Source organism: Lathyrus oleraceus, chromosome 3 (assembly GCF_024323335.1).
Source record: "Lathyrus oleraceus cultivar Zhongwan6 chromosome 3, CAAS_Psat_ZW6_1.0, whole genome shotgun sequence".
Lineage (NCBI taxonomy): Eukaryota > Viridiplantae > Streptophyta > Magnoliopsida > Fabales > Fabaceae > Lathyrus > Lathyrus oleraceus.
This window is the reverse complement of record NC_066581.1, coordinates 26,172,135-26,244,223: the sequence shown is the minus strand read 5'-3', so window position 1 is coordinate 26,244,223 and position 72,089 is coordinate 26,172,135. Positions and strand designations below refer to the sequence as shown.

General features: G+C 35.7%; 2 protein-coding genes and 1 non-coding gene across 6 annotated transcripts; 1 reads left to right on the top strand and 2 right to left on the bottom strand.

The window, feature by feature from the left end:
- The first annotated feature begins 16,907 nt into the window (after positions 1 to 16,907).
- On the top strand, positions 16,908 to 27,112 carry LOC127132239 (uncharacterized). Of its 4 annotated transcripts, XR_007806641.1 has the most exons (6): positions 16,909 to 17,210; positions 19,366 to 19,443; positions 22,809 to 22,880; positions 24,213 to 24,247; positions 25,902 to 25,977; positions 26,300 to 26,876. XR_007806641.1 is itself a non-coding variant. In XM_051061157.1 (5 exons), exons 2-5 carry the CDS (start codon positions 24,102 to 24,104, stop codon positions 26,954 to 26,956), a joined length of 336 nt encoding a protein of 111 aa, XP_050917114.1. In that variant the 5' UTR covers positions 16,908 to 17,210; positions 23,581 to 24,101; the 3' UTR covers positions 26,957 to 27,112. The 4 variants fall into 4 exon arrangements, 1 of the variants encoding a protein (XP_050917114.1); XM_051061157.1 differs by lacking the exons at positions 19,366 to 19,443; positions 22,809 to 22,880; positions 26,300 to 26,876 and adding exons at positions 26,174 to 26,236; positions 26,906 to 27,112 and having other exon boundaries at positions 16,908 to 17,210; positions 23,581 to 24,247; XR_007806640.1 differs by lacking the exons at positions 19,366 to 19,443; positions 22,809 to 22,880; positions 24,213 to 24,247; positions 26,300 to 26,876 and adding exons at positions 26,174 to 26,236; positions 26,906 to 27,112 and having other exon boundaries at positions 16,910 to 17,210.
- LOC127132238 (sugar transporter ERD6-like 6) lies at positions 19,558 to 20,835 on the bottom strand. Its single transcript, XM_051061156.1, has 6 exons — positions 20,766 to 20,835; positions 20,617 to 20,676; positions 20,335 to 20,400; positions 20,187 to 20,246; positions 19,968 to 20,082; positions 19,558 to 19,890 (listed from the first exon to the last, which is right to left on the bottom strand). The coding sequence occupies exons 2-6, from the start codon at positions 20,659 to 20,661 to the stop codon at positions 19,778 to 19,780; spliced, it is 399 nt and encodes a 132-aa protein (XP_050917113.1). The 5' UTR covers positions 20,662 to 20,676; positions 20,766 to 20,835; the 3' UTR covers positions 19,558 to 19,777.
- Positions 27,113 to 30,789: 3,677 nt separating the features above from the next.
- On the bottom strand, positions 30,790 to 30,896 carry LOC127132903 (small nucleolar RNA R71). Its single transcript, XR_007806907.1, has one exon. It is a non-coding gene; the product is annotated as a small nucleolar RNA R71 (small nucleolar RNA).
- Between the last annotated feature and the right edge of the window lie 41,193 nt (positions 30,897 to 72,089).

Sequence of the window (72,089 nt, the reverse complement as noted above, 5' to 3'; positions counted from 1 at the left end):
TTCTGGATCAGGTGAAGTTCAAACCTACTATGGACACCTCTTGGGAAGCTCTCAAAGATCAGAGGAAGATCCCTCATGGACTTTATCTATTCTCAAAGATCGACCCTCCAGAGGTAATCCTTTATTACTTAGATGATCTAAGGAAACAAGGAGTGGATATCTCAGACTTCAACATAAGCCAACTGCCAATTGAGCCTCCGAACTTCATGAAGCGTCCACGAGGACCATCTGAGAAGGCGAGGCAAGCTAAGAAGTCAAGACTGGGAGAATCCTCCGGATCAAGACCTCCAGCACCTCTGCCTGGACCTTCTGGTAAGTCCGTTTCACTCGCTCCATCTGTTCAGACACATAATATTGCTTCTTCTTTACCTCAACCCACTCCTATCTATACAAACTCAGAAACTCCGCCCTCAACCACCAGAACATCTCACCAACCAACCCAGAAATTTAACCTTGCCACCACAACCTTACCTATTTCTGACGCAGAAATGCTGAATGAAACCACCTCACCATATTCATCTTCTTCCCCAGAATCACCCCTCTACTACAACATCTCATCAGACACAGAACACTCTGACCCCTCATCTCCCACTCTGGCCAAACTTCAAGCTCAGACTCTGGCCTCACAACAGCCAACACAACCCACACCTGAACCAAAAATTACCTCATCACCCACAGAACAACCAAACCCAACAACATCTGACCCTCAACCTTCTGAAACAACTCCAACTGAAACTCAACCAAACAACTTTAACACACACCCACCAAATACATCCGCTGAACCACAAACTCCCATTCTCAACCTAAGCCCTCCCACTTCTTCACCTCCAACCTCTGAACCAGAAAACACCCTGTCAACCCTAGAGGAGGCAATAGTGCTGTTTGCAGGAGCTTCAGTTGACAAGGTCAAGTCTCTGACCATTAACTCTGGCATCAGTGATGATCCTTCAGCTGTTAGGACACACTGGAACAGAGTTATTGGTTGGATGACCGCTGAAGCCTTCAAACTGAAGAGCCTCTCTGAGAAAGTCCGAAATGACTTCATCAGAGACGCTGAGCTAAGACTCCAGGAGCGTCTAGCCAGAGAAGGTGAGGAACGAGCCCGCAAGGAAGCAGAAGAGAAAGCCAGACAAGAGGAAATGCAAAGACTTAAAGAAGCTGAAGCTGCTGAAGCTGAAGCAAAAGCTGCTGCTGAAGCTGAAGCTAAAGCCGCTGCTGAAGCTGAAGCTCATCGTGCTGAAGAATCTGCCAACAGGGTAGAACTGGATGCTCTGACTCAAGGGGAGTCTTCCACCTTTGTCCCTCTGGTTCTCAAGGCACTTGAAGATCTTCAGAAGGAGCAGAAAGAAGTCCGAGCCAGATTGGATCAATAGGATTCAATCAATGTCAACATTCAAAATCTGTTGACCCAGCTGCTTCAGAGGATGCCTCCACCTCCCAACCCTTAGGCACCTAGGATTTTTTTTGCTTGTTGCTTTCTGTTGTGTTTGTTCTCGCTTTCTGCTGTTTGTGGTTTCTAACATCTCTGAATATATATATATATATATATATATATATATATATATATATATATATATATATATATATTTGTCATTCCTTCATTTATCTAAGTCTTTTTTATTCTGCAAAAAGGGGGAGAACTAAAAACAACTCTGATGAAAACATATCTAAATCCTTTCAGTACTCTGCAAACATTGTTAAATAAATTGGTTCTAATCCTTTTTGACTTAGAAATTTGCAGAAGAGTATCTAGAAACATCATCTCATGGAAGCTCCGGTAAGAACTTCTGAACTCCCAGACTCATCACAGAGGGAGCTCACTTCTATCTGATCCAAAAATTCTTATCTATAAAATGTTTCATATCTTAATTAAGACTGTTTTGTCATCATCAAAAAGGGGGAGATTGTAAGAACAAAATTAGTTCTACAATAGAATTCCAGGATTTTGATGATAACAAAGGATGAAACCAAAAATGGCACCCTAACGAAAATTCTCTAAGTGTGCAGGACTCTGAACAGCAATAAAGGAATCTGATCGCTTTATCAGATACAAACATTGATCAGATACAAAGTACTAGAAGATCAGAAACATCTGAAGAAAAAGTGCGCTCTAGAAGTTCTGATTCTGAGCAAAACAAGACAGTAGAAAGACCAAAAGCTCTAAACTTCCACTGGACTTAGTTTTGATGATCTAGAAGACCAGTACTCTTAGAAGCTCTGATGTAACCTCAACGCAATCTCCTTCTGACACAGAAACTCCGAGATAACAAAGACTCTGATGAAGATTCTCCAAATCCAGAAAGAGTAACGGAAATAATTTCTTCAAATGGAAAGGAAGTATTTTTAGAAAGAAGTTATTCAGGGAGACAAATTGGTTATGGCAAGAAACACAGAAGTAATGACATTGAATGCTCATCAAAGGCCAATATTATGTCATCACTCCAACGGTCCTTTCACCACTATATAAAGGACAGCCTACCTCTTTGAGAGACACATAACAACACACAGAAAATTCTTTACATTCTCTCTCAAAGCTTTTCACGAGCTGCTGCTCATACGTGAAAACACTTGCTTAATTATTCTGCTGTAATATTCGCTTACTCTTAGAAGCACTCTCTATTACATACTTATTTTGCTACATTGCTTTTGTTCCTCAAGTGACTCTGTGCAGTCTGTATACTTGGGAGGATTAAGAGACCACTCTCTTAGACGTTCAGTTGTATTAATCTTTCAAGATTAGTGGATTAAGTCCTTTTTTAAGGCGAAATCACCTTGACCGGGTGGACTGGAGTAGCCTTGTGTTATAAGCGAACCAGTATAAAATTCTGTGTGTTCTTCCTTTTGAAAAAACTTTTATTTTCTAAAACTATTCAAACCCCCCTTTCTTGTTTTTCTCACCTTCAATAGACCCCTTGATCTGCGTACTTTGACCATTCAACTGGATAAAAGGCAGGGGCTTCGCGTCATGCTCCCCCTCAGATCATGATTAGATAGTGCAGAGAGAGTCACCAGTTGACTCTCCCTCACCGTAGGCTCTGTCTCATAAATGGGCCTCAGAGTCTTGGTGGACTCTTTCCCTTGATGTTCCCACCCCCCAGTGTTGGCCCATTTGCTTATTCATTTTCAAACACACACCCGTTTCATTTTTTAAAATTAATTAATCACTTAATTAAGTAAGTTTTGATTTATCCATTTAATCTTTTAATTAATTAATTACTTATTAATTATAATTTTTCCATTTAATCTTTTAATTTATTAATCACTTAACTAATTATAAAATTTTCAAATTAATTTCTTAATCACTTAATTAATTATTAATTTTCCAGTGAATCTTTTAATTAATTAATCACTTAACTAATTATAAAATTTTCAAATTAATTTCTTAATCACTTAATTAATTATTAATTTTCATTCATTTTTTTATTAATTAAATCGCTTAGTTAATTATAAATTAATATGTATCTAAATGTTAATTCAAATAAACCCAAAAAATATAAATCTTTGTTATGTTAATTTTTGGCATGTTAATTAACTGTGATGATAAAATTTTAAGGTTTTAGGGTTTTACCATTTATATTAGGGTTAATTAAATCATGAATTATGAGATAAAATCGGGGATGATACTTAGGGTTTTAAGGGATTGTAACATGGGATAAAATCGAGAAAAGGGATATATCTTATGACATCCAATTTAATTTATTCTCTTTCATTTAATTTATTTTGTAGTATATTATTATATCATATTTAATATGTTTATTAAATTAAATGATATTTTCAAATTAAAATGGGATAAAGACATGGGATACGATTTGGGATAAACTAAGGGGTTTTCAAAGGTTAAATCAGGATTAAAATCGGGATAAGGGGTTAGCATATAACTATGACTCTTATTTTATTTTCTTAAACCATTTAAAATGAGATTTTTGCAAGGGCTAAAAGGTTAAAATCAATTCATTTTCACTTGAAACCGTAAGACCTCTACCCTAGCGTATTAAGGCATTTTCTAAAAAATACTTCTCCGCCCCAGATACTGAGAGTTTTCAAGGGATAAAAACAACCAACCGACCAACATTTTCAAGACGAACTACGATACTATGTTCCCTCGTCTAATACGGAGGTACGTAGGCATAGAGTTGTGGACTCTAGTGAGTACAATTATAAAAACCCTTTCTTAGGTCTCTTGCCCATTTGAATGCAATATCTCCTATAAATAAGTAGATAAATAATTAATAAATATTAAAGCAAACACCTTAGAAACATACACTAACCCTAAAATTGTAGGAGGATCCCATTGAATACAATGGAAATAAGGGGTGCCTAACACCTTCCCCTTACCTAACTGACTCCCGAACTTAGTCTCTCACCTTAACGATTAGGTTTTATCATTATTTCCCTATTCCTTAGGAACGAATAAAGGATGGTGGCGACTCTGTAAATTTTCCATCCGCGACACAAGGGATTGAGTATAGCAGTTTTATTAATTCGACGTGGGATTATAGTGATGATACCATTCATATAATGCATCGAACATCAACAATAGAGAAATAGGGGATTCTATACACAACCCGACCGCTTTCACATTTCTATCAGAACACTTTAAGTTATTTTCGCATTTAAAACCTAAACCCCCTCCCCCATTTACCATTTTATACACAATGCATAATATTCTCTTATTAAATATCAGTCCCTATAGATTCGATCTTTTTATTACTACGACTTTATCGGTACACTTGCCTAGAAGTCATCAATTTTCGTTCTTCTTCGTCCTGGTGAAAAGAGACATCTCTGGTTGGAACAAAAGAGGAATGCAATCCAAACTAGTATACTGATGGTATTTCTAGGAAAGTATGGTCGAGTCTTCAGACTTCCTTTTGGGAGGATCCTTGGTTAGGGAACATCCCTTTAAAGTCTAAGTATCCTAGTTTGTTCTCTAACTCTCTCCAAAAAGTAGGGTTGGTAGGTGTGATAGGGAAGGTTATCAATAAGGTCCTGACCTAGGACTTTAGATATAATATATCTTTCTTCCTTAGAGAGTTGTCTGTTCTTGAGGATTTTCATGCCTTGCTTAGAGATGTTATTCTTACTTTGGACAAGGATAAGTGGATTTGGAAGCATTCTAGTGACATTACGTTTTTAGTGGATTCCAATTATCTAGTCCAAAGAGAGAATTTGAATTCTTTTATGTCACCAATTTCGTTTTAGGGTCATATTATTTCCCTTATTTTGAGTAGTTGGGTTCCCTCTAAGATCTTGATTTTTTCCTGGCAGTTATTGTATGATCGATTTCCTTCTAGAGTAAACTTGTTTATAAGAGAGGTGTTATCAAATTCTAGTAGGCTTTCATGTCATTTTTACGGTTTTTTGGCTCAAATTGTTTCTCACCTTTTTATTACTCGTGAGATAGCCTCGTCAGTCCGGTATAAATTTTTTAGGTGGCTGGGGTGGCAGGTAGTTATTCACCACGCTCTTAGGCTGCTATATGAGTATTTTATTTTATTTAGAAAGTATGGTTAATTATTGAGGCGATTACCTTATGATTTGACATCTTGTAGTATGGTATATTTGAAAAGTCATAAATGATGTTATCTTTAATGGAGTCGCAAAAACACAAAAAGAAGTGGAAGAGAAGAGTATTTTTTGGCTTGAAATTGGTTTTTAGGTAAGTCGGGGAGAGAACTCTTGCACCTTCACATGTTTCATTCAGAGCCCTATTCTTTTTGTTCACCTATAATTGATCGAGTGTTTGGCCTGATTTAGAGTATAATGGTGGATTTTTTTTTTTTTTTATGTGTGTGGAATTTAATCTACTGATGGTGGATCCGGTTGGTTTGAGATTTAGCCTGAGAGTAATAACGTGATTCTGTATCAACTATAATTTTGATTATGGGTGTTTCCCTTAATTTGAGGTTTTGTAATTTTTACTGTATTTCTTGTATTTTATCTTATTTTCGGACACCTTTTATGCTGTGTTTTATGTCTGTTTTTTTTTTTTATTATTGTAACTTGATGTATTTTCGTTGTTAATATATTTATTTAGTCATTAAAAAATATATGTAGGCTTATCTATCAAATAAAAGGTTTGTTATCACTAATTACTATTATTGGTTTCCTATTAATTTTCCATTTTGTGGGAACCGTATGCAACACGATTTGATAGACCCGTGCAAAGGTGCAAATTGAAAGATGCATGGTCCCCATAAGTACTCATCATTATTCAAATACTTTGTTTGGCTCATTCCAATTGATGCCTACCTTACATGTAACATAGACAATGCAAGAAAGAGAAAGTAAAAGGTTAATCCAACTAAAGTTTTTTAAAGTTTAGTGGGATATACCAATACCACCTTCCTTTCCAATATAAGACACTCTTGACAAATTTATAGAAAAGTTTGTGGTGCAGTTTGATCAGTTTTAAAACAAATAAGTATAGTTGCATGTGGTGGTGCTGCCAGCGTGATATTATTAAATTCCAATATAGGACCACATGCATGCATCTTTTTTTCTCATTCTCTTACTTTTTTAAACTTCGAATGGTTTATACTCATTAGATTTGATTGTAAAGTTTCCAAATAACCACAACCCGTGATTAATGCTAACTTTTCTTCGTGGAAACATACAACTTCTATCTCTTTCAAGAAATTGTTTTTTAACAAACACTCCAAATGCATTGAGTTGGAGGACAGAGATCTTATATAGCATGCTAATTTGTTATTCTTTTTTAAATATTTCCAAGTCACGTGTGGACAAAAGTTACAAAAAAATTCAAACACGCTTGTAAGAATTTTATATGCTATCTATTTTGGTTATATTAGTCTTGTGAAAACAATAAAATCATATATCAATAAGACTCAATATATTACGTGATAAAATTTGAAATCACAAGCTTGATGAATAATTGAAAAATTAAGTGTGGAGAGGGAGTGAGTGAGAGAGAATTAGAGAGAGTAAAATTGGGAAGAAAAGATGTAATCTTTTATTCATGAAATACCCCAAGAGTATTTATACAATTACTTGATGATGTACAATTATTAAATAAAATAAAAATTGAAAATTCAAAGATGTAATCGATTGATATATTTTGTTAATCAGTTATACTTCACCGTTGAATCAATTTTTAACTAAAAATACACAGGTGTAACCGGTTGACATATTATGTCAACCGGTTGTACTTTTCTACTGTAAGTTTTTGTTTGAAAATTAACACTGCATAACATGATGTAACATGTTGACATAAAACTGTAACTTGTTGCACTGACACTATTTTCTCAACACACCACCTTAGTTCAAGTCCTTTAAGTCTTTCATGTCCATTAGCTTCTTCAATCTCTTGAACACTTCAATTGTGACTCTTTTGATCAGCAAATCAACCACTTGATCTTCACTTCTACAATACCACAATCTCAACCTTCCTTCACTAGAAAATTCTCTCAAGTAGTGAAGCCTCATCTCAATATGTTTTCTCCTTCATGTGCAATGAGGTTCTTAACAAGGTTTATAGCATAGACGTTATCAACCATGAGCATTACATCATTACCATCTTCGTTGCTGATGACTTCTCGACAGGTGTACTGATAATCTCGCAGTAATAAAAAGATCGAATTCATAAGGACTGCCTTCAGACAAGACAAAAATGTGAGCAATGTATAAAAACTAGTAGGGGGTTCGAGTTTTTGTGAGAAAAGTAAATAAGCTATTAAACATAATCACGAAAGCGGTCAGCTTGTGTTTTAGAATCTCATATTCCTCTATTGTTGATGTTTGATGTCTTGTATGAATGATCTTCTTACTATAACCCTATGGAGAATTAACAAAATTGTTATATCCGATCCCTCACGAAATAACTCACTAACCACTACTCGAAACTTTCCATCCCTAGACCGCCAACGTAAGCAGGGTTAGATGATGTATAGAATGTTAACTCCTTATACCACTACTCGAGATCTCCTATTCCTATTCAACCAACATAAGTACAAAAAATTCCCTAGGTCCAACACATAGACTAATGGTTAGTATTCACTATGTGCCCAAGATCCGATTAAAAGAGTATCTCAGCAAAAAACATTAAGAACAATAAGTAATTGAGTGACATTATAAATCAAAAGGTTCATACAAAGTCATATCATATAGAATCCAACAATATTGAAATAGGTTCATCATAACACAACCTAACCTATAGGATTTTAGCTACTCATAATTCAAATGACAATACCATAATTGATAGATGGAAATAACATATGAATTCCCTTGAATTAATGGCCTCCAATGACTTCAAATGCCCTAAAAATCACCCTTGGTGTTGTTAAAATCATGATTTGCTCTCTCTAATTCGTAACCCTTCTGAAAGTGTAGAGAATCCCCTTTTATTTGCTTCAGAATGGACCAGAACGCATCAAAAAAGCCCAGAAAAGGGGGCAATCATGTGTCTGATGACTTACATCGCACATGTGATGCAGCTTTTCAGATCCTATCGCGTGCGCGATGTTGTGTGATGGTGCATGTGATTATTTCCAAAGCTGCACTCTTTTTTTGCTCATTTTTTACTCAAATTTTCAGTAACTCCACTATCTTCACACTTGACTATTTTTTCTCATTCTTTGGTATTTTTTCTTCACTTTGGCTCACCTTTCACATGTTTTGATCTGATTCTTCGACTAAATTTATGAAATTAAGGTATGTCATCAGCTTCCCAGCTCCTTCAACAAATTCATCAATCACACGACTTGGCATGCACACAACAAAGTTATAGTGTACCAGCCTCACAAGAAGAGAGCACCAATACTGGTTCCTTCTTAGAACACCATGAGATTTGTGTTTCATTGAACATACAGATGTATCCAGCTGTAAACTTTCTATCATCCTTATCTCCGCACCAATAGGAATTGGTAAATCTGAGTAAATTTCATATTTTGCCCTTGCCCATTTCATGAAAAAGAATTCTACAGCCAATAGATTTTTTACCTATCTTAGAATCCTCTTGACCGTTGTCAAGTGAGACACATTTTGTCTCTCCATGAATCTACTCACAATACTGACACTAAATGACAAATCTAGTCATGTATTGTACAAGTAACGCAAGGATCCAATCAACCTCCTACATCGAGTTAGATTGACATCTTTGTAATCCTATTTCTTAGAAAATTGCAGCCTCGGTTCAGCCGGAGTAACGACCTCTTTACAATCCTGCACTTCAAACTTCTTCAAAATCTCAAGCGCATACCTTCTTTGGTGCATGAGGATTCCCTTCTTTGACTTGTAAAACTAAATACCAAGGAAGTATGTCATGAGGCCATGGTCGGTCATCTCAAACTCCTTTATCAGCTCACCCTTGAACCTATAAATGCATTCTTCATCGTTGCTCGTGATCAATAAATCGTCTACATAGAGACAAAGGATTATCACTCATTCATTTATATTATTATTCACATACATACCATACTCGGATATACACTTCTTGAAGCTAATCTCCCTTTAAGAAACCATTTATCCTCTTGTTCTAAGCTCTTGGAGCTTGTTTCAAATCGTATAATGCTTTCCTCAATTTGTAGAACTTTAACTCTTGTTTTTAAAAATAAAATTAGGGGTTTGTTCTACATAAACCTCTTCTCCAAGAGGTTCGTTTAAAATTAAGATTTAACATCCATTTGGTAGATTGATCAATTGTTGTTATTTGCAATACCAATAACTAGTCTAATGGTTTCAATTCTAGTCATAAGTGCAAATACCTCTTCAAATTTCACGCATTCTCTCTGCAAGAATCCCTTTTCAAGTAATCGACCTTTATGCTTGATTATTTCACCCTTGGGTTTTGCCTTTACTTTTTACACTCATCTTATACCAATTAACTTCTTTCCTTTCGGTAGATCAACTAAATCCCAATTCTTGTTCTTCTCAATTGATTCTAGCTCCTCCTTCATATTACAAATCCATTTTGGATCACTCAAAGCCTCCTCCATTTTAACGGGTTCAAATTCGGCCATAAGTGTAAAATGGACGAAATCACCATCGTCATTGATCTCGTTATCTTGGAATAGCTCATAATCTTGGTGTCCTACGGGCATACCTCTTTGTTTTGTTGTTCTTCTCACATTATCTTCCATTCGGGCTTCAACGGGGGTTGATTCTGCACCTTCCAGCACTACAGAAACAAACTTTTCACTAGTGTAACTAATTGACATATTAGTGTAATCGATTGCACATTACTTCACTTCTTTAATTTCGTAAAAAATAATGTCTCGACTGATCATAATCTATCTGTTTGTTGCATCATACAACTTGTAACCACCGATAGAGTAATACCCTACATGAATCATCAATTCTCCCTTATCATCCAACTTATTTCTAAGTTGTCCCAACACATGTCAATATGCTACCAAACTAAAAACTCTCAAGTGACTCATATTTGGTTTAAATCTAGACCATGCTTCCTCTAGTGTTATCTTCTCAATCATCTTTGTTGGACACCTATTCAACAAATATACAGTTGTAGACACCGCTTCTCCCCATAATTATTTTGGCAAGTTCTTCCCCTTCAACATGCTTCTCAGCATGTTCATAATATATCGATTCAGCCTTTCGATAACACCATTTTGTTGTGGTGTATAAGGTCGTATTCCCTCTTGATCATAAAACTTCCCAAAGTTATTTGAGACATATTCTCCTCCACCATCCGTTTTGAGAATTTTGAGCTTGTGACTATTTTGCCTTTCAACCATGAACTTGAACTTCTTAAACACTTACAATACCTCATTCTTTCTATTTATTAGGCATTTCCATAGTTTTATACTATGCTAATAAATGAATGTGACAATATATCTATTGTCATCAATCAAATTAACTTTCATCGGTCCATACACATCAGAATACACCACCTCAAGGTGACACTTGGTTCTACAACTTTCATCCTTGCTGAATTTTTTCTTATGTTGCTTAGCTTTACACATTCTTCACAAATTTCAACTAGTATGTTGATCAATGTCATCCCTATTACCATTCTGTTCTGTTGTAAGGCATTGAGATCTCTAAAATTAAGATGCCCAACCCTATAATACCATAACCATTATTATCAACTAGCTGCTGTAGCAAGACATCTATGCTCCATAATCTTCAACTCAACCTTGAAAGTTTTATTGGGAGCCAAAGGAGCCTTTAGGATCAAAACCCCGCTTGCATCCATAACGTGTAACACCTTGTTCTCTATATGAATATTTTAACCCTTCTCAAGCAATTGGCCAATACTTAGAAGATTACACTTGATTCCAGCAATATACAACACATCCTTTATCAAATAATGTCTACCATCCCTTCTATCGATTGATATATCACTTATCCCTTCCTCCCCTCGAGTGGTATCATATGAGAGATATATGTTTCGCACTGAAGATACAACTGTGGGTATTTTTAGATTCTTATTTCTTATTTGTAAGCCAATTTTTGTTGTTGTTTAGTTGTTGTTAGCACTAGTTTTTGCACCACATTAATACTCTATTATACCTTTATTTGATTATATTAGAGATGTTTCTTTGTTCTAGATAAGTTATGGTTTTTTAGTCATACATTGAGGGTTTTCCATGTTAAAGTATCTACGTTTTCTTGTGCCTTTATTTGTTACATTTACTATCATATATTTGTTGTTGATTCTCATATGTTCTTACAAGTTTGGAGAGTTCTATTTTCGCTACTTATTGGTTTGTTATTGTGAGTTAATTTCCCATTAGATTAGCATTAGAGCTCTTGGTTATAGGACATTTTACTTGTTTGAATAATGGAATCATTTACAAAAATGAAGATGATATTGTTGAATGGTTCTAATTACCATTTGTAGAAGAAAAAAAATGAAACACTTACTACTTATGAAGAAATTGAACTTACCAGTATTTAGTTCCACAAAGCCAGATTATGTGTATGATAAATAATGGAAGTTTGAACATCTTTATGTATGTGGTTCTATTAGACAATATGTACAAGACAATGTTTATATTGCTAGTGAAACACATGCAAAAACTTTGTGACATAAAATAGATTCCTTGTATGCCCCTAAATCAGGGAACAATAAATTGTTCTTGTTGAATAACTTCATAAGTTTGAAGTAGAAGGAAGGAACTTCTATTTCAGATCACTTGAGTTATTTTCAAGAGCTCCTTGATTAGTTGTCAGAAATGAGTTTCAAATTTGATGATGAACTTTTAGGACTATTTTTATTGTTATTTTTACTAGAGTCTTAGAGATGTTTTGAGTTTGTATCATAACTTCTAATCCTAGAGGTATTGTTTCTTTGAAAATGGTAAATGGTGGTATTCTTAACTAGGAGATGAGAAGGAAGACACATGGTTCTTCATCTTAATACGAGGTATTAGTCACTAAAAATAGAGGGAGAAGTCAGGAAAAAATACTGAAGGGTGGTAGAGAGAATAGCATAAGCAAGTCCAAGTCGTGGTACAAGAATTTGGAGTGTCATTATTATCAAAAAAATAGGAACATACAAAAGTATTTCTATTAGTGGAAAAGGGAAAGTCAAGAAGGGTAAGTCTAAACAAAAAGGTGATGAAGATTATGATGATGCATGTGTTACTAATGCTACCAGTGATGATCTTATTATTCTTATTGATCATGAGTATGTTAATCTCGCATCAGATGGGGGCATGTGGATAGTTGACAGTGGTACTAGATTGCATGTTACACTGAGGAAAGATTTCTTCACATCTTATACTTCTGATGACTTTGGAGTGTTGATGTTTGCTTGCAAACCAATATGGGAATGAAACTTTTGCTTAGAGGTGTCAAACATGCTCTAAATGTGAGCTTTAATTTAATCTTTATGCATATGCTTGATGATTGCGGTTATGACAATCACTTTGGTTTTGAAAAATTGAAACTCATAAAAGGTAAATTGGTTGTGGCTATAGGGGAGAAACTATAAAAGATTTAGTTGCTAGAGGTAGTGTGAATGTTATCCACATGGAAGCACCTTTGTGGAAACGAAGACTTAGTCATATTAGTTAAAAAGGTTGAACGTTTTGATGTGCTTCTAGTATATTTGGAGAAGTATTCTCATTGCATGATTAGTAAACATAATATAATATCCTTCAAGAGACATCTTCCATTAAGAAAGTCAGAGTTATTTTAATTGGTACATTATGATGTTTGGGGTCAAATAAAGGTAAATTATTTAGTGGTGCACTTTATTTTGTAACCTTTAGTAATGTTTGTTCCTGGAAAATATAGGTATGTACCATGAAGAAAAAAGACCAAGTGTTTGAGAAGTTAAAAGTATTTCATACTTTGGTTGAGAGGAAGACAAGTAAGAAGCTGAAATGTGTTCGTTCTAATGTGTTTATTCTGACAATTGTGGTGAGTATTGCAGATCCTTTGATGCTTATTGTAAGAAGCATAGTATTGCACATGAAAAGAATCCTCCTAAACCCCCTAAGTTGAATGGTTTAGCAGAGAGGACAAATCAAACACTAATTGAGAAAGTCGATGTATGCTCCCTGAAGCTAAGTTTCCTAATCATTATTGGGGTGAGGCACTTTACATGACAGTGCATGTTCTTAAGCTCAATCCTACTTTTTCTTAGAACAATCAAGTTCTAGATAAAATTTGGTTTGGGAAAAATGTAAATTATAATCATTTAAGAGTCTTTGGTTGTGGGGCTTTTGTATATATTTAAAAGTATGAAAATCCAAGTTAGATGCAAAGTAAAAACAATGTATCTTTATTGGTTATGGGCAAGATGATTTTAGTTCTATGTTGTATTATCTTGTAGGGAAGAATATTTTCAGAAGCCACGATGTGGTGTGCATGGAAAATCAAACTATTAAAGACATTAATAAGGCGGAGAATACTACACCATAGAAAGATATTTTTTGTTCTAATATTGATCTAGTTTCGGTTACCTGATCATAATCTGGATACTATTGGTGGTGATGATCTGAATGGTGAGCCGTATGATTATGTTGATGATCAACAATTTAGAGATGAAGTAAATATCCCAATTAATGATGATGAAGAAGATTATGATATGTCACAAGATGAGAATCTTAGTGAAGCTCCATAATCATCTCAAGTTCATCTTAGGAGGTTTAACAGACAGAGACAACATTCTATAAGGTATAATTATGATGAGTATGTGATCTTGATTGGTGATGGTGAACCTGAGTGTTTTGAAGAGAACATAGAAAGTGATGAAAATTAAAAGTGGTTGGATGTAATGCATGATGAGATGAAATCATTTTATGATGATTGCACTTATGATTAAGTGAAGTTACCTGAAGGCAAAAAAACTTTGGATAATAGGTGAATTTATAGAGTTAAACACGAGAGAAACTCTAAGTCTCCAAAATATAAAGACAGGTTAATGGTGAAAGGTTTCCATCAAAGAAAAGATGTTGATATTAATGAGATTTTCTCATCTGTTGTAAAGATGTCATCAATCAAAATTGTGTTGAGCTTGGATGCTACTCTTGATTTAGACGGTGAGTAAATGGATGTGAAAATGACTTTCCTTCACGGTGATTTGGAGGAAGATATCTACATGAAATAACCCGATGTTTTTCAAGTTAAAGGAAAATAAAACCATGTGTTTAAATTGATAAAAAAAATTATATGGATTGAAGAAAGCTCTAAAGAACTGGTGCAATAAGTTTAAGTTTGTTATGTGTGATCAAGGATACAAGAAGACTACTTCAGATAATTGCGTCTTTGTTAAAAAAATTCTAACAACAACTGCATTATCCTGTTGTTATATGTTGATGATATGCTTATTGTAGAAAAAATATTTCTTAAATTGACAGATTAAAGAAGCATTTAGGCGAGTCATTTTCCGTGAAATAAATTGGAGTAGCTAAATAAATTCTTGGCATTAGAATCATGCATGACAAAAATGAGAAGAAACTTTGGACGTCAGAAGAATATTATATCAAAAGAATATTGTAGAGTTTCCAAATGGAAAGTTCTAAGGCTGTAAGCACTCGTCTTGCTACTCATTTCAAGCCGAGTTCTAATCAAAGTCCTTCAAGTGAAGATGAAACAATTGATATGAAATATGTTCCTTATGCATCTCATGTGGTTTGTTTGATGTATGCAATGGTTTCTACAAGACTAGATATAGAAAATGTTGTTGGTATAGTTAGTAGAATTTTGTCAAATCTAGGTATTGAGCATTGGAATGTTATAAATTAGGTTTTAAAATATCTTTGCGGTATTGCTTATATGGCGGTTTACTTCGGAGGAGATAAGTCTAACCTAGAGGAGTACTCTAACTTAGATACGGCTGGAGAAATTGATTCTAGAGAGTTCACTTCAGGGCACATGATTAAATTTGTAGGGGGGTTATGGCTTACATTCAAGATTGGAGAAGTTTGTAGCTTTGTCTACTACAGAAGCAGAGCTCATTGTCATTACTAAAGCATTTAAAGAGTTTCTATGGTCGAAGAAATTCTTGCAAGAGCTTGGGTTTGTTCAAGACAAATATGTGTTATTTGTTGATATTCAAAGTGTTATTCATATTGGTAAGAATCTGACTGTTCATAATAGGTCCAAACACATTGATGTGATGCATCATTGAATACGTGATGATTTTAATGCTAATTGACGGAGTTAGATAAATTCATACTAAGGATAATGACTCTAATATGATAACTAAAGAGTTAGTAAGAAGGAAATTTGAAGTTTGTTGTGATATGTCGGTATGGAGATTTCCTCCACATTGTTGTGAGGGAGAGATATGTTTGGTTTGCATTCCCTTCCTATGTGGAGAAAGACCCAAATATGTTAGACCAATTTATGTCTCAGTTATCCTAAGTGGAGAGGGTCATTTTAGGGTATATATATATATATATATATATATATATATATATATATATATATATATATATATATATAATATATATATATATATATATATATATATATATATATATATATATAGAGAGAGAGAGAGAGAGAGAGAGAGAGAGAGAGAGAGAGAGAGAGAGAGATACTTTGTATTGAAGTTGCAATTTTGGGTATTTATATATATATATATATATATATATATATATATATATATAGAGAGAGAGAGAGAGAGAGAGGAGAGAGAGAGAGAGAGAGAGAGAGAGATTATTGTTTTCTTGCAATCAGTCTTAGTAAAATAGCAAATCTAGATTCGTTTACTTTTGGAACACACATGTGTCTACTTTTTGATTGATTAGATCGTTAAAACACAATAGGGTATGAGACATATACTTTGTATTGAAGTTGCAATTTTGGGTATTTTTAAATTTCTTATTTTTTATTTGTAAGTTAGTTTGTTTTGTACGTAGTATGATTACTATTAATATTAGTTTTTGTATCACATTACGATTCTCTTATACCCTTATTTGATTATAGTGAACTATTTCTTTAGACTGAACGGCCTATGAATTTTCACTCTTATATTCATAATTTTCTAGGTAAGAATATCGGTATTTTCTTATATATTTATTTATTTTATTTTATGTCATATATTTTTTTTATTCTCATATATTTTTAAAATTTTGATGAATTTTATTTCCGCTGCATTGTGAGTTAATTTCTCATCAATTGAGGAGACTTTCTCCCATATTCAAAAGAAAAAACTCATGTCCTACCGGATCCCCACTTACATATGTAGAGATGGACATATATTCGGAAACATGTGGGGTTTAATTAGGCAGTAAAAATATAGTATATATTAAGTAGGTAGATGCTATTGGAAAAACAACAACAAAGACAGTGACAGCGATCTAACAATACATCATATGAGACAAAAGAGATGGCACAGTAAACATCAACACTCGCTGTTTAGAATCAGAGATGGTCCAAACTCCAAACCTAGCTAGAGTAATAATAATATTAAAAAAAAGTACAGAAATAGAAATTTAAAACTATATATATTGTCCTATATATAAGATTTGCAACCCTCTCATCTATATCTTACATTTATATGTTAAGTTTGTAAAGAAGAGAGGAAGGATAGAATCATGCACCGATGACAGTTGAAGCTGCCAGCATGATCTGCGCTTTCTTTCTTTTAATCATATTACCTCTCTGAACTTAATCATATCTAACAGAAAAAAAAAGTGTTTGGTTCTTATATATAAGTCTAGAGAGAGTATATGTGGTAAGAACTAAGAACAGATCATGTCGGAGCTTCACCTGTTGAATGGAAGCATTTCAAATTGAGTTTCACTCAGATGCAGAAAAGAACAGAAAAGGTTTGGTTTCAAGTTCATTTTGATGGTTTAACTTTGTTTTTAATTTTAAATGTATATGATTATATACAATCATGTCTTTCTCATTAATTGTTTTAATTTCGCTATGTAGCCATATAGTTAAATGCATTTTTTTCTTTTGTTAAAATCTGGTGATTATATTTTAATCTCAGCTTCCTTATTATGCTTCTTTTATTATGAGAAAAGAGAAGAGAATGGGAGATTTATGAGAAACAAATGTGACGTTTTGTATTGAAATTACTTTCTGCTTACATCTAAACATAAATTATATGATAGCTGAAATCGGCTAGACAAACGATTAATAGAAAGTGTGCTTTCTTTATTTCATTGCAAAATATGAGTGAGTCGAATTTTTCGGCTAGGAGCCCTTTAGTTAACTGGTTGGAAAAGAGACTTCATTCTTAAAAATATAAATATGTTAGTTTCGGTGATAGAGTGATTCTCCTTAATTCAATTTTGAATGTTATTCTCTTCTTTTTTTAAGATGTCTGTAAAGGGTTGGATGACTATTGTCAAGTTACAAAATGGTTTCTTTAGGGTAGGGTGATAGGTGTTTGTAAGATTTCATGGATTAAGTGGGGAGATATTTGTAAACCAAATGATAGAGGAGGGCTAGGAGTGCGAGCTCTTCAATTAGTTAATCTTTCTCTTTTGTTGTTAGATATGGAGCTTCAATGACCCCCTCTCTTTGTGGATGGGGTCTCCTCTCTTTGTAAACCAAATGATTTGTGGAGGAGACACTTCTTTCTTAGTGATTCCAAAATAGGATTGTTTATCTTTTTTGTGAATTTTTCATTGAGACGACCACCCAGCTTTTCATCACTTGTGAACTTGTCTGATATAGAAGTTTTAAGTGGTTAGAATGATAGAAGATTATCCCTAATGACAGGGTTGTCTTCAAAAACTTAGAAGCCCTATTCTAATTTTTAAAACTGCCCATAATAAAAATATAGAAAAAGGTTATATTTTATTAAAATTATAAATAACATTAAAAATTATAAAATAAATAAATTATTTATATATATTTTAATAATATATTAGCAGTGGATCAAATAACTATTTAAAGATATTTCAAAATTTATTTTTAAAAAATATAATGTTTAATAGGGTGATGGATTGTAGTTTTGACGTTTATATATATATATATATATATATATATATATATATAATATATATATATATATATATATATATATATATATATATATATATATATATATATATATATATATATATATATATATATATATATATATATATATATATATATATATATATATAATTATTTAATATTTATAGAGTAAAATAAAATATTAGATGACCTCGATTTTTTAGAGGCCATGGCAACGGGTCGGGTTGCACGGGCCCAAATTTGGCCCTGTCTAATGACCATAGTGTGTTTTTTGAGTATCTTATTTCTTTATGGAGGTACGGTTAAAAATAGTGGTGGTTATTTGTTGATTTGACACACGGTAGTATGGTCCATTTGGAAACCCCGTAATGAGGTTAGCTTTAACGAAATCACAATTACATTAAAAGAGGTGGAGGAGAAGAGTATTGTTTTGGCTTTGAAATGGTTTTTGAGTAGATCATGGGTGAACTCTTACACCTTCTTTGAATGACTTCAAAATTCTATCATCTACTTGCGTCTTTAGTGGATCGAGTGTTTGTCTTGGTTCAGAGGTAGGTTATGACTTTGGTGTTCTTATGATGGAGTCATATATATTCACTACGCCAAATAAGGGAAAAGAGGGCGCTTTTTTTGGCCTATAACAGCGCTTTAAAGCGCCCTCTAATCTGACGCTGACATAGGTAAAGACAGTGCTTTTTTTCCTGGTGAAAGCGCTCTCTAAAGTGGCTCTTTAAGCCCTTTAAGGGCCACTTTAGAGGGCGCTTTTTAAAGAAAGCGCCCTCTAAAATGGAAACTTTTAAGGGTTTAGAGGGCGTTTTTACTGGAAAACGCCCTCTAAAGTGGAAACCTTTAAGGGTTTAGAGGGCGTTTTTACTGGAAAGCGCCATCTAAAGTGGAAATTTAAAGGGTGTAGAGGGCGCTTATTTTGGAAAGTGCCCTCTAAAGTGGGTGGTTATTTAACATTTACATGCATCACATGTCTCTGTGACCATATTCTCATTTCAGGTTATGTTGCAGCCACAAGAGGTAACTAGAAGAAAATGGCATACAGCTGCTTGTTATAATTCACAAGAGCAACTAAAGGTTCTTTTTATGCTTTTATAATATTAAAATACAAATACTGATATATGCTTATTGTTTATATGATCCTCTTGCTATTTGAAATGTCATGAACCGAAACCACTGCTACTCTAATTGAAATGTATAATAACCACTCTCTTTCATTTATTTGTTTATAATCAATCAATTACAACAAAAATGCAAGTATGCTGCTAGATTAGAAAATCACACTGTTTTGGTATTTTTCATATTTAACAAGACCAAAGAGCACAAAAATGAATTGAGTTGATTCAGAAAAAAAAATATGAATGTGAATACATGAGTGAACACTAGCTGAAGTGCTACTCGAAAGGAAACTTCATCTGAAAAACTGTTGTATTTCTTCAAGAGTTTTTCCCTTTGTCTCGGGGACCCAAATGGCAACAAATCCTGCTGTGAAAACACACACTGCAGTATATATTGTGAAGGTTCCTGATAAAAACATAGGAAGCTTCTGGTTAGAAACAATAGATATTTATAGAAAATTAACATAGGCAATGCACACAAACCTCCCGAACTCCAATCCAAGAGCAAATTTGCTGTTAATGTAACCAACCAGGAAAAGAACCAATTGGCAAGTGTTGCAAAACTTCCAGCTAGGCCTTTGATGTTAATCGGAAGAATCTATTATGTAAAATATATTCAACACATCAACTATCACATTATATTACAACAAAGGTTTGTTCATATAGGGTTGTCATGCATATTATTATTGAAGAAAATTGTACCTCAGACATTATAATCCATGGCATTGCTCCTAATCCCAGAGAGAATGCAATAACCATGACCTGAAAGAAATTGAAAGTTTATAATAATGAAGTTAGGGAAACAAACAATAGAAACCATCATTTGTGTAATAAAGTTGTATTTACACACCACAACTCCAGCCACCGATACGAGGCTCAATGTCGCATATAAATCAGAATCTGGTGATATATATTCCTGAGAGCAAATTCAACATAAAATATATTATCCATATAAAAAACCAAAAATATAAAGAAGAATTTACTGATATATAATCCTGTGAATCTGTGTTACAAATTTCTGAACATTTATGCATGAATGCATGTGTAATATCTAGTTAATGTATTATGTATATATAAAAATAAAATAAAAAAAATGTTCAAAAAATATAACAAACAAAAAAATTATTATTACCTTCAAGTAGAATGATATTGAAACAACCAAAAGACTCAAAGCCATTGCAGATGAAGAAACCTGCAATAGGAGATTTTGATTAATCTCTTATTACCCTCCAAACAAATAGTAATGTGAATGCAAAAATTATCGAAAAAGCTCAGACTCACAATAAGTAAAAGTCGGCGACCAGATTTGTCTGCTAACCACAAAGTTAAAATCGTAGCAAGAACCTAAATGACATGTAAATATTGTTCAGATTATGGTCTGATAAATTTGGAACGTTACAAATTTAGTTTCCTTTCGGTCGAACCTGAACAGCACCGACTCCAAATGTTGCTACATCACTTGAAACATGCGTCTAAATCTCGGAATAACAGGAAAATACCACAAGACTTTTGCTGGAGACAACTTGTTCTTATATCGCGAGACACCGCATTTAGGACACTCATTTAACGATGCATACTCATTTCGAAACAAAACGCAATCGTTTGGACATGCATGTATCTTATCATAGCTCATGCCAATAGAGCACAACATCTTTTTGGTCTCATATGTTCGATTGGGAAGAACATTATCCTCAGGAAGCATATCTTTCAAAAGGGCTAATAACTCTGTGAAACTTTTATCCGACCATCCATTGCCCGCCTTTAAGTTGTACAACTTTAATACCGCAGACAATCTTGTGAATTTAGTGCAACCATCATACAAAGGTTTCTCTGCATCACTTACCAACCTCTCAAACATTTCGGGACAATCCTTAAGATCTCCTTCAAGTGCTTCTGCAATCTCTTCAACTCGATCACAATCGTATGTATCTGCACCACTATAGTTTGAGGCATAGGTCGTACTATCCCCCGGTTCAACATTCTCGTTACTTTTCTCACCATGCAAATTCCAACATGTATAACTTCGATCAATTCCATGCCTCATTAGATGCGATGTCAACTGAACTGCGTCAACCCGTTTCCCATAACAACAACCCAAACAAGGACATATCATTATACTGGGGTCTTCGGCGTGCGCAACGGAAAACTTAACGAATTCTGATACCCCATTCTCGTACTCTCTCGACAATCGATTGGAAGATATCCATGTATTATCCATTACTAATTAGAATAAACAAAAAACAATTTCAGAAGAGAAACCAAAAATGGGATGAGACAAAACAATTTCGCTTTATTGAGTTAGTCTCTGTGCAGGGCATTCATGTCTCCAACAACAACCCAAAACCAAAACAATTTTGGTTTATTGAGTTAGTTTCTCAACATTTTCAGATATCTCTGACTTCAATAGCATGAGAATGTATGAACCATGCATTAAGCATTAGTGGTATGCACTAATTTGTAGCATAGTTATATATCATCATATAGTTTTTACAAAAGATAAACATTGACTAGAAAATATATATGTAGAATTGTATAATGGTCTAACTGAAAGCTAACAGAAGAATAGTCGACTCTAATTTACTCTATCAAATAACATCCATACCTAAACTTCTTAAGTTACTAGCTACGCTATGTATGCTAGAATAAATACACTCATAAGCTGCATAGTGTACCTTTGATTGGTAGAAGGTGTTTTAGATATTGCTGCCTCCTTTTTCTACATCGAGAAACAAATGGAACAGTTGGTGAAATTTAACCCATAATGCCTAGTCTCCATTGCTAGCATTGCAACACAATAATTATTGTTGAGAATACTCAATAAATGTATGAACCAAGAAAAATGAAACCAAAAATGAACAATAGCGAACGTCAGAAGAGAAACCAAGTAATATGAAGATTAGAAAAATACCTATGGTGTCAAAATCGAACAGCTAACAACGAATTAATAGAAGGAGGAAACGTCGTAGATCTAACAGAGGTGGAAGGAGAACGCCTTAGAAGTAGCGAAAATCGTAGCAGTGAGAACCCTAACGTGAAAAAGAACGAAAATAACAGAGAGTAAAATAACAAAACGCGCAGTATGTTATAATTTTACTGTTTACTAAAGGGGACCTTAGAGGGCGCTTGTGGAAAAAAAGCGCCCTCTAAAGGGGGCCTAAGAGGGCGCTTATGAAAGCGCTCTCTAAGGCTTTCCAAAAGCGCTTTATAAACTGGAAATGCACATGGACTTATAGATCCATTCTATTTTTAAAATATAATTATTTTTACATATTTTAGATTAAATCATATTAATATGACTAATATATATTGTGTTATATTCGTAAGTAACCTGCCTAGGGAGACAACTCGGGATCGTCTTAGGAAAAGGGTCGACAACGCAAGACTTCCCGAATTGAGGTATTGTAACACCCTGAATTTGATTAATATATTTAATCAAATTATTCGTGTTTTTATTTAATTATTTAGTATGTAGTTCTCTTTTAATTATATATATTATTAGTGACATGTGTATGCGGCATATGGTAGTGAGAGTATTGGTGGGAGGATAAAATGATTTAAATAATTAGAAATAATTATGATTAATAATTGTTTTTAATTAATTAAAATAAAATAGAAAGAGAGGTTTTGGATGGAAAATATGAATTAAGAGAAATAAGGGAAGCAATGAGAATTACAAAAAAAAATTGGGCCAAAATATAATTAATAAAAGATTAAATTAGGTTTTAGAGATAAAAAAAGGTTAATAGAGTTTTTAAGGGAGAATATGTAATGTGAGAGCTTTTGGAGAAAAAAGGAGGTTAGGACTTGAAGAGGGAAGAACTCAAACCACCAACGTTGATCAAATTCTAAATTTTGCTGCTAGGAATCTGAGGTAAGGTGGGAGTGCTTCTATATGGGTGTTTTGCATGAAAAGGTAGAAGAGGGACCCTTACTCTCTTTATGGATTGTATGAAATCTATTATGAATTGTTGTTGTGGTATGATAATCTGAAAATTGATGATTGAATGTGTTGTTATCTGATTTTCGTGACTAAATTTGTGTCTGTGAAATTATGTTTTATGTTTATGTGATGTATGTCATCGTTGATGTTTTGAAGGCTTGAAACCTAAATGTGGATTTCATGAAATCGAAGAATAAAGTACGTAAATCAGTGATTTAGCATGTTGGTTATGGTCAGAAGGGGTGACTATTTGTATGCTTGTATGCATTGTTGTTATAATTGGTGGATAGTAGTTCAGAAGGGGGGAATTATTATTGTGTGTCAATAAATGTTGGTTATGATCAGAAGGGGGACCATAAGCATTATTTTTGTTGTTGTATTGATTTATATTTGACATGCATCATTGTGTCGTGTTATTGAAAGAGACATGTTTTCTAGTTCAGAAGGGGGAACTAGTGGCTTGTCCCAAGCTCAGAAGGGGGGGAGGGGGAGCTTGGCGCTCAGACGGAGGAGCTCATGGCTTCAGAAGGGGGGACCCCGTTCTTGAGAGAACCAAATGTTGACTTGGTATCACATGCATAGTGTCACATTCTCTCGTGAGTTGCATTGCATATATTTGTATATTATACTGTTTTATTAAATGGATGTGAGATTGTGATGATGTTAGTGTGTATTGAATGTATGATATCTTGTGTGTTTATCTACCTTTGAATTATTTATACTGTTTTATACCAAAGTTTATTTCTCACCCCATTTTCTTAATGTTGTCCCCCATGGACATCTTGCAGATAATCAGGAGTAAAGTTATTGTTGTGTGTGGAAGGTATCTTATTGAATTTATTCTTCGTTTATTTATCATTTTATCGCAGTTTTAGTGGCTTTAGTGCTTTGATCTCATAACATCGCGAACAAGGCATTTTTTATATGTTTTGAGTTAAACACTGGATTATGTGTTTTATTTGCGAAGTTTATTTTTGAAGTTGTTATGAAATGATTTTCCAATGCATGTTGATAAATGTTTGAAATTTATGTTGGTTGGTTGTCGTGGTGACACTTTGAATTGTCGATTAAATCTTTTTATATAAGTTTCTTGGTTTATGGTGTTACAGGTACCACCTTACCCCCTACATTTTTCTCGTATCTGGGAAGAAGAAACGTGGGATAAGACGTGTCTTAGATAACACGAAAAACAAGATAGTTATTGACCCATATATCCCTTGGAAATAGGAATTCAACGGTCCACCGTTTGACTGAGAGGGAGACAACATTTTCCAAGAAAGCCATATGAACCAGAAATCCTTATAAATATCTCATCCCTCAAAGGGATAGGGGATCAAGTCATATTCTCTCAATACCACCCATACTGCTCAGTGAGTGCTTCGCTCCCAGCAGTCCTAATATCGATAATCTAACTGTCTGCCTACAATAGTAGCACTGACCATCAGCAGGACCCCTCACCTCACGTGAGTTGGTCCTCAAAACAGCCTTAGAAACCAACATACATAGGTACTCACAACCAACCGTTAGCATCACCCTATCCATATAATATACCTATTAGGATCTATGAGTCTCCCTGCCATTGTAGGGGGAACATGTAAATACCCTGTACTTTTTTCGAACCCATTAAATGGTCCAAATCTAATCGATTATGATTCTTTCAATAGCTCATAAAAACACTTAAATTGACTCAGAATTATCAAGAAAATAAGTTGTTCAACATACATGGACGTCATATAAGTCATCGTCTAAGAATGGTGTTCGATCGTTAAATAACTATAAGTTGAACTATATGTAAAAATACTTAGAATAATAGTATATCGAGGGGATAACTCCAAAGTCCATATTTAAAAATAAAAGTAAACTATATTTTCTTTCGAAATTTCTATCGGTTGGATATCATAGAATTTTTGTTCAAAATTTCAAAAATGCCACCGATAAGATATCATCGAAATTTTGTTCAAAATTTTAAGAATACCACTTATGAGTTATCATTGATTTTTTTCTTCAAAGTTTTAATTTTTTAATAGTTGATATCAAAATCATTTTTGGTGCTCTTGCATTAGTAAAATGCATATTATCTCTAGGTTTTCAACTAGAATTATTATTATAGAAGTAGGATGAAGCATAAATATTTTAAATATTTTTTATTTTATTTTCATGGGTATTCTTTGTAGAAATGAGAAGTATAATAGACATTTTTACTTTCATGATTTTTTTTTAATAAAACGGAATAAAGTAGCATGACCATTTTTATTATTGTAGTTAAGTTTTATTTAGAGATCCTATTCGTATGACATATGTTACTAAAATTTTTAGCATTATTTTAAGTTCATAATCTAGATCAACTTTATTATAGGAGGCTCTTTGACTATCTAGAATGCGATTTAAGTTATCTTTTTCTTTAGTAAACTAATCAAGTGTGTTATGCATATCGCCAATTTTATTTTCTAAAATATCATAGTGTTCACACTTAATAGGTTGAACAAAATCATCATAAGAAGGAGAAGAAGGGGAACAAGAGCTTTGAATGAGAACACTTTGTTTTTCTCTAAGGTTATCTATTTCTTCCAGCAAATTATTATTTTCTATTTCAAGAGAAGAAATAGTAGCCTTAGAAGGAGAAACACATTTTTTAATTTACTTGATTGTCTATCTAACTCTTTACATATGAGGAATATAGCTAATTATAAGTAAATTTAAAAGTTATATTATTAATCTTATTTTCTTTGTGGTTTTTCATTACATATAGGTTGATTTCTTCCTCTTTTATAAATTCATTGGAGGAGTTCATGTCATTGTCGTTCCAAGTAATGTAAGCTATCTATGAATATTTTTGAGGTCTTTTGTATCTTATAGATTTCCTTTGATTTTGCAGACATTCTAGCTTTATGTGCCCTTTTTTTCCACACTCGAAGAAAATTGAAATGACAGTTGATATTTATTTATTTTGCATCTGGAATTTGTGAGGTTATTTTTTGTGGTTTATGAAGTCTTTGAATTTCCGAGATAAGAGATACATGTCTTTATCATTTTTACTTTGACAATTTTCATCATCTGATTCCATGTCTTTGACATCTTTAGCTTTTAGTGCAAGATTTTTCTTCTTTTTATCACCTTCATTTTTTGCTAGCTTTTTTGTTGTTGTTAAATTTCATATTCCTATAATTTTCCAAACAATATAGCCAAATCTATAGAAGATAAATCTTAAGATTCAGAAATCCTAGTGTCATTAGGTTGCCAAACGCGATTTAGGCATCTAAGAACTTAGATAATCAAATCCTCATTTAGAAAAGTTTTGCCTAGAGTTTTCAAATGATTCATAATTAGGATAAAATGTTTTTCCATGTTTTGAATGTTTTCCATAGGTTTTATTCTAAATAATTCGTACTCATGGGTCAATGTGTTCATTCTATTCTTCCTCTTTTTATCTCAGTTGTACCATCATGGGAAACTTTAAAGGTGTCTCACATTTCTTTTGCAGATTCACAGTGAGAAACACAAAAGATATCATCAATACCAAGGGAGATGGTGATAATAGTTTTTTCCTTCTAATTGTATTTCACCTTTTCCTTATCCTCTTTGATCCAGATTTATCTAGATTTGTTTTCCAAAACACCATCGACAAGATTTGTGGGAACAAGTTTTTTAGAGCATCCCAAATATCATAAATCCATCCCCTCTATAAATAGTTGTGTCTTCTCTTTCCAATAAGCATACTCATATCCATTAAACAATAGGAGTTGTTTAGTGGATCGTTTGAAGTCATTCCTACCTCCTTAGGGGATTAGTCTTATAACATGAGTTAGGCTCAAATTCCACTTGTTGAACAAGTGACTACAAACACATGAGAGGGAGAATTTTGATATTCGAATTTTAAATTTTTTGAAATAAACAATTGACTTTTAAAAGATTTATTTTTTGAAGATAATAAAAGTCGAGAATAACCAATAGTAATGATAAATAACATTTAAAAAAAGATATGGTAATATGAATCACACTAGAGATTATCATGGTTCAACCTTAAATCACACGGCATACTCTAGTCTGTAAGAGTTTTCTTTTATGATTTTCACTAACAAAAACTTGAGCGTTTACGTAGGTTCAACTCAACAACCTAACATCAACAAATTGAGATTTTACAACCGTTTAGCCCAACAACCTTACTCCAAGGTGTTTTATAGGTATAGCTTGCAACCTCCAAATGTCTTACAAGATCACAATATAACTAAGCCCTTGAGTAAACAAAGTCAACACAATTGCAGAACAAGATAACTCTCAGATGAAGTTTTTCACTCTTTCAGCACTAAAAAAAAAATTTAGTTAATAAAACTTAAAAAAGAAGGGGAAGGAGTGAGATAGAAGAGTTGATAATTTAAAAATGGTGTGTTTATAAGTAAGGAAAGTACCAATTTATATAGGAAATTTTCACTAAAAAAGGCATTAATCCATGGGTTTGGTCGCTTCCTAATCGATTAAATCAATAACCTAATTGATTAGGTTAATCCATAAAGGGAAACTATAACTTACGAGTCACTTAATCAATTAACAAGTTTTCCTAATATACTATGAGGCTTTACTCTTTATTTAATCTATTATATGAAAGGCCTAATCGATTATATAATTGTGTTTTGTTTTAATTAGAAAGCTTCTCAAATGTTTAACTACTTGCATGGATTTCTTTTTAAGAAGTTTTAAGAAAAGATGAAGAGTTTAAAATAGTTTAGGTGAATGTGTGGTAAATATGGAAATTTTTAAAATTTCATCGTTTGTAGTTCATTATAATCCCTAATAGATTATTAGGCTTTACAAATGAGATAATCAGTTATCCCTAGTTTCTAATCGATTATTCATTGTAATTTTAACTCACAAGGGATTATTTGAGCTAGTAACCAACTAGCTACAATCATAAAACATTTTCAAATGATTTTATCAAAATAAGATGATCCTCAAAAACATTTTGTGAGTATTTCATAGTTGCCTTAGTAACTTATGAGTTACTTTACACTTTTACAATACTCTGGTCACCCAGACACTACCCGAAGTACACGATCGATCATACAAGCTTTTACACTTCCTTTCTTTCACAACTTTGAAGCTTCAGGATTCTTGCTACATTATATATGACTTTAAGACTTCACTAGATCAAGCAAGATGTATTTCGAAAGATATCATCAGAGATTAACATGATCAAAACCACCATGATCAACATGTGATCAAAGTATTGATAACACTGAATCACACCGCGTATTTGACTTGGATTACACGTGATTATTAGGTCTTTATTATCATTTTGCTTGTGTTATTCTTTCTTTTGTGTTGTTTTTAGGTATTTAGCTCTTTCAGGACATTTGTAGAAGAAACGAAGCAAAAAGACAAAAAAATTGGGGTTTTCGACAAATATTGTACTCGTGGCGTTCTGCATAGCGTCCACTATAGGAGAAGCCATGACACATCAGCCCTCAACCAGGAGGAAACTACCACAATCCCATGAACTTCCTCATTTACTCACATGGCGGGCGCCACCTTTGAATTCCACATTCCCACTAAAGAGCAGTTGAAGGGCATCCTGATCTTTGCATGCTGTTGAGTACCTCTATAAATAGGTCGTTCTAGTTCACTTCCAAATCATCCAACTTAGTTTATAACACTAAGACTATAATATCATCTGTAAAAGCGGTAATTCGTCACATCGAGGGGTTATCGCACCTTAGTGTAATTGAGTTAGAGCACTTTGATTTTGTCGTCATCTTTATTTTCAAAGTCAAAGGTTCATTTACTTCCTTGTACCAGATTTAAAGCCTCCATTTGGAGCAGGTTCTAATTTAATCGCCTTTTTTATTTTACTTGCCATGCCTTACTTTATTTAATTCCTTTTCATTCTTTACTTTATTTAATTTCTTGCCATTGTCTTTATTTTATTTAATTTCCTGCCATTGTCTTTACTTTATTTAATTTTCTCGCTATTATCTTTATTGCTCGTTTTAATTGTTTTACACGCTTTACTTGTTCTTCACGCCTTACATTCTAAACTTCTTTTCATTATGTTCAATATCGTTGTATTTGTTTGTATTACCATGTCTGGCTAAATATTTCAAAGGTTAGAATGTAAGGATCGCGGTTAAAGAGGTGTTTCACATATTGCATCTGTAGAAATGCTTTAGGGGCTGTTTTGATTTTTAATTCGAGTTTTCTGAAACAAACTTGGTTAATTTTAACTACTCAAGAAGTGCGAAAGCACCCTGGCTTAGTTAACTAGGAATTTTTATCACTTTAAGGAAAAATGATTTTTGAAACTTTTTTCGGACGCGTTGATAGATTTAAAATCAGGAAACTCCTTGGGTAAACTTTCCGAATCAAAATCACTTTTGAACTAAGCTTACGAGTCTTATTTCTTGAAAATGGGTTTACTACTTTAGCATTTTGCGCACCTTTTATAAGTGATAATAAAAGGCCTTAATTTAAGGGTAAACTCGGTTCTGAATACGCGAAAGCGACAGTTCCTGTTAAATGGATTCTTTTCAAGAGTAGAAAATATTGCCCCATAAGTAGTTCTATTTAGATAGTCGAAGCATCGTTTAACTGACGCGAAATACATTCAAGCCTATCTTTATCTGCACTGTATTTATCATTTTTATTATTTAATGTTATTTTGCGACATCAATATCTCATTTGTACCGCCTTAGATAAACATCGTAACAATAGTAATCGATAGATTGACGATTTGGTCTCTGTGGGATCAATAATCTTTTATATTACTCTGGTGCGATTCGTGCACTTGCGAATATAGCGATCAAGTTTTTGGCGCCGTTGCCGGGGACCAACTTCGTCAAATTTCGTACCCTGTTGTTACACCGTCTAGACTAAGGCATTATTAGCCGGTAAATGCGATGAACCCGTAGTACCGGAAATTTAGTAGATCCTTTAGCGAAACCTGAACGTTACACTCGTACACACCTCTTACTCATCCAAATTAAGAAAGCTATGCCCGAGAATCGCGACTGGAGACCTCTTAAGGAATTTGCCCAACCCTCTGACGAGGAACCTAGTTCTATTATAGTAAACCCCCTCATTCCTGCCAACAATTTCGAACTAAAACCATCTTTACTGCAATTAGTGCAACAAAACCAATTCGCGGGTCTCGCTACTGAGAACCCAAATCAACATTTAAAAGTCTTTATCCAACTGGCCGACACCTTTAAATCCAACGGTGCTTCACCTGATGCGATTCGTTTAAGATTATTTCCTTTCTCCCTCAGAGATAGATCACGTTCGTGGTTAGATTCACTTCCAGCTAACTGAATAACTACCTGGGAAGACCTTAGGAGAGTATTTCTTGCTAGATATTTTCCCCCTAGTAAGATTGTTGTTCTTCGAAACCAAATAACTAGATTTACTCAAAACCAAGGAGAATCACTTTTTGAAGCTTGGGAGAGATACAAGGAGTTATTAAGAGTCTGTCCACACCATGGACTAGAACAATGGTTGATCGTTCATACCTTCTACAATGGACTCCATTTTAACACAAAGATGAGCATCGACGCTGTCGCTGGTGGCGCATTGATGAACAAACCTTACCCTGAAGCTTGTGACCTAATTGAGGATATGGCCCAAAACCATTACCAATGGGGAACTGAAAGAGCATCAGTAGAGAAAAAGGAGACCCAAGGTGGAATACATGAGATAAGTTCTATGGACATGATGCAAGCGAAAATGGATGCTTTAGCCCTTAAGGTCGAACATATTTCTACAAACTCTAACACCGCAACGGTAGTCCACACAGAGTGTGAACTTTGTGGATCTAAAGGACACGAATCGCCAGAATGTAACCTTTCGAACGACCTGAACACCGACCAAGTGAAATACGCCCAAGGTAACCCATTTTCAAACACTTACAGCCCTGGATGGAAGAATCACTCGAATTTTTCCTATAAAAACCAGAACCCTATTCAAAGTTTTGCACCTCAAAGACCACAAGGTTTTCAAGCCCAAAAACCAAATCAACCTATACAAGTTGTGCCCTAGAAGCCTAACCTTGAGAAGATCATGGAGAACTTTGTATCAGTCCAGACTCAGCAAAATGAAGAATTCCTAAACCAGAACATTCATGTAAACGAACTGATAACGCAATTAGGGACTAAGGTTGATCAGATAATTACTCACAATAAGATGCTTGAAACTCAGATCTCACTGGTAGCACAAAACCAAGCCCTACAAATTACACCTAGAGGACAATTCCCTGGACAACCTCAACTCAACCCTCGAGGGCAAGCTAACGCTATCACATTACAAAGTGGGACCGCTTACGAAGGGCCTTATAACCCAGCAATGAGCGAGTCCAAAGCTTCTAAAGAAAATATACCTGTCAACCAAGGAGGGGAACCAGTGGAACCCGAAAAACAAACCGACCAAGAAGGAGAAGCCAAGGATAAAGTTTACAAACCACCACCCCCGTACAAACCACCAATCCCATATCCGCAAAGACTTAAACAAACCAAAATCGATAACCAATACCAAAAGTTTATAAAAGTAATAGAGAAGCTTCATGTAGAGATTCCTTTCACCGAAGCCATCACCCAAATTCCATCTTACACCAAATTTCTCAAAGACATCTTAACCAACAAGCGTAGGCTTGACGATCCCAAACCCTTGGAATGCAACTTTATTTCCGAGAATAAACTTGCTAAGAAGGAGAAAGACCCTGGGAGTTTTTCTATACCTTGCATTCTAGGGAGTCATGAGATCGACAAAGCTTTCCTATACTTAGGCGCTAGTGTGAGTTTAATGCCCTTAGCTGTGTGTAAAAGGTTAAATTTAGGAGAATTACAACCAACTAAGATGTCCCTCCAATTAGCCGATAGATCTGTTAAGTATCCTGTAGGCATATTAGAAGACATCCCCGTTAGGATCGGTCAACTTTATATCCCGACAGACTTTATGGTCATAGATATCAAGGAAGACGACGATATCCCTATCCTTTTAGGTAGACCATTTTTATCAACAGCCGGAGCTATAATAGATGTTAAAAGAGGAAAATTAACTTTCGAAGTAGGAGATGAAAAGATAGAGTTTATTCTTTCAAAGTTCCTGATGGCACCAATTATAGGAGACACATGTTACGCGATTGATATCATAGATGAATGCATAAGGGAATTTGATCAAGAAGAACCTATGATCGAACCATTTTCAAACCCGAATGAAAAGGATGACGAGCCAAAGGAAACGAAACCTCACACTAACGAATGTTTGGCCCTTACTCCAGACCTTTCACCAAACTCTCAAAAACCAGCTCAAGAACTTAAGGAATTGCCCAAGAACCTAAGATACGAGTTTTTGGATAAAGAAATGAACCGCCCAGTAATAGTTAGTGCCACCTTAAACCAAGACGAGACAAACCAACTCTTGAATGTTTTACGAAGATACCCCTCTGCCTTAGGATACAACATATCTAATTTAAAAGGTATAAGCCCATCCGTGTGTATGTACAGGATCTCGCTAGAGGAGGATTCAAAACCTTCTAGAGAACATCAGAGAAGAATCAACCCTATAATGAGTGAGGTGGTAAAGAAGGAAGTCCTTAAACTGCTAGAAGATGGTATAATCTATCAGATCTCCGATAGTAAATGGGTAAGTCCTCTACATGTGGTACCCAAAAAAGGAGGCATCACAGTCGTGCAGAACGAGAAGGGCGAGCATGTGGTTAAACGTATAAAAGGTGGATGGCGTATGTGCATAGACTATAGGAAACTCAATAAGGCAACTAGGAAAGACCATTTCCCCCTTCCATTCATAGATCAAATGCTTGAGCGTCTTGCCAGACACTCTTACTTTTGTTATCTGGATGGATATTCTGGATTTTCCAAATACCCATACACCCCGAGGATTAAGAGAAAACAACTTTCAGCTGTCCTTACTGAACATTTGCTTACAGATGAATGTCGTTTGGACTCTGCAATGCGCCAACTACTTTCCAACGTTGTATGATGTCAACCTTCACAGATTATCTCGACGGAATTATGGAAGTGTTCATGGATGATTTCTCGGTATGTGGGTTTGACTTTGAGAATTGCCTCATTAATCTTGAGAAAATCCTAGAAAGATGCGTAGAAGTTAACCTTGTATTAAACTGGGAGAAGTGCCACTTTATGGTTAAAGAAGGCATAGTGTTAGGACATATAATATCTGAAAGAGGCATTGAGGTCGACAAAGCAAAGATAGAAGTGATAGAAAACCTTAACCCTCCTAAGACTGTTAGAGAAGTCCGAAGTTTTCTTGGACACGCCGGTTTTTATCGACGCTTTATCAAAGATTTCTCTAAAATAACAAAACCCTTGACCATACTTCTGATGAAAGACGTTGAATTCATTTTCAATGAAAATGTATCAAAGCCTTTAATCATTTAAAACAAGCGCTAATTTCAGCACCCATTTTACAAACTCCAGATTGGACTCAACCTTTTGAAATAATGTGTGATGCTAGCGATTTTGCTATAGGAGCTGTTTTAGGAAAAAGAAAAAATAAGAAATTACATGTGATATATTACGCTAGTAGAACCCTAGATGCCTCTCAACTCAATTATACGACAACAGAGAAGGAACTCCTAGTTGTAGTTGTTGCAATTGATAAATTTAGGTATTATCTTGTCGGATCTAAGATTATAGTCTATACAAACCATGAAGCTATTTGTTACCTTCTAAGCAAAAAGGATGTGAAACCTAGGTGTAGCACCTCAAATTTGCACCCCCCATTCATGCATACATTTCATTTTTTAGGTCATTTATCATTACATCTTGCATTGCATCATTGCATTCAGCATTAGTATCAAGAGAATTCCTCAGTGCAAAAGAGCAAGGTTTTTCCTTGAGATAAAGGCCACCTGATTATTTTGAAGAGCTTATATGAGCCAAGGTTCATTTTGAAGCAACTTTGCCAAGTGGTAGAGGCTCAAAGTCATCAGTGCATTGCCAAGTCATCTGGGGCCTATAAAAGTCAACTAAAAGTCAACTGAGGGCTAGGAGGTGGAGAAATGGTGTGAGACACTTCATTCATGTCAAAAAGGGGCTTATTCATCATGTCAAACATCTACCTTGAAGATTTTGAAGCCAGATCAAAAGTTTCCAAAAATGGAAAGTGACTTGTAATTTCAAGTTTCCAAAAATGGCAAGTTTTTGGACCACATTCAACTCAACTTTCCAACATCAAAGAAGCTTCAAATGAATTTTTGGTCAAAATGAAAGTTGAATATCTTTATCTCCCATTTCCAAAGAGTCCAAGATCATGAGCATCTGATGAATGGTTGAGGAGTTATGAGCAAATGATCACCAAGTGTGCATGAAACTTCAAAGTGCCATAACTTTTGATTCAAAACTCCAATTTAGGCCATTCTTTTTGCATATTGCTTCTCATGACCAATATTTTTCAAATCCATCATTACATTACATGAAAATATCTCATATGATCATTGGCTTACACAAGTGCATTTTGGAGGGAAAATTGGCAATTTAAATTTGGTGCATTACATGAGTTAAATTTCAATCCAATTGTGTTCATGAACTGATTTTAAGTGAAAATACACCTCCACATGTTACTGTTCACGTGGGATTGAACCATGCACCCTCATTTTTCATTTTTTGGTCATACACCTTATTTCTCATTAACTTTTCATTAGCCATTGCTAATTTGGATTAGCATGATAATTAACATAGCATATAAAAGGCTAATCATAACAGAATTTCTCATTCTTACAAGTTCTAGATCTAGATTTCATTTCCCTCCAAATTCTTCTCTCAATCCAAATTTGAATTTTCTCCACATAACACCTGAATTTTATTGCATATTTGGGTTCATTGATCATCATTTAGTAGGGATCAAGCTTTGATTTGAAGAATTCCATCAAGAATCAAGCAAGTTGCACTCATGAAGATGAACATGGAGATTGCAATTTGAGCCAGATCCAGGATAATTCAAGCATCAAATCGTGCACAAAGCTTCATAGCAAGAGTAGAGGAGAAGATTTTGACACTTTTGAAGCCTTGAATCCACCAAATCAACATTCAGTTCTTCAAGAGGTTAGAAATCGAACTTCATGATTCTTGATTTTATTGCCATAGTATTGTAGATCTTTCCATGCTGAGAATTCTGATGCAAATTTCATTGAAAATGGTGGAATAATGAGTGAGATATGTTGAGATGAAATTTTGTTATGCTTTATGTTTTCAATCGATTTGCATGATCTATGGACTGTTAGGCTTAGTTATTTGTGGATTCATGTTCTACTCGATGAGACGGTTCGATCCATACCAATTTCGCTTAATTCTGCAAAAAAAAATTGATGAACGTACTGTAGCTTCGCCGGACTTAAGGAAGAAGACGGTGGAAACCACCGTGTTCCACCGTCCATGAATAGTGCAACGCTGCTCTGGTTCGTGCGCTAGGGCTTGACTGTTCATGAGCCTTTCACCTTCAAGTCTCGTGTTCGATTCCTCCTGCGTGCCAGTTTATTTTCCACCTTTAATTCCCCTGCTTGGCCAAAACGGTTGCGTTCCATGTTAAACACATATGTAACCAATCTAACCTCGGTTCGAATCCAGCTTGTGTTGTTTTCAAAATTCAATTGATTTTTTTTCCAAGCGCTACTGTTGACTTGAGATACCAGGGTTCGAGTCCAGCGTATAAACATTTCATTTGTTATTGTTCACTTGAAGCGCCTATGACCTAAGGGTTCTGTGTTCAACTCCATGCTGGTGCATTTCTCTTTTTTCATTTCTTTTCATATTATTTCCATGATTCACATTATTGCCATTTTATTTTCATCCAATTAAAAAATCCTAAAAAATAGAATACTAATCCAATTTAACTCAAATTTTTTTCCACATGATCATTGGAATGTCTATTATTTTGTGATGCTGATTTCTTGATTTTTATCATTGCTGGAATTTGAAATATGCTTGATTATTTGAACATGATGCAAAATGTGACATGTTGTACCAATTCTCTTGTGAAATGCTCATACATTGGCCAATTGCTTTGAAATTTGATACGATGGTTCCTAACATGTTGCATGATTTTTGAGGCTTGGTTGTGCATTTTTATCATTTTCCATCTCTGTTTTGCAGACATGAATGTATGGTGTGACAATGTGTGTCACACATTTTGATGTTGATCTTGTTCATTTTTATTGACATACCAATTGAGCTCCTCTGATCCTAATTTTTTGCATGATGATTGTGTTTAAAATGTTGATATCACATAAATATTTTCATGATCATTGGATGTGTTTCTGTTTTAATGTGGAATTTCTATTCTTAATGTCCAATAGTGATCACCATTGTGTGCCTTTGCCTTATCTTGATTAATTGATGGCCTTTCCTTATGATTTGAGTTTGACCCTTTTTATGACATGTTCTTACTTGATTAAATGTGCCTCATGTTGAATATTGGCTGCTGTTTTGACTTTTTGCTTTGCCTTTGACCCTAGTCTTGGTACTAGTGGTTTGTACTCATCTTTTGAGCTTTGTATTTCAGGTTCAAGCTATTAGCTCTAGTGGTTGATGTGATCTCAATTCATGAGATGAAAATTGGCTTTGTCCACTAACCTTTGTTGTGTTGTAGGTCCCTTGGTGATGAACTCACTTGAGTTGTTGACTTGCCTTGTGTGCATATTGGTTGTAACACTGTTGTTGACTGTTTGGTTGTCTGAATACCATATTGACTTGTTTGACTTTCTCACAGGTACATTAGTCGCTTTTAGCTCATTGCTTGAGCTTTGCTTTGCTTGTGGTTGGCATACCACTTAGGTAATCACTCTCTAACTCCATGTAGTCTGGAAGCCCTGTCGTTTCTGTTTGGCAGGCATTTGGCTGAAGTCCTCCTTAAGAGGCAATGACTGTGATTGTTTATATTTGTGCCATGTACTTCAAGTCCTCCTAAGTGAAGAGGCAATTGGAAAATAGAAGGGATTAGTAATCAATCCCCTGCTAATCGTTTGAGTCGTTCATTATGCTCGCACTACGTGCTGAGGCTCTTGAACCTAACCCAAGATCCTTGTATATAGAGTCAGTCAAGTGGAGTAGGGTCCCTCATTCTGGACCCCCATGTTTTCATTGATCTGAAGCTCACCCAGACCCGGGTTAAAAGCTATGAGGTCCAACCCTCATTACCTTTCATCTGCTCACCCTGACGGTCAATGTCAGTGGTTAAGAGCCTCGGACATCCTTCGAGTGTTGGCTTGTTTGTCAAGGTTGATATGACCCCTTGACTAAAGCCCAGCCTTGTATGAGCCGCTTGTTTGCATATAGAGTGTGATACTTGTTCACCTGTGATTGATGTATGTTTACTTGCTGTTTAGGCTAGCTTGCTCCCTGTGCGAGTTAGGTTCTGATTAGAGACCACAACTTAGGGATCGTTTGCATGACAACTTCTAGGCTCGAGTCGTAGTCTCCCTTTTAGTTGTTATCTCCCTAGTCTCTGGTTAGGAGAGAGTTTCTCCCCTTTTAAGGGGAACTACGTCGCCCTGATCCTCATACCAGATGAGGTACGTAGGCAGGAGATCGTGCGAGGTCTCTCCGGGCACCCTTTTTCTTTTTTTCACCCTGTTGTGTGTGTTAGGAGTCGGATGTAAGACCATTGATTGGCTTTCTGTTTCCTATTTTGTGGAGTTAGATGTAAGACCAGCAATTGGCTTTCTGTTTCCCGTTTGCTTTTGGAGTTGGATGTAAGCCCATTGAGTGGCATTCCATTTCCAGTTGTTGTTCTCTCTTGAGACTTGCTTTTTGTATCCCCATAGGTTTGCTAGACTTCGTATAGTCTCTCGTTTGCATGTCAACTAAGGTAGCACGGTTCCTTCGTCTAGGACTTCCTTTCTTGCATGAGCATCCCTAAAACACAAACAAACTCTTTGATTTTCTTTTCTTAAGAACACGTTAACTCCTTCTACTACAGGTGAGTAAGTCTCCAAAGGTCGAGCATCCGGTAGATGGCGTAGTAACGTTGTTCACCTAAAAAACACAAAACAAATAGAAATAGTTTATCCGAGCTACGGTGCTCTGATTCTCAATCCTTCTTGAGATACGTATGCAGCAGGGTAGGGCCTGTGCGAGCAATAACTCTTTGTTTTCCCTGCTTTGATTTTCTCTCTTTCGCATTGCATGTAGGACTTTTTTACACACCTTTAGACATAGATAGCAATCGTGGATCCTGTGGAGTACCACAGACGTGAAAGGGTGCGATAACCTTCCCTTCACGTAACCGGCCCCCTTACCCAGTTTCTCTGGTTCGAGACTTGTTTTATCCGTTCCCTCTAGGTTATGCAGTACTACCTTTCCCTCCTCTTGGGATAAAAGTACATAGCTGGCGACTCTTTTCTTTTCTTCTCGCCGCCTCTTTTCGCGTTTGTACCTGGATTCGGGAAATCCTGGGGAGCGACACTAGGTTACTCATATGGATCCTTTTGCTACAAGAGTTCGACTTAGATATCCGAGACAAAAAAGGAACAGAAAACGTAGTTGCTGACCATCTTTCCAGACAAGAGAATTTGAAGCCAGACCATTTACATATAAATGATGATTTCACCTATGACAGATTGATAGCTAAGTTAGATACCGTTCCCCTTGAACCTGATAGAGACAACTTTGGAACAGTTTCAGAGATTAGCAGAGTACCATGGTACGCTGATTTTGTGAATTATCTAGCCGCTAATATCGTACCACCTGACCTCAATTATCAACAAAAGAAGAAGTTCTTTAAAGATGTAAGACATTTCTATTGGGACGAACCACTCCTTTTTAAAAGAGGAACAAATAAGATCTTTCGACATTGCGTCCCGGAAGAAGAAGTTAGAAATATCATAGAGCATTGTCACTCTTCACCCTATGGTGGACATTCAAGCACATCCAAGACATACGCTAAGATCCTTCAAGCTGGTCTTTATTGGCCAACACTATGGCATGATGTCCATACTTATATTGTCCGATGTGACCGATGCCAGCACGCTGGAAACATCTCAAGATGTGATGGAATGCCTTTTAAGAACATCCAAGAAGTGGAATTATTTGATGTTTGGGGTATTGATTTCATGGGACCTTTTCCATCTTTGATGGGAAACAAGTATATTTTGGTAGCCGTCGACTATGTGTCCAAATGGATAGAAGCTATAGCCTCACCCACTAACGACACAAGAGTAGTCATCAAGTTGTTTAAAAATAATATTTTCCCCAGATTTGGAGTACCACGACTTGTCATAAATGATGGTGGATCACATTTTATATCCAGGATATTCGATAAACTCTTAAGAAAGTATGGAGTAAAACACAGAGTAGCAACACCATATCTTCCCCAGACTAATGGTCAAGTGGAAGTATCAAATAGAGAGATTAAACAAATCTTGGAAAAAAACTATTTCAATATCCAGAAAAGATTGGTCTGAAAAGCTAACAGAAGCATTGTGGGCTTACAGAACTGCTTACAAAACCCCTATTGGTACTATACCATACCCGTTAGTCTATGGAAAGTCATGCCACTTACCTTTTGAACTTGAGCACAAAGCATATTGGGCCATCAAGACCCTGAATTTGGATTACCTAGCATCTGGCGAGAAGCGAATCCTCGATATCCACAATTTGGAGGAACTCCGCCAGAACGCTTACGAGAATGCCATTATATACAAAGAAAGAACCAAAGCATGGCATGAAAAAAGGATTGTGAAAAAGGACTTTAGTATAGGCGACTATGTTCTCCTTTTCAATTCCAGATTACAACTTTTCCAGGTAAGCTGCATTCGAGAGGGACAGGCCCCTTTAAGGTTTCCAAAATCCTCAAATCTGGAGCAGTTGAAATCCAGAACAATTCCTGTAATCCGTTTGTGGTAAATGGACAAAGACTAAAGCAATATCAAGGAGGTGACATCCCCACAGAATGCCCTGCCCATACTCTGATCGACCCTCCGGTTTCTACCTCTGATATATAAAGTTCAAATCGTCAAGCTAACGATGTTAAACAAGCACTGCATGGTATATATATATATATATATATATATATATATATATATATATATATATATATATATATATATATATATATATATATATATATATATATATATATATATATATATTTATGTTTAGACTAACAGTTGCAATATTTGCGATTTTAGGTGTCCTCTATTTTTAACCTAACTTTTCAGGATGGAGAATTTCGACACTATGCCAGCGATCTTTCGTGACCCAGTACAGGAGCAATGCTACACCATGATTTCCCATTGTCCAATGCTATCCACCAGATATCCTGATTCAAGCTGCATGAAAGCATTAGGCATTGAGCCTAGTGTCAGGCATTTGTGCAGTCAGTTGCAATGGGATGAGCATACTGAAGCGATGCATGTGACTTACAGGAACCTCACTTTGGAGTTCTTGAGCTCGCTGAACTACGATCCCTATGTTGGTCAGGCTAGTGATGGTGGCTACATTAATTTCAGGATGTTTGGGACAAAGTACACCTTTAACCACAAGCGTTTCGGTGACTTACTTGGATTTCAGACTACTTATGATGCCTCATCTAAGCTCCCCATGAGTTATTTCCTGAGTAGAGACGTTGAGAAGTTCTGGAGTGACATTACATGTGGAGGTAGCCCTGACCCTTCCACCCAAATCTCTAACAAGATCCATAATCCCGCTTTCAGATATTTTCAAATGATTATTGCCCACACCTTCCTGAGGAAGAGTGACACTGATACACACGTAAGTGCTGAAGAGATTTTCTTCATATATTATACCACTCAGTCACGCCCGGTAGCTGCGGGGATTTTCTGATCGAGAGTCTCTATCTTAATGCTCGCTCCGCTGTGAGTCTTATACATGTTGGAAGCATGGTAACCCATATAGCCTCTGCCCTAGGACTTGATAGAAGGTTGTTTCACCTAACATCTTACTGCAGTTATACTTTGATGGATATTGACTTCTGTTTGGACCGTGGCCTCATGAGGAGATCTTCTTTCCACCCAGATCAATACAGGCTCTTAATTGAGGGTGAGACTATCCACTACTTTACTTTACCAGACCCACAGGTAACTTGTGTTTATAATCAGGCCAACTGGGCCTATTCCATAGAAGACCAAGCCGAGACAGTATATGAGCAGAGAATCCCACCTGAAGTAGAGCATCATCCAGCACCTACCAGGATCGAAATCCTCACCAATAATCCAAATCTTCAGAGTCCAAGTCCCTTGCTCATGATATTCCTACACACACTGCATCACCTTCACACACTGCACCTTCTTCTTCTGACCATTTTGCAAGTACCACTCCTGGTTTTTACATCACTGAGGAGATATGGCGCGAGCACCTGGCTCGGGAAGAAAGGCGTGACGGCCTTCTAAATACCATAAACCACCAATTTACTGATAATATGAGTTTTATGGTAGCCTTCCAACAGCGCACTGAGCACGCACATCGGACTATCACGGAGTCCTTGCTTGCGATCACTAATGAGCAGCATCTCTAGCAACTTGCTAATGAATGACACTTCACACTTATCGAGGCCACCCAGGGGTCTCTCTTAGGTCGCTCTAGACAGTTGCAGGAAGGTCTTAGCCGTCGTAGTAGGAGTCGTCGACCAAGGCATCCTGACCAGGGCGGTGAAGGTGTCGGTGATCAGCCATAGTTCTCTCTCTTTCAGGTTACTCCTACCCTATCTCATATCGAAACATTGAGGACAATGTTCGGTTTAATTGTGGGAGGAGATTTTTATCGCTTTCCTTTATTTTCAGTATGTTTTGTGTGTTTTAGTTGTTTGTTTTTCTTTCAATAAAATAACATGTGTTTGACGAGTCATCTGTATGGTGTATCCGTACTTCTCCCATTTCTTTAGCCTTACCAAAAAATTTGTGAGCAAAGAAAGCAGTGTATTTTGAATATTCAGGCTATAAGACAGGTTTATGACATGATGTAAAAGATTTGGGAAAACTTTTTATAAAAATCGATATCGTCTTGACACCGTAGGCTTCATGATTATAAGAGTCGATCCCGATACCCCATATGTTGTGGCCCTAATTTTTGTTCCAAATAAGTCCTTAAGTAGTTTATCCTTGCAGTAAGCTCCGGCTTAAGCATGCTCTACGTAGGGGACTGATGAAAATAAGTGAATGATCATAAAAATTTCTGCTTTGTCCTCTAGTTGTATGAAATTCCGGGCTAGGTGACTCTCACACGGTCATTTAACCCAGAAAAATAAAGAGGTTTACAAAACATGCAGAAAAATTAAAAATATATATATAATAATATGCCCATTGTTGGTTGGTTCAGAGGTATCTGGTGCTGAACTTGGTAGGGTGGATTACGATCCAATCCCCCACAACTACAATTAGGTTAAATAAAGGGGCTACACAAACTTATGTACCAGAGCCCCATGCGTAAGACCATCATCACTAACCAGTCACCTTACTCTGAGTATGTACGGATAACGGGCTTAATGTGATTGCACTTGAATGAAAAAAGGACTTAAAAAAGATGAAAATAAGGCCTAGGTATGGTGGGGTGATATGGATTGATTTATATAGGAACGAAGCCTATGACCGCATTTGTAGAAAGTGTCACTACAATATCCTTAGTTCGATTCGTTAGTACCTATCGATACATTCCTTGAATGAACTTATAAGCCTTTTTAGCCTTGAATTAACTCTGGTTGATACTGTTTTTCTTGCATGAGCTATAAAGATTTTTGCTTGAGGACAAGCAAAGGTTTAAGTGTGGGAGAATTTGATAACACTGAATCACACCGCGTATTTGACTTGGATTGCACATGTCTATTAGGTCTTTATTATTTTGCTTGTGTTATGCTTTCTTTTGTGTTGTTTTAAGGTATTTAGCTCTTTCGGGACCTTTTTAGAAGAAACAAAGCAAAAAGACCAAAAAATTGGGGGTTTCGGCAAATATTGTACTCGTGGCGTTCTGCATAGCGGCCACTATAGGAGAAGCCATGACACATCAGCCCTCAACCAGGAGGAAACTGCCATGATCCCATGAACTTCCCCATTTACTCACATGGCAGGCCCCATGGAGGGGTGGCGGGCGCCACATTTGAATTCCACATTCCCACTAAAAAGCAGTTGAAGGGCATCCTGGTCTTTGCATGCTGTTGACATCCTCTATAAATAGGTCGTTCTAGTTCACTTCTAAATCATCCAACTTAGTTTATAACACTAAGACTATAATATCATATGTAAAAGCGGTAATCCGTCACATCGAGGGGTTATCGCACCTTAGTGTAATTGAGTTGGAGCACTTTGATTTTGTCGTCATCTTTATTTTCAAAGTCAAAGGTTCATTTACTTTCTTGTACCAGATTTAAAGCCTCCGTTTGGAGCAGATTCTAATTTAATCACCTTTTTATTTTACTTGCCATGCCTTACTTTATTTAATTCCTTGTCATGCTTTACTTTGTTTAATTTCCTGCCATTGTCTTTACTTTATTTAATTTCCTGCCATTGTCTTTACTTTATTTAATTTCCTGCCATTGTCTTTACTTTATTTAATTTTCTCGCCATTATCTTTATTGCTCATTTTAATTGTTTTACACGCTTTACTTGTTCTTCACGCCTTACATTCTAAACTTCTTTTCATCATGTTCATTATCGTTGTATTTGTTTGTATTACCATGTCTGGCTAAATCTTTCAAAGGTTAGAATGTAAGGATCACGGTTAAAGAGGTGTTTCACATATTGCATCTGTAGAAATGCTTTAGGGGCTGTTTTGATTTTTAATTCGAGTTTTCTGAAACAAACTTGGTTAATTTTAACTACTCAAGGAGTGCGAAAGCACCCTGGCTTAGTTAACTAGGAATTTTTATCACTTTAAGGAAAAATGATTTTTGAAACTGTTTTCGGACGCGTTGATAGATTTAAAATCAGGAAACTCCTTGGGTAAACTTTCCGAATCAAAATCACTTTTCAACTAGCTTACGAGTCTTATTTCTTAAAAATAGGTTTACTACTTTAGCGTTCTGCGCGCCTTTTATAAGTGACAATAAAAGGCCTTAATTTAAGGGTAAACTCGGTTATGAATACGCGAAAGCGACAGTTCCTATTAAATGGATTCTTTTCAAGAGTAGAAAATATTGCCCCATAAGTAGTTCTATTTAGACAATCGAAACATCGTTTAACTGACGTGAAATACATTCAAGCATATCTTTATCTGCATTGTATTTATCATTTTCTTTATTTATTATTATTTTGCGACATCAATATCTCATTTATACCTCCTTAGATAAACATCGTAACAATAGTAATTGGTAGATTGACGATTTGGTCTCTGTGGGATCGATAATCTTTTATATTACTGTGACGCGATTCGTGCACTTGTGAATATAGCGATTAAGTATCAACTACAGTCTTCTGCACCTGTAAGCACATTGATCCATATTCTCCCTCTTTTTGATGTTGACGACACATCTCTCTAGGAAGAGGAAAAAAAATAAAACCAAGGTGAGTTATTGGAGTGGTTAAACACCCACTAGAAAAATATAGGGAGCACATCCTGCTCTTCTTAAGAGTATAATTCTACCCCTTTGGCAAAATCAAAATGGTGGAAAATAAACACAAGCAAGAATATAGACCATGTATATCACATAGAGAAAGGGAAGAAAAAAGAAGCAAATTAGACACTTAGGATATATTAATCCTTGCATGTTTAATTTAATAGTCCTAAATCAGTTTTTATGAAAAATAAATTTTTTTTAGGAAACAGTTTGGTAAAAATACTTGCAAGTTGATTATATGAACACACTTGCTCAATTACACATTCTCCTTTTTCAATATGATCTCTTATGAAATGGTACCTAACTTCAATGTGTTTAGTCTGAGAGTGAAGTACAAGTTTTTTCATGAGGCTTATGGTGCTGGTATTGTCGCATTTTATCGGGATAATACCAATATTAACTATGTAAGAACTTATCTAATGTTTCATCTAGATAATTTGAGTCGAACGTCTATGTGTGGCAACATATTCTGCCTCGGGAATGGATAGAACTACACTTTCTTGTTTATTGTTATGTTGTGAGGCAAGTGAGTTACGAAGTAAGTGAAAAATACAGCTAGTACTCTTCTGATCTAATTTGCTTTAGACTTATGTTATGCTCATACTTTTTGACAAAAATGGTTTTATCAACTTGTCATTTATGAAACTTGTTATAAAGAAAAACATTTCTTAGACGATCGTAGCATGCTCTGGGAGCTTGCTTTAGACCGTATATATCATTTTTAAGCTTAAAGGCATGATCTAGAAAGGTTGGGTGATGAAACCTAGCGGTTGATCAACAAACACTTCCTCCTGTATGTAATCATTCAAGAATGAACTTTTACATCCATTTGAAAGAGTTTAAAATTCATGATGTAGGAATAAGCGACAAGCCTCCTTATGTCCTCTAATCAAGCTACATGAGCATAGGTTTCATTGAAATATACACCCTTCCATTAATTGTATCGTTACGGAACAAGTCTTTCTTTGTTTCTCAAAACTTTTCTATCTTCATCAAGCTTGTAGCAAAAGACTCAGCGGGTCCCAATTATAAGAGTATATTTTTCACTTATATGAGAATGATATTTTACAGAGATTTGCATCAGTATATAAAGCTATAATACATGATGATAATTAAATAGAATTAGCTAGAGTGATGCCTAAACTATAGCTACTGTTTGTTAACTACTTGACAGGATCAAATGCTAATAATAACCAATAACTCTCACTTAATTATTTGATGACCAATTCAAATTATTTCTTTCATTGGTCCATTACGCCCCCTCAAGATGAAGGTTCCATCAACGACCTTTATCTTGGACATGAGTTCAGTGAACTTGGTTGTGGGAAGTGGTTTAGTGAGTAAATCTGCCAGCTGATCCTTGGTAGACACATGTGTTACGATGAGCTTGTTGGTTTGAACCTGTTCTCTGACAAAATGATAATCTAATGATATATGTTTCATTCTTGAGTGAAGTACAGGATTGGAACAAAGGTATGTGGCACCCACATTGTCACACAATAGTCGTGGAGGGTCATGTATGGGTATTCTTAGTTCATGCAGTAAGTTTTGGAGCCACATGATCTCAGTGGTAGCGGTAGCAACTGCACGATATTCAGCCTCAGTAGATGACCGTGCTACAGTTCTTTGTTTTCTTGAGAGCCACAAAATTGGGTTGCCTCCGAAGAAAATGATATAAGCTGAGGTAGATGTGCGATCATCATTGTTCCCACCCCAATCTGCATCAGAGTATGCTAACAAGTTGTTTGCAGCAGTTTTGTGTAGCATGAGACCATGATTAATGGTTAGTTTGATGTATCGAAGGATGCGTTTTAAGTGTTGTAGGTGAAGGGAAGTTGGTTTATGCATAAATTGGGACAATTTATTGATGCAGTATGATAAGTCTGGACGAGTAAGATTAAGATACTGAAGTCCTCCTATAATTCTACGAAACTCCGTGGCATCGGTGGATGATGTACCATCGTGAAGTTGTAGCACTGCTGTGGAGGAAAGTGGTGTGGGAGATGGTTTCGCCCCCTCCATGTCAAACTTTTGTAAGAGATCACGAATGTACCGAATGTCTCCTTGAAGTCAATGCCAGGACATTGTGTGAAACCCTTAGCAACAAGACGTGCCTTGTAGCGAGCAATGGAACCATCACTATTTCTCTTGATACGAAATAACCATCTACATCCAACAATGTTTTGCCCTGCCTTAGGTGGTACAAGTGAGAATGTGCCATTTCTTATTAAGGCTTCAAATTCATCAGCAATTGCCTGACGCTAATGGGCATGTTTCATTGCCTCGCGGATGTTTGAAGGTTCCAAATTCTCAGGTAGAGGGTGTTTTGATGCAGTATACATCCTTTTTGGCTTGAATATATTATTTTTCGACCTTGTGATGATTTGGTTTGTTTCAGTAGTAGGGGCTGTAGAGGTATTAGGAGTGACAATAGGTGTAGTAACAAGAGTAGGTGGATGAGTATCATTACCTGACATTGTATTTGAAACCAAGAGATCCTTCTCTTCATGGGGCATAGCGTGTGACTCAAGTGGTGGTTGTTGAAGGATAGGTATGATGATATGAGGGGATTGTGGTATGTTGGGTATGCTTAGAGATGGTGGTGTAGATTTGAAAAGTTGGTTGTATGGAAAAATGTGGTCAAAAAATTTGACATGCCTAGAGGTGTATATTTTGTGATTTGTTGGGTCAAGACATAAATAACTGTATTGGGATTCTGCATATCCTAAGAATATGCAAGGTTGAGATCGGGGTTGAAGTTTATTTGAGACATAAGGTCGCAGCCAAGGAAAACAAAGGCATCCAAAGGAATGAAGATGTGATGTTGTTGGGCTTTTCTTGTGTAAGACTTGATATGGTGATTTCATGTTGAGGATAGGAGTTGGTAACCTATTGATTAGGTACACTGCTGTCTTGAACGCAAAGGACCAGTATTCGGGAGGTAGATTTGACATATGTAGTAAGGCTCTTCCAGTTTCAACTACATGTCTGTGTCTCCTTTCAGCTGGAGCATTGAGTTCAGGTGTATGTGGTGATGTGGTGAAATGAGATATGCCATGTGTGTGGAGAAATGATTTTAGTTTGATGAATTCTCCTCCATTATCAGAGTGCAATGAAATGATTTTTTCTTTGAAGTAGTTTTCAGCAAGATTTTTGAATGTGGGAAATACATTAGAGACATCAGATTTATTTCTTAATGGATAGAGCCATACATATTTGGTGAAGTGATCAACAAGGAGTAAATAATAGGAGAAACCATCTAAAGACTTGATGTGGGATGGACCCCATACATCAGTATATATAAGTTCTAATGGTTTTTGTGTTTTGATACTGGAAATGGAAAAAGGTAATTTGTGACTCTTAACACTATTACATGATAGACAAGGTTGTTGGTGGCTCTTTATTTTGTGAGATGGTAGGAGATGTCTCAGTATGCGATCAGATGGATGCCCCAATATGTGATGCCATGGTGGAGGAGTGTGTGTGGTTGTGACAAGTGCCTGAGGTAATGATGATGGATGGGGCATGTGGTAGAGTCCATTGCTATGCTGTCCTTTTAGAAGAGGTTCTCTTGTCTTCAAATCCTTTATCAAGAAATGGTCAGAAAAAAATTCAATGGAAATTGGATTAGTGTGACATAGAGATGAAACAGACAATAGTTTTTGAGTAATTTTAGGCACATGTAAAACATTTGAAAGATGAAATGATTTAGAAGGAGTTTGTAAGATAATTTTACCAATGTTAGAGATGGTGTGTCCAGATCCATCACCAACCAGAAGCTGATCTGAACCTGTGTAAGGTTGAGACAAGTGCAGGTTATCCAACTCATTTGAAATATGATGAGAAGCCCCTGAGTCTAGGATCCAATCTGCTGCACCAGAAGGCATGGCCCTAGTATGAAGAGCAGTAGGTGGTTGATGCTTTGGAGGGTAGCCATGCAATTTGTAGCAGACCTTGGCAGTATGGCCTGGTTTGTCACAAAATTGACACACTACACGCCTTGAGAAGCCCGGTGATGTTGATCTGGACATTGTGTTATTGTGGTACTGTTTTGGTGTTTTGTTGTAGAATTGTTTTCCTTTGTGTGCAGTATTTGCAGTGGCAATGAGAGGAGTTTCTTGCACAGGTGTATCCCTCTTTAAATAACTTTCAAAATCAGAAAGGAGATCGTGAAGATCATCAAATCCGATAGGATTTTCTCTAGTTCTTAGAGAAGCTATTACTTCACGATATTCAGCTCCAAGACCATTCAAAGTGTGGATGACAAGGTCGACATCGTCCACCGGAGAGTTGATGATGGCTAATTCATCAGATAAGGCCTTGATGCCATGGAGGTATTCAGAAATAGATTGTGATCCTTTTGTGAATCGAGAGAGTCTCTCTTTTAAGTGCATAATTCTTGCACGAGTTTTGCTTGCAAACATCTTGGTGAGAATGTCCCAAGCTTGTTTTGAGGTTTTGACATTCCCCAACATGGTAATAATGCTTGGATCAACAGATGATATGATGGCATGCAGGATCAGTTGATCCTGTCTTTTCCAGCGTTTGTATGCTGGATCAGTTTGGGTTGGACTGGCAGTGGTGCCATCAACATAGCCAATGAGATCATACCCTACAAGGAGTGCATTGAATTGCACTTGCCAAGCAGGAAAATTGCTGCTGCTCAGTTTCACTGACGAGTGAGTGTTTAGGGCAATAACAGAATTGGTATTTGGTGTAATAGAAATTTCAGATGTTGTCGAGGAAGACATGGTGAGATTGTGGATCGGTTTTGCTGTAAAGCTAGTAAACTACTGATACCATATAAGAGTATATTTTTCACTTATATGAGAATGATATTTTACAGAGATTTGCATCAGTATATAAAGCTATAATACATGATGATAATTAAATAGAATTAGCTAGAGTGATGCCTAAACTATAGCTACTGTTTGTTAACTACTTGACAGGATCAAATGCTAATAATAACCAATAACTCTCATTTAATTATTTGATGACCAATTCAAATTATTTCTTTCATTGGTCCATTACCAATCACTTGATTAGCTAAAGCTTTGGGAATGAGTTCCTAAACATATTTTCTTTCTATTGATTTAACTCTTCTTGAATAACAAGATATTAATATTCATCCATGAGGGCCTAATTAACTTACTTTGGCTTAATTTGGGAAACAATTGTCATATGACTACATACCTTGATAAGGGAGTGTCAAGTTGTAACTCCATTAGAAATGTATCCAATAACATTACGAACTGGATGGTCCTCAGTAGTCCCTCATTCTTTGGGTAGACTTTGATTATCTAAGTTGACTTCTTTAACTTGAGTTTCTTCATTTAGAATTTTTCCTTCTTCTTGGATTTGATCTTTATCTTTACTATGATCATCACCTTCTAAGGATGTTTTTTCAAGGATACATGCATACTCAATAACATCTACCTCTACAAACAAGGGGTTAAACTCATAAAAGGTAACATTAATTAATTCTTTCATCCTCAAGGTTCTTTTTTAAAAAAATCTATATGATTTTTTAGACGAGGAATGTCCCAAAAATAAGCCTTCATCAACTTTAGAGTCAAATTTCCCAAGACTATATTTCCTATTATTAAGGACAAAACATTAAAATCCAAAGACATGTAAATTAGAGATATTTTACTTTCTTCCTTTATATAACTCGTAGGGAGTATGCTTTCTAATTGAAGTTATTAAGACACGGCTTGTTACATAGAAAATAATGCTCACAACATCGGCCCAAAAGTATTTAGGAAGGTTAGTCTCGTTGAGCATCTTCCTTGCTATCTCTTCTAGTGATCTATTATTTCTCTCCATTATCCCATTTTATTGTGGAGTTCATGACGTGGAGAAATCATGGTGAATACCATACTCATTACAGTATCTTTTGAATTCTTCATTCTGGAATTCGCCACCATGATCAATATTGAGCATGAAATGTTTGATCCTTTTTCATTATTGATAACCCTAGAAAGATTATGAAAGGCACCGAACGTGTCTCTTTTCTAATATATGAATAACTTTCATATATAGTGAGTGTAGTCATTCATAACTACAGGGGCATAAATATTGGTGCCAAAAATTTTGGTTATGGGTTATCCAAATAGATTCATAAGCAAAATTTGTAAGGGATGAATTGTAGAAACAACATTTTAGATTTAAAATAGGCTCTTACTTATTTCCTTTTTTTAACACACATCATACAACAAACTTTTCTCAAAGCGTGTATTTGGTAGGCCAATCACTAAGTCCTTGTGGACTAACTTTTTTAAGTGATCCATATGGATGTTGGCTATTCTCATATGACATACCCAAGAATTGTCATCGTTATTAAAAAGACAAAAGTCATTTGAAGGAATCTTATTTAGATTCACATTGTAGGCATTCCTATTTTTAGAGATGGTGAAAAGGGTTTAATATGGATTTGATAACCCTATTGTGAAGACAACCTTATTTGGAATGTTAATTTTCATGAAGACAAAGTGATTATCAAAAAGGGAAAGTGTTCAAGAAGGCAAGGATTTCTTATGTGCTTATGTTCAAGACTTGAGATTAAATCATTTATCAAGGTATTCAAATTAACAATTCACTTATGTAATTAGATGCTCAAAACTTCATCTTAATTCTTCTTAAGTTTTTCCAAACTTCCCTTTTACATACTCTTTCAATTCATGGCATTTAAAAGATGAAAAACTCAATTTTTCCACTAGTGTAATCAGTTAGCATGATAAGCCAACCGGTTGCATTTTGATTCTTAAATTTTTTTAAGTTTCTCAATAGTGTAAGTGGTTTACATGATTGTGCAACCGATTACACCTGTATAAATTTGCAATTTTTTTAATGTTACAAAGAGTGTAACCGATTGTCATATTTTTGCAACCAATTACACTTGTAGTATTTTGAAAATTTCTGAAACTTTTTCATACTCTTCATTTCATTGATTCATCATAACTTTTCAAAATAACTTCTAATTGAATCATAAATATTTTCTAAGCATTGTAATTTCTTTCTAGAGGTATTATAAGCACTAAAAAAACCAAAAAATTCCATGTATCAAATTACCCCTTCCATTTCAAAATTTCACAAACAATTCAAATATTTCCATAGTTGAAACGTTTTATGCATACTTTCATATCAATTGAGAAAAGTTTATGATAAATATAATTGTAATATATTTGAATTGTTTATTGGAAGAGAAGTTCAATCTCTGTATAAACATTGATTCAAGTGCAGTAACTTACTTTAAACCTTTATTTGAAATTATATTTTAATCACAAAGTATTAGCGATCTTTGTATGTAATAGAAAGTGATGTTCTTTCTCTTGTATGTTGTAAAATTAAAGGTGGTGTGCCTTTTTGATTGTGTTAGAAAGTTAAAAGAGTCTTGGTGTGAAGTTATAACGTTTTCTAGCATAATGAAAAATCTCTCACGAGGTGTGAGGAGACTGAAGTACTCTTGTTTGGAAAGAGGAACCAAGATATATTGATGTGTTCTTTATTTTTTTGCATTTACATTATGCACTTTATATCATTAGTTCATCAATACTTTCTAGAAAATAAGAGTCATCACTTGAAAACGAGAAAAAGTATAAAATACCATATAATCTAATTCACCCCCCTCCCCCTCTTAGATTACTTTCTATACTTACACCTGCATCCAAAATAGTTGAAATTTATATTGTTGCCTTTGTCACATATTTGACTAATATTTAACAAAATATGCTTTAAGTCATTAACTAAAATAACCTCCCTAAAAAATTGTTAGATTGGGGAACTTACTAATGGTGTCAATATCATTGATTATCCATTTGTTTTTTCACCATAAGAGGCAAAGCCTTATTTCATGGGATAGAAAGAGGAGAACAAAGTCTTGTCTCCGATCATGTGCTTTGAATAGTCACTATCAAGATACCGTTTAACGTTAGATACTGGAAAGCACTCATGCACAAGAACTAATGTCTTAACTTTAGGTACCCAAATAAAATTGGGTAGTTTAATGTTAGTTTAACATGTATTTCCATTGGGTTTATCATGCGGATCATGATTGCAGAAATCTGTCGTAGACATGCTTTTCATTATAGTTTCATGATGATTTTTATCAAAATATATGAGAAGTAACTATATTTACTTTCATGACTTTTATTGATAAAGAAAAAAGAGAAATATGGTCGTTCTTATTTAAATAGTTGCATTTAAGAGTTTTGCACTTAAGAATTTTATGATCTTGACAAATTTTATTATTGAACATTATTAGCATATCCATAACCTAAGTCAGTCTTATTGTACGACATTCTTTGATTTCCTTGAAATAAATTTAAGTTCTCTCTTCATTTAGTGAACTTTTCAAGCGTTTATGTAAATCTTTATTTTCATTTTTCAAAATGTCACATTGATTCCACTTGTCAGATTCCAACTAAAGCTTCATGGGAAGAGGAGGAGAGTTGAGTTGAAACACTTTATCTTTCTCTAAGAGTTTCTACTTCTTCCATAAGGTTTTGATTTTAAATTTCAAGGAAGGAGACAATCTCTCTAGAGTTTTAGAAAAAAAAAATTCAACTTGTTTTGTTGTTTAACTTCTTGCAAATTCTAAATAATTCATGATAATAAAAGTGGGAAGTTACCACGTTATCTTCATGGTATGCTGTAACATCCTACTTCCCAAATTGACAAATAATTAAATATAACATGTATAACACATAAATAATACAAGTAGGATGCTACCCAATTCTATATGCATGTGGTACCGACTCAACAAATGGTTCTTCATATGAACTGAGTCTCCTCTCTGAACCCTGAGCTCCAAGTCCCCACTATATGTTTGGGACAAGTCATTAGTCCACTCTATGAACTTGTGAATTACCTCTTTCATTACAAAGATAACATATGATGCATGTCATATAACAATACAACGACAACAATACAACAATGAATACAACCCCACTCTGACTGTGAACAACTATGCTACAACAACAACAACAACATAACAATGAATACAACCCCACTCTGACTGTAAATAATCACGTGATAACAAAAAAAAACAATGATCAAAATCCCACTCTGATTGTAAATAATCATATATTCAATGCATCACCAATAGTTCTCACTTCAAACTACTCATCTCATCAATCATCGACAAACATGTACAATAATTCACATGATTAAACTTGAATTTCACAACATATATTTACATATTGAACATACATCCACAGATAACTCAAACACATCAATTTATCTTACAAGGTATTACCTTGAGGTATCTCTGCGTGTTAGCTTTCCAACATCAAACCGCACCTTATTTGGACTTACGAAACTATAGTTATGGCAAAAAAATAGGGTAAAAAATATGGTTCAGTTCAGAAACTTTTCAAAAATTAACTAGCATCAATCGATTGACATAAGAGTGCAATCAATTGACATCAATCCCTATTACATTTTTTCTTTTCAATTTTTCACGTTTTGGTTGCGAGCAATCGATTGATTGCCTAAACTAATTGATTGTCATGATTCAATTTTTCACTTTTATTCACACATGCAATTGATTGACACACATTAGCTCAAAATCCATAAATCCCAGTTTTTCACATGTTAACTTCATCCTCCCTATTCCTTATCCCTCATACATCATCTCAACTCTCATTATAACATTTACATACATCATATATCAGCACCACATCGAATACATATACTACTATGAGTAATACATCGAATACTCCTAATTAAACACGTAATCCACCACTTTTATCATTAATTAACTCAATTATGTTCATAACCTAAAACACCTAATTTCAACACAAATTCATAATTTAATCAATTAACTCATAAACACAAAGCATTATAACCTCAAACACGAATTTCACATAAATTCATGGCATAAAAGCATAATCACAATCATCATTTACCATATTAACGTCAAACAATAGAGAAAAGAAAACCCTATTGGAGGTTAAGGGAAACATTTCTACTCTTTCATGATTAAGGCACCCTTAGATAAACAATCCCCCTACTTTGCAAATCTAGCAAAAGCAAGCAAGCAAACTCTTCTATGGTTCTCCTTCCCCAAGCCGTAGCTCTATTTCCAAAGGATCTTACTCTTTACTTTTATCTTTTCACGTATACAACAAAACTCCCAATAACTCTTATTTTTCTATTTCTCTCAAAATATATATTAACCTAATTAACTTTCTTATAATTATAATTTTGGCCCAACTAAACATAAGTCTTTCTCCACTAACCACCTAATTCTCTTAATTTACAATATTTGTCCAACTCTTCATATTCTATCAATTTTTAATTATTTAATTAATTAAATTCTATCAAAAATCTAACTAATCACGCACAATTCACAACAAGTGTCGTCACCGTCTAAACACGTCAATAGTCACAAAATCAATAATCTAATTAAATAATTCAATAAATAAAAAAATAAATGACTAATTAAATTGGCTTCTTCATCTAAAGAATCCATATCATTGTCGTCCCAGGTAGTGTAAGATTTATTTTCTTCCTATTAAGGTTTCATTTCCTTTTTCTAATTTTGATCTTCCTTTTTCTTTTGGGGGAATTTTGGTCTTATATGCCCTTTATTGCTACATTGAAACTCTACGAGAGTGAATGTTTTTTTTCCTTTTTTTTGCTTTGTTCTTCTTGTTGCCTTCACACTTCATGAATCTCTTGAAGTTATGAAATTTTCCTCTAAAAAAAGAGTTTCCATGTACATGGTTGATAGATCCCTAGATTCGCAAATCGCAATGACTTTTAGTTGCCAATTGCAGTTTGGGCATCTAAGTAATTTTTCAACAATGTTTTTATTTTGAAAGGTTTTCCTAAGAGTTCTTATGTGACTCATGATATGAGTGAATTAGTTTTTTATATCATAAATATTCTCTTTAGGTTTCATTCTGTAGAATTCATACTCATAGGTTAATGTGTTCGACCTCGTCCTCTTTACCTCAGTAGTACCTTCATGGATAACTTAGAGTGTAACCCATATATCATTTATATTTTTTTAGTGAGAAACATGTAGGACTCATCAAGATCTAGAGAGGTATGACGATCACTTTTTCTTAAAAACTACATTTTGTTAGTGTAAGCCCTAAAGACCAATACGTTTGGTACTTGTATCGAATTATTTATTAATAATAAAAGGATTTTTCTTTATTATGTTTATTTAATAAAGTCCCTAGAATATCTAGTCCGTTTAATGTATCAAGTGTGACTTAATCATGAGATCCCATTAAACACAAGGACATTATTCTTAAAGTATCCGTAGTCGAGCTTTGTTGTAAAATAGGATAACATTAAAGCATTAAGACTATTATGTATAGAGACTGATGATCACATCTCATGGATCATGGATAAGGAGTTATCAAGTGTTAAACATAGGTATGAATATTAAGAGAAATATTTATACTGGATTGACCCGCTATGAGAATATTATATAAAATGTTATGCAAAGTGTCATAAGTTATTCTCATGGTGATGGTGGTGTATACCACCCTTCGACCTGAAACCACTATAGACCCTAGATGTAGATTCGAATGCCTTATTATCGATTAAACATTATCCATAACTGGATGACCATAAAGACAGTTGATGGGTACTCCACGAAGCATGTTGAGGGATATGAGTGACCTATATGGAATTTGCCCATCCTGCGTAACAGGATAAATGTCCAAGGGCCCAATATTGAACTGGACAAGGATGACACAGTCTATGCCTTATGTTCAATATAGACATAAGGGCAAAAAGGTAATTATACACATAAGTATTACCACAAAAGGATTTGTCAGATCACATGACATTTTCGTGTCTTGGGTAGCATTGATGTGTTTCTAGATATCGCTCACTGTTTATCATGTTAAATATGTGATTTAATATAATTGCTAATGTCGTGAAAACCTACAGGGTCACACACAAAAGGACGGATTGATGAGAGATAGAGTAACTAAGGAACCCCATAAGGTACGGTACACTCAAGTGAATTGTAGAACATCGTAAGGTACGGTGTACTTAAGTAGAATACAAAATATGGTAAGGTACCACGCGCTTAAGTGATTTTGGCATATCATAAGATATGGGCCACATACACTTAAGTGGGCTTTTTAGCTTGCAGCCCGCACAAGTGGTTCTATAAATAGAACCCTTGTGCAGAAGTATTTGTGCTGTTAAAATTCTCTCTCTCTCTCTCTCTCTCTCTCTCTCACACACACACACACACACACACACACACACACACACTCAAAGCCTTCATTCGTAGCAGCTAGCACTGAGAGTGAAGGTTCCGTTCGTGTGGACTTAGTAGAGGCGTTGTCACCATTCAACGTTCGTGATCACTCCTTAGATATGCATCAAATGTTTCAATCACCACAAGAGGTAACGATTCTATCACTGATCATGCCCATTCGTAAGGATCGATAAAGGAGAAAAAATTTCATTTCTGCTGCATTTTGGATCGCTATTCTCCTTCAGTGGTATCAGAGCCACTTACGAAACCATGCATCTGATAGTTGTTTATTTTCTGTATTTTCTGTATTAATACGATTAAAAGACAGAATGAATCAAAGAGTAAACTAGTAATTAAATTTGGTATCATGTGTGTACAATTTGGATGATTGATGTTGACTATGCTTCAGAATCTGACGTTAGTATGGTGAAGCAGCGATACATCGATCGTCCATAGGTTACACAATTGAGATCGATCAATTTATATATATATATATATATATATATATATATATATATATATATATATATATATATATATATATATATATATATATATATATATATATATATATATATATATATATATATAATATATATATATATATATATATATATATTATATATATATATATATATATATATATATGATATCAGTAATTTTGATGCAAAATACGATATATATGATATCTTGTTTCTCTTTCATTCATTCAAACACTTAATGGTTATTTTCTTTTGATCAATCAATGCTCATTTGCTTCGGAATCAGATGAAAGTATGGTGAAGCAATGATGTGTTGATCAATCATACTGAATTAACAATCGAGGTATGTTTGACAGTATGAAATTGGTGCATTAGGGTTCATGACGGCACAAGGGTTGTGCTGTCAAAGAGTTATGCGATTAGGGTAGTAACTGCACAAGAGTTGTGCTTTAAAGTATCAAGTGTTGATACGAAAATTGACGTTGATTTCAAATGAATTGTTCATTTAAATTTTGCATCGGGGCGCTGCCCTTCCACCGTCCACTGACCGTGCAGCGGAACCCCCGGCTAACTCTGTGTAGTGTGATCGGTCGTTGATCGGGAAAATAGCAAGTGTACTATTTTGCCTTTTATATTAATAATGGGGAAATTCCCCGAATGTCGATCTCAAGAACTGCACGTCAATATCGAGTTCAAATTATCATTCAATTAAACAAAAAGTATTAATTTGGTTTTTAAATGTAACAATATAAAAATAAAGGCAAAGGCAAATAAGGATGAAAATAAGGGATTGCAAGGTAAGAGGAACAATGCCAGGGAAGGTGTATGATTTATCCCTGTAACAACTTTGAGTCACTATTGCATCAACAAATATCAATTACTATCAGTTCTCAAGGATATTTTCTCCCAAGTCCTTGGTGAGAAAACCTTTAATCAATCTACCCTAATTTCTATGTCCATAGGCAATTAAGGTGAAGTTAAGCTTTATTATATCAAGAACACTCTGGTTCATACAGGGTATCCCTAGTCCTAGGTGATATCTACTGCAGAGAACCTTATGAAAACCTTACCAATGGCGGTCCAGCCTAATTGATAACCATAGGACAATCTCGATTGGTCCGAAAGAGAAAGCATTAAACATATCAAAAGGTTACCATAAAAATAATATTATAAATGCAAATGTAAACTCAAATTCGTTACAATTCTAAATTAGGGACACCCCCTAGCATTGGGGGGTTTAGCTACTCATATTGTTCAAAACGAATGCAAGATAAAAATTACACATTACAAGTATTTGGATGACTTCGATCTTCAATCGCTTCCGCTCATGAAAACCTTCAGCTCTCTGAACTCCTTGCTCTCTGTAATACTTGATTGCTTGACAATACTGTGTTTTGCCTTGTTCCAAGATGATCTTTTCTATGGTAGAAGGTTCTCTTATATAGTGAAAATTCCAAGTAATAGATGGACATGTCAAAAAATCTCTTTGCAAGCCCGATAATCAAAAGCCCGATGAAAAGGGAAAATTTTAGGCTTAGGCTGACACGGCCAGTGTCAGCTGACACGGGTGGCCGTGTCATCTCACTACTTCACTTGACACGCCCATGGGGGCTTTACACGGTATATGATAATGCCTGACTCGGGCCATGTCAGCTGACACGGGCCGTGTCAGGATACTGTTTTTTGCTTTATTCTCCTTTTGCCTGACACGGCCCGTGTCAGGTGACACGGGTGGCCGTGTCAAGCCTCCTGTACCAAGATTTTTCCATTCCTTTGCTTGTCGGAATTCCACACTATCTCGCTCCGAGTTCCTCGGTTCTTCCACCTAGACCTGTTGGACAAAAACACAAACATCATACGCGTAAAATCACGAAAATATAAAATAAAACTGACAATTAATAAAATTACTTAAATAACTTACGGGAATGAAAATTAACTTTAAAGGTACCATAATGCGTACACAGTGTCTCAAAAACCTTGGTTTCTTGTCGGATAAGCAACGAAAATATAGTGAAAATGGTGACTGATCACAACTCCAAACTTAGCTCATTGCTTATCCTCAAGTAATGTCCTATATGACAAAGTGTCACTTCCCAAAATTTGTATTCTTACCATGATACTGCCGAGATCTTTCGCCAACACCTTCACTCTCCCTTTTATAGTTCCTGCTTTTCCTAATGAGTTTTTTGTCGCACTTCCTCATCGAGGTACCGCTTCACCTGTCAGCTTACATCACACTCTCACCAAGTCTCTCGGGGTTAAAGTGTTTTCACTCCTAATTCAGAATATGCAATATCAACTCATAAGTTTGAATAGTTTCGCCTTTCATATCAACTACACATAACACACACTTTTTGAGGTCTTTCGGGTTGTAACGGGGCTTGGGTTATGGTGTGGTAAATACAAGCAAAAAAGGAAAACAAGTGGTTTTGGGTTCAGAGCCAATGTTCATATTCTTTTTTAATTGCTTAGTTTTTCTTTTATATTCTCTTTTTTTTTCAACTGAGTGCTTTTCCTTCGGTGAGTGCTTCTTTCGAACCATCGACTATATTTTGTTTTCTCAAATTTTTTATGGTCGTTTTTCCTTCTTCTTTTTTTTCGTACTCACCTTGGTTTTTTATACTTATGGGGTTTACCCCCAAAATTAGAATTTAACACAACTTAATGACATCACATTGACTCTGAACAGGGTAAGGAAATGTTTTGGGCTACGGGTTACATTTATGTGGTTAGACAAATAAAGGGTATAGGCTCAAATGGGGTTAACAAAGGATAACATTAACGGGATGGCTAGAAAGGCTCAGGGCTATAATCAAACAACGTGCCTCAGTATGTGTATACATGAAGTGAAACTCTCAGAAAACCTACACAAAGTCAGAGTGATAAGACATACCTGAATATCTCTCGTGATGATAAATGTGTTTGGATTCTTATGCACTCACCATGTTAGGTAGAGCTTGATAGTATCCACGGTACTTCGAGTATGGTGCGGCTTCTTACTCAACTCGGAATGCATAGGGAACCTACTTTAGTTGAGCTTTAGAAATTGCGTCCGATCTTTTCTTTAGCAGTATCGACTTTCTGGGAAGATCCTTCGCAACAAGCAATAGTAAGTGGAGTGATCATTTCATCCACTACCGCTATTTATCATTACCTCATCCAACCATAATACCAAGAACCTGAAATACATGCAACACATGATACCCGACAGTAAAAATAAAGCAAATATTAACAGTAAAAATTAGGGACTAATCAAATAAAACATAAAACAAAACAAAAATAAATGTAAAGCATAGGAAAACCTCCACCACACTTGAACTAAACATTGACCTCAATATTTTAGAATAGTATAGAAGGAGGGTGACTCACAACATGCCCACACGAAATTCAAATTTTTTAACCTTTTCCATTTGAGTACCTTCACCCTTTTATGCAAGGCACTGTGCAAACCTAAAATAACAAACAAACACAAACAATAATTAGAACTAGTAACGCGTAGGTTGCCTCCCACGAAGCACTTCGTTTAACATCGTGTGGCTCGACGGTTCATCCCCCTTGTTACGGGGGGTACTTTAGCCTCCAAATCTTGTTGCACCTCTTGTCCAAAACTAGGATGCTGTCTCTTTCATCCGTATGGATTCCTTTGTGCCACAAGTCCTTTTTAACCTTCATCTCCTTACCATGTTTTCGTTTTTTTTCTTCTTTCTCTTGGTTTTTGGAATGGAGATGGGAGTCTTTCCATTCAGGGTGGCTAATGGCAGTGATGAGAGTCGAGAGGGCCTTCTTACATCTTTCTCTAATGTTGGCATGTTACTTTGCCTTCTCAGCTATGTCTTGATTAAGCCTACTTGATAGTGAGATTTTGTATCTTCCTCTAGCTCCTGGTCTTCAATAGCATTCAATGTTGTCTCTTTGTCATGAGCTTTCAAGGTTAACGTGCCCTGGTCCATGTCGAGATTGCATCGACTTGTCTGCATGAAAGGTCGACCCAAAATGATGGGTGCCTCATCATCTTCAGGTATGTCTAGGATTACAAAATCAACAGGAAAAATCAAGTCTTCTATTGTTACCAGTACGTCTTCTGCTATACCATATGCATCCTTTCTTGAGTGATCCGCAAACTTCAGATTGGTCTCTGTATCACTGACATTTTTAATACCCTAACTATGATAGATTGATAATGGCATCAGACTCACACTAGCTCCCAAATCTATTAGTACCTTTTTGAAGGTTCTTTCTTTAATTGTGCATGGTACTGTTACCGTTCCCGGATCCTTTTGTTTGTTAGGAATTTTCTGCCCCATTGAATTTGCACTATACTTTTCCTTCCAGGCTACTTGTTCTTCTGTTGTTGGTTCCTTTTCAGCCATTACCTCTTCCATGAATTTCTTGTACATGGGCATTCTTTCGAGTGCTTCAAACAAAGACATGTGACCCTCAACCTTTTTAAACATTGTCATGAATTTCTCCAAGTCTGGCTCACTTGGTTCCTTCTTTGTCACTCTCTGAGGGTAGGGCAACTTAATCACCGGTTTAGTCTCCTCTGTACTTTCCTCTTCAGTCGGCTCGCCCGGTGATATAAATTTTTTTCTTTTTAACAACCTTTTTCTTTTTCATCGTGACAATACTAATATTCTCTTGACCCCTCATATTTTGAACTGTTTCACTTAGTAAGGAACCTGGTGTTCGAGAACTTGCTAGTTGTTGTGCTATTTGCCCCAACTGAACTTCAAGATTCTTTGGAGAGGCGGTGGTGTTTTTCTGATTGTTTCTCGTCTCTTCTTCAAATTACCTATTTTGAGTTGCCATGTTTTCAATGGAAATCTCCCAGTCTACTTTCCATGGAGCTTGATGTTGTTGATATTGAGTATGATATTGACCTTGAACCTGTTGTGGAATATTCCCTTTTTGATATTTCCAGGAGAAGTTTGGATGATTCTTCCAACCTGGATTGTAAGTGTTGGAGTAGGGGTTATTCTGCTTTAAGAATTTTATCTCTTCAATTTGTTGAGGAGTTGCAAAGCAATACACAGTGTGGTGGGGTCCATTACAGATTTCACAAGTGATGGTCTGAGCAGGTTGAATTTGAGCTACCTGTTGAGTAAATATATTCATCGCTTTTAATTTCTTCTCCACTTCAGCAGCAACTGTATCTTCCAAATGGATTTTATTTGCTTCTACTTTCACGTCAATGACTCCTTCAGGTTTTCTTGTACACCTATCATATAATTCCATATGCTCATTTGCGGCTATCGCTTCAATGATCCTTTTAATATCGGTGGCTGTTGAGAAATTTGTTGAGCCACCGGCTGCTGTATCAATTAACTGTTTCGTCTTTATTTTCAGCCCATTCACAAACATCTGCATTTGTTTAGTCTGATCCATATTATGAGTTGGGAACGCTACCATGACCCTTTTGAATCTTTTGTAGGTATCTCCCAAAGACTCACCATCTTTCTGTTTGAAGTCCAATATTTCATACCTTTTTCTCAAAAATACTGATGCGGGAAAATATTCATTTAAGAAAGTTGTTTCCATCTCTTCCCATGATGTAATACTGCCAACTGGAAGAGAGTAGAACCATTCTTCCGCCTCTTCAGATAAGGTGAATGGGAACATTCTTAACTTCTTTGCTTCATCAGTATGACCATCAATTTTCAAAGTAGTACTCATGGTCAGGAATCTTTGCAGGTGCTTGTTGGCATCTTCATTAACCTTTTCGGTGAAATATTTTCTCTCAAGTTGATTGATTGTGCTACGATGCAGTTGAAAGTTTGTCACATTTACCGGTTGGTTGATAATGGTCAATCTACCATCCGACGCATTTGCACCTGCATAGTCACCTAAGAGTCTTTCCGGAGGTGGAAGCGGTGGAACTGGAGACATTTCAGCCATAATTTCTTTTTTTGAATCTGAGTGATTAGAGGGAACTTCTTATTTGGAATCCAATCTAGCGTTTCTACGTCTCCGGTGAAGGGTTCTCTGGATTTCTGCATCAAAAAGAAATTCTGCTGAGGGCTTTCCTCACAAATACAGATTAGTGAATTAAATTATATAAATGACAGTAAAGTAATTTTATTGCAGAGCAACAAAATTTTAATTGAACTAAAAATTAAACTCTATATTTTGGTAGTCCCCGACAACGGTGCCAAAAACTTGATCGGGAAAATAGCAAGTGTACTATTTTGCCTTTTATAGTAATAATGGGGAAATTCCCCGAATGTCGATCTCAAGAACTGCACGTCAATATCGTGTTCAAGTTATCATTCAATTAAACAAAAAGTATTAATTTGGTTTTTAGATGTAACAATATAAAAATAAAGGCAAAGGCAAATAAGGATGAAAATAAGGGTTTGCAAGGTAAGAGGAACAATGCCAGGGAAGGTGTATGATTTATCCCTGTAATAACTCTGAGTCACTATTGCATCAACAAATATCAATTACTACCAGTTCTCAAGGGTATTTTCTCCCAAGTCCTTGGTGAGAAAACATTTAATCAATCTACCATAATTTCTATGTCCATAAGCAATTAAGGTGAAGTTAAACTTTATTATATCAAGAACACTTTATTTCATATAGGGCATCCCTAGTCCTAGGTGATATCTAATGCAGAGTAACCTTATGAAAACCTTACCAATGACGGTCCATCCTAATTGATAACCATAGGATAATCTCGATTGGTCCGAAAGAGAAAGCATTAAACATATCAAAAGGTTACCGTAAAAATAATATTATAAATGCAAATGTAAACTCAAATTCATTACAATTCTAAATCAAGGACACCCCCTAGCATTGGGGGGTTTAGCTACTCATATTGTTCAAAACGAATGCAAGATAAAAGTTACACATTACAAGTATTTGGATGACTTCGATCTTCAATCGCTTTCGCTCGTGAAAACCTTCAGCTCTTCGAACTCCTTTCTCTCTGTAATACTTGATTGCTTGACAATACTGTGTTTTTCCTTATTCCAAGATGATCTTTTCTTTGGTAGAAGGTTCTCTTATATAGTTAAAATTCCAAGAAATAGATGGACATGTCTCAAAATCTCTCTGCAAACCCGATAATCAAAAGCCCGATGAAAAGGAAAAATTTTGGGCTTGGGCTGTGTTGGTTCTATGTGTTGGCATCAATTTTGGTAAAATCTAGAGTTTTCATAAGTTGTCACAAGTGTTGTCTTGACATGAGATAACAGGTTCCTGCAGGGTGTTTAAATAAAGGTTGTGTAGGATTGTGCAAAGATGTCAGACCCGATGTTAAGACATCTGTATACAGAACATTCAGTCTGAATGTTATGTATTTTGTGATGCGCTTTTTATGCTAATCTATGTGTGATTGATGTGAAGATTGAACGCGCCATTTAATCAGTATTAAAACCAGATTGATTTATTTTCCAATAAGATATGATCAGCTGTCATAAGAAGATACGAATGGAAAATAGTTTTAGGGTTTTATGATGTCGAAGCCCGGTCAAACGCTTCTATATAAAAGGCATGGAAAACCTGGTTTTAACACACAAGAAATAACGAACGATATAATGAGAGAGAATAAGGGTTTTAGTTTTGTGTGAGCGTGTGTATTGTGAGCCATTCATTCATCCATTGATGATTGAATTGGACTAACTTTTGAGTTGTAATTTGTCAACTCTAAGCTTTGAAGCATGAGTGAGTGTTTACTTGGTTGAAGCTTTTAAGCAAGATCAAGTATGTATTCTTGAAGAGTGTCTTCTTTCATTGTAATATTTGTTTTTACATCACTACTGTGATTGAGGGGGAGTGAGTAGGATCTCTTATCTAAGAGTTCTTAGATAGAAGTCATACGGGTAGAGATTAGGTGAAAAGACTGTAACTTGAAGTTGTTTACTGAGAGTCTTTGAACTAATTCTGTTTAGTTGATTTCCTTCCTGGCTTGGTAGCCCCCAGACGTAGGTGAGTTTGCACCGAACTGGGTTAACAATTGCTTGTGTCACTTGTACTATTATTCTCTAACTTTTATCCTGTTTATATTGTTCAAATATTAGTGTCGTGACATTACCTTTGACATCTCATATCTGATACCAGAATTTCAATTGGTATCAGAGTAGGCATCCTGCTCTGGTTCTGGGTGAGATCTTGGGACATTACTTTCTGGTACTATGGATAGAGATGGAGGATCTGTTCACAGACCACCAATTCTGGATGGATCTAACTATGACTACTGGAAACCTCGAATGGTAGCCTTCCTGAAATCTTTGGATAATAAGGCTTGGAAGGCTGTTCTAACAGGCTGGGAACATCCAGTTATTACTAAGGAAGGAGAAGTTACAATAATAAGAAGGCTGAGGAACAATGGACCAAGGAGGAGGATGAACTAGCCCTTGGAAACTCTAAAGCATTGAATGCTATATTCAATGGGGTTGATAAGAACATCTTCAGACTTGTGAACAATTGTGAGGTGGCTAAAGATGCTTGGAATGTTCTCAAAACCACTCATGAAGGTACCTCTAGAGTAAATATGTCTAGACTGCAGCTGCTTACTACCAAGTTTGAAAATTTGAGGATGAAAGAAGATGAAAATATTCATGACTTTCATATGAATATCCTTGAAATTGCTAATGCCTCAGGAGCCCTGGGTGAGAAGATGTCAGATGAAAAACTAGTGAGGAAAATTCTCAGGTCACTTCCCAAGAGATTTGCCATGAAAGTGACAGCCATAGAAGAATCTCAAGACATCTGCAATATGAGAGTGGATGAGCTAATTGGATCCCTCCAAACATTTGAGTTGGGAATGAGTGATGGATCTGAAAAGAAATTCAAAAGCATAGCCTTCATGTCAAACACTAAAGAGAAAGAGGAAGAAAGTGGTCAAGATATTGATGAAGATCTGGCAAATGATGTAGCATTACTGGGGAGACAGTTCAACAAACTCCTGAAAAATATGGATGTAAGGTCTAAGTCTAATGTCAAGAACAACTCATTTGACATCAGTAGGTCCAATGAAGCTGGAAGAAGAACAAGATCTGATGAAAAGTCCAAACAAGGAAAAGGAGTTCAGTGCCATGAATGTGATGGGATGGACACATTAGAGCTGAATGTAGGACCTACCTCAAGAAACAGAAGAAGAGTCTTGCTGCTACTTGGTCTGATGAAAGTGAAACAGAAGGAGAGTCTGCCAATCTTTTGATTGCCTTGACTGGAAGATGGGGTGCTGATGAAGACTCAAGTGATGATGAAGTAACCTTTGATGAGTTAGCCACTACCTATAGAAAGTTGTGTTACAGAAGTGAAGAAGTGTGTCAATAAGTGGAAAATCAGAAGAAATTGATAACACAACTGGAGGATGAGAAGACAGAACACTTGGAAACTATCTCTAAGTTGAATATTGAAGCAGTGTTCTTAAACTCCAAACTGGATGAGATGACAAAGTATGTCAGAATGCTAAACAGTGGATTTGACACCTTAGACAAAATCCTCCAAACTGAAAAAATGGCAGGAGACAAGTCTGGCCTTGGGTTCAATGAATCCAAACCTGAGTGTAGTCACACTGGTAGCAAACCAAAGATGTCACATCATGTGTCACAACATCATAAGGAAAGACAACATAAAGGAAAACACCAAAGATGGAGATGTCATTACTGTGGAAAATTTGGCCACATAAAACGATTCTACTTTAAGTTGTATAAGTTGTATGGCTATCCTAGTCCTTCTCATCATCAACCTAGACCCAAACACCACATCCCTGTCAACAGAAAACAGTGGGTTCCTAGGACTGGTGCTACTAACCTCATAGCTCACATTTCCTTCAGAGTTTCAGCCAAAGAAGACTGGTATTTTGACAGTGGATACTCCAGACACATGACTGGAAGCAAAAACCTGCTAATTAACCTTCATCCTCATGCCACCAGCTATGTAACCTTTGGTGATGGAGCAAAGGGTGAAATCAAGGGGATTGGAAAGCTAAACTGCCCTGGAGTCCCTAACCTTGACAATGTGCTACTTGTTAAAGGACTGACTGTAAACCTAATCAGCATCAGTCAACTGTGTGACCAAGGTCTAAATGTAAACTTCACAAAAACTGAATGTCTGATTACTAATAAAGAAAATGAAGTGATCATGAAAGGAGTCAGGTCTAAGGATAATTGCTATATGTGGAGATCTTAAGAAACTGGTTATTCATCAATGTGTACTCTAGACAAAGAAGAAGAAGTGAATTTATGGCATCAAAAATTGGGCGATCTGCATCTTAAAGGAATGAAGAGGATTATATCTATTGAAGTTGTCAGAGGAATCCCAAACTTAAAGAATGATGAAGGAAGAGTTTGTGGGGAGTGTCAGATTGGAAAACAGACAAAGATGTCACATCAGAAGATCAAACATGACATCACTTCTAGAATGCTGGAACTTCTTCACATGGACTTGATGGGACCTATGCAGGTGGAAAGTCTTGGTGGGAAAAAGTATGCTTATGTGGTGATGGATGACTTCTCCAGATACACCTGGGTCAATTTTATAAGGGAAAAATCTGATGTATTTGAGGTATTCAAAGATATTTGCCTAAGACTTCAAAGAGAAAAGGAAAGTCAGGTTATCAGAATCAGAAGTGATATTGGAAAAGAATTTGAGAACAGTAAATTTGTTGGATTCTGTTCATCTGAATGAACTAGTCATGAGTTTTCATCTCCCATTACCCCTCAGCAAAATGGTGTGGTAGAAAGGAAAAATAGATCTCTCTAAGAATCTTCCATAGCTATGATTCATGCTAAGAAATTGCCCTACCACTTCTGGGCTGAAGCTATGAACACAACCTGCTATGTTCACAACAGAGTAACCTTGAAGAAAGGGACTCCAACTACGTTATATGAAGTCTGGAAAGGAAGAAGACCTACTATCAAATACTTCTATGTGTTTGGTAGTAAATGTTATATCTTGACTGATCGTGAACAAAGAAGGAAGATGGATCCCAAGAGTGATGAAGGAATATTTCTGGGTTACTCAACAAATAGCAGATCTTTTAGAGTCTTTAATTCCAGAACAAAAGTAATGATGGAATCTATCAGTGTTGTGGTTGATGATCAACAGACTGATGTCACAGACGATGTTGAGACATCTCTAAATGATGCCCAGTTGATTTCCCAAACAAAAGTAATGAGAGTGAACTCACTCAAGCTGAACTTGAAGCTGACAAAATTAATAAGGGGCCCTCTATCAGAATTCAGAAGGATCATCATAAAGATCTCATTATAGGAGACCCAAATAAAGGGGTCACAACTAGATCAAGGGAAGTGATCTCACATGGTTGTTTTGTGTCCAAGATTGAGCCCAGGAATGTCAAAGAAGCCTTAACTGGTGAATTATGGATCAATGCCATGCAGGAAGAGTTAGGCCAATTCAAGAGAAATGAAGCATGGGAACTGGTTCTAAGACCTGAAAGAATAAATGTTATTGGAACAAAGTGGGTTTACAAGAATAAATCTGATGAATAAGGGGTGGTTACTAAAAATAAAGCTAGATCGGTAGCATAAGGATACACTCAAGTTGAAGGAGTTGACTTTGATGAAACATTTTCCCTTGTAGCTCGCCTGGAGTCCATTAGACTATTGCTTGGAGTGGCATGTATTCTGATGTTTAAACTGTTCCAAATGAATGTAAAAAGTGCCTTCTTGAATGGTTACTTAAACGAGGAAGTGTATGTTGAACAACCTAAAGGGTTTATAGGTCCAAATCTTCCAAAGCATGTGTATAAGTTGAGGAAAGCCCTCTATGGGCTGAAACAAGCCCCCATGGCTTGGTATGATAGACTCCCAGTGTTTCTCATTGACAATGGATATAGAAAGAGAGGCATTGATAAGACCTTATTTGTCAAAAATGAAGGAGGAAAACTAATGGTGGCTCAGATATATGTGGATGATATTGTGTTTGGTGGGATGTCAAATAAGATGGTTGAACATTTTGTGAAACAAATGCAGTCTGAATTTGAAATGAGCCTTGTTGGAGAACTAACCTATTTTCTTGGGCTACAAGTCAAGTAGGTGGAAGATTATATCTTTCTATCTCAAAGCAAATATGCCAAAAATATTGTCAAGAAGTTTGGCATGGAGAATGCAAGTCAGAAAAGGACATCTGCTCCTACTCATTTGAAAGTCTCTAAAAATGAAAATGGTATTAGTGTAGATCAAAGTCTCTACAGAGCATGATATGGAGTCTGCTATATCTCACAGCAAGCAGACCTGACATTGCTTTTGCTGTAGGTGTTTGAGCTAGATATCAAGCTGAACCAAAAGTCAGTCACATAAACCAAGTGAAAAGGATCCTGAAATATGTCAATGGCACTAGTGACTATGGGATGATGTACACTCATGGATTTGGATCTGTGCTGACTGGATACTGTGATGCTGATTGGGCTGGAAGTGCTGATGATAGGAAAAGCACATCAGGAGGATGCTTCTTCTTAGGGAACAACTTAATATCATGGTTTAGTAAGAAACAAAATTGTGTGTCTCTGTCCACTGTTGAAGCTGAATACATAGCAGCTGGAAGTAGTTGTTCTCAACTGGTTTGGATGAAACAGATGCTGACTGAATACAATGTCACGCAAGATGTCATGACATTGTACTGTGACAACCTGAGTGCTATAAATATTTCCAAGAATCCTATTCAGCACAGCAGGACAAAACATATTGATATTCGTCATCATTTTATTAGAGAACTAGTGGAAGATAAAATTATAGTCCTAGAGCATGTTGCTACTGAAATGCAGTTAGCTAATATTTTTACAAAGGCCTTGGATGCAAATTAATTTGAACTTCTAAGAGGGAAATTAGGGATTTGTATTTATGAGAATTTGTAGAAATTAATTTGGAGTGGAAAAGGTAATAAAATTATTGTCTGCTTACTTAAAATAAAGTGCCCCATTTATGGTAAATCATCACCTTGTATTGTAAATTCCATCTATTACCTTTCCACACGCAACCTCTACTCAAACATTTCCAACTTCCTGCATCTTCCTCAAACTCCTCTGCTAGGGTAACTGAAACCTTTCCACAAAAACAACAAGATGTCACAACATCAAACACCATCTGGTTCACAAATTCCTAAGCCTACTCACAAGGATAAAACGCCTTCAATGGACTTTCTTGATGAAGATATTTTAGACGTGATTCCACTGTCTGTCATTCCAGGTGAAGCTCTTGACTCCAACCATCCCATGGATGCTTCTGCCACTGCATGCCCTACTCAAGGTAACAACTCTAATATCCCTTCCAGCTCTACTCATACCCCTAGTTCTAAGGACGACATGCATCACACTTATCCTGTCATAAGAAACCTAGTCACGAGAATCCTCAATGAAGGATATTTTGTAAAGGGAGTTTCTACTCCTCTATCAAGAAGGGACCCCTCTCCTGAGGTTAGACCTCATAATGAGAAAGATGATGATTCCTCTAGGTCTGAAAAGGATATGGCTGCTGAAGTTTTGTGCTCTTTAGGGCAAATTGTGTCTGGTAAGAAATTTGTGGCATCACCTACTGCCAATGCCTCTCAGTCTAAGAAGCATGATTCTGCAAAGAAGGTGATTGACCTAGAAGATGATAGTTCGGATGATCAAGATGATAACTTGCTTCATCACTTGAAGCCTAGTGTGGCTAAGAGGATGAAGACTAGAAAAGGTAGGTCTGTGGTTGAAATGATGTTAGCCAAAACTGCTATGAAGACTACTGGTGTAGGCCCCTCAAAATCTTGGAGCAAAGTTGATGTGAAGAAGAGGAAAGTGAGAGAAATTTCGGAGTCAGATGAAGATGTTGAAGAAGATGTCCTTGACATCTCCCCTGTCAAGAGGACAACTGTTAGGAAGTCCCCTATAAAAGTTGTTGTTGTACACTTGGATAATATTTCTTTCCATCTTGAAGATGGAGTAGTAAAATGGAAGTTTGTGATCCAAAGAAGGGTGGCTGTGGAGAGAAAGTTAGGCAAGGATGTTGTGGAGGTCAAGGAGGTCATGGACCTAATTAAAAATGTCGGATTAATGAAAACTGTGGTTGGGTTATCTCAGTGTTATGATGGATTGGTTAAAGAATTTGTGGTCAACATTCCTGAAGACATTGCTGATAAAAACAACAAGGAATTTTGTAAAGTGTTTGTAAGAGGGAAGTGTATCACATTTTCTCTAACTGTGATTAACAAGTTTCTAGGAAGAGGAATAGAAGGTGCATGTGATCTGAAAGCCACAGACAATGAGGTCTGTAGGGAAATTAAAGCAAGACAGGTGAAGGAGTGGCCTAGTAAGAAGCTTCTCTCTACTGGGAAGCTGACTATGAAATATGCTATATTGCACAAGATAGGGTCTGCAAATTGGGTGTCTACCAACCACATCTCCACAATTTCAAATGCCCTTAAAAGGTTCATCTTTGCTGTTGGAACCAAGCTGAAATTTGATTATGGTAGATTTATGTTTGAAC

Coding starts and splice junctions, on each gene's coding strand:
- LOC127132238 (XM_051061156.1), bottom strand. CDS start 20,661: ATGGCTTTGAGTCTTTTGGTTGTTTCAATATCATTCTACTTGAAG. Junction 20,401..20,616: donor CAATATCATTCTACTTGAAG/GTAATAATAATT, acceptor ATTTGCTCTCAG/GAATATATATCACCAGATTC. Junction 20,083..20,186: donor CATGGATTATAATGTCTGAG/GTACAATTTTCT, acceptor TTTACATAATAG/ATTCTTCCGATTAACATCAA.
- LOC127132239 (XM_051061157.1), top strand. CDS start 24,102: ATGTATGATATCTTGTGTGTTTATCTACCTTTGAATTATTTATACTGT. Junction 25,978..26,173: donor ACACTTTGTTTTTCTCTAAG/GTTATCTATTTC, acceptor CATTACATATAG/GTTGATTTCTTCCTCTTTTA. Junction 26,237..26,905: donor TCATTGTCGTTCCAAGTAAT/GTAAGCTATCTA, acceptor TTTCTTTTGCAG/ATTCACAGTGAGAAACACAA.